The 72,089-nt window shown below is 37.8% G+C and overlaps 1 protein-coding gene across 2 annotated transcripts; it reads left to right on the forward strand.

The window, feature by feature from the left end:
* The first annotated feature begins 3,084 nt into the window (after nucleotides 1-3,084).
* Nucleotides 3,085-53,968, forward strand: MTHFSD (methenyltetrahydrofolate synthetase domain containing). Of its 2 annotated transcripts, none has more exons than XM_044660542.1 (7): nucleotides 3,085-3,180; nucleotides 10,423-10,536; nucleotides 13,075-13,188; nucleotides 30,806-30,896; nucleotides 34,995-35,107; nucleotides 35,824-35,949; nucleotides 53,007-53,968. In XM_044660542.1, exons 1-7 carry the CDS (start codon nucleotides 3,118-3,120, stop codon nucleotides 53,481-53,483), a joined length of 1,098 nt encoding a protein of 365 aa, XP_044516477.1. In that variant the 5' UTR covers nucleotides 3,085-3,117; the 3' UTR covers nucleotides 53,484-53,968. The 2 variants fall into 2 exon arrangements, with proteins under 2 accessions (XP_044516477.1, XP_044516476.1); XM_044660541.1 differs by lacking the exon at nucleotides 10,423-10,536 and adding an exon at nucleotides 10,575-10,688.
* The last annotated feature ends 18,121 nt before the right edge of the window (nucleotides 53,969-72,089 follow it).

A 72,089-nucleotide genomic window follows, 5' to 3' on the forward strand; every position in this document is an offset into this window, starting at 1 on the left:
TATTATTTTCCATCTCCCAAATACTGTAAAACTTCCTATATGAATTTCACAACCCTTCAAAAGAGTTGATCTTAATAATATATATAGGGGAAAAAAAGAATGGATGATGCCTTTTTTGTAGGCCAGATCATGATCCTCTTTGGTAGTCTTGTAAATCCTATAGACCCCTTCTCAGAATAATGGGATTTTGGGGATTTTTTAAAAAGTCATAATTGAATAAAATGCTGAATTTTAGTTAGAGATTAGTAAAAATAAAAATATGATATATTTTCCCATTCACTTTTATGGATCCCCTGCAATCTGTTTGGAGTATTTCAAATGTAGACTGATATGCAGTTGAATGTGGACAGCTCATTGATTTGGTCGGTGGTTGAGGTACTGCAAATAGATAAAGAGATGAGTCCAAAGTTGAGTAGTAGAGCATTTGAGAAAATGTACAGCCCTTAGGACATTCCCATGTTTTTCCCCCAAAAAAAGTCACATCTTTTTAACCCAAGTCTTCTGGTGATACAAAACCACTGAAAATCATAAGGCAGCACAATCTCTAGAAAATACATATTACAATTATCCCAAAGATCATTCAGCAATGTGTATTGTGGTTGTGAATAGGTCATAAATATTACCAACCTGATAAAGAATGTTATAAAAGATTATACATGTGATGTGTGATTGGAAAAGGAAGGGAACCAGTCAGGTATAATGAGAGATAACAGAAAGCCTTCGTCATGTTGGGTAGACCTCAGTGAATGAATTGTAGTCTGATCTGCACTATTGGAGATACTCCTCTGAAATCATGCATCCTACCTAGGCAGCTGGGTGGTACAAGGAATAAGGCAATGGGCATAGAGTTAAGAAACACAGAAATCAAATCCAGTCCTAGATATGTACAAGCTGTGTGACCCTGGACAAATCATTTGACTACCTAAGTTTCCTCATATGTAAAATGAGAATTTTAATAGCACCCACTTGACAGGGTAGTTTTAAAGAATAAACTTATAGTGCTTACACTTTTTACAAATACTTCATTTTATCCTCACAACAACCCTGAGAGATAGGTATTGTTATTATTCCCATTTGACAGCTGAAGAAACTGAGTCAGACAGAGGTTAATTGACTTGCCTGATGTCACATAGCTAGTATCTGGGGTTGGATTTTTAAAAAAAATCTTTACCTTCCATATTAGAATCAATACAGTTTATGGTTTCAAGGCAGAAAAGTGGTAAGGGCTAGGCAATGGGGCTTAAGTGACTTGTCCAGAGTCACACAGCTAAAAAGTATCTGAGATTGGATTTTAATTCAGACCTTCCTGACTCCAGACCCAGTGTTCTGTCCAGTGGATAGAATGAAATAATCTAGCAAACCTTATTATTGAAGTTTATAGTCTGATAAGATAATTAGGAAGATAAAATATCTTCAAAACTTTTCCAAAAGCAAGTATATTTTATTTGGGGTTTTTATCAATTCTTACTGATGGGAAAGGTTGTGGGAAATCATCCAAAACAACCATAAGTCATTTATATTAGAGATGGTGCTGGGATGAAGTTATGTAGATGAATACTTCCTCCTTTGGGGTAAGACACAACCTTTTTGTCTTTTCATCCTGGGTTATACTTGGCTTAAATTTATTAACTCCTTTACACAAATACTCTAGAGTGGATGCTTCCAACATGCAGAAAAATATTAGCAATATAAATTATAACTATATCAAGATGGAACTATAAAATAACTAGACTATTAAAAGACATATCAGAACTTGTATTTACAAAGTACTTTCTCAAAGAAGATGATGGCTTATTTATTCAGTGTTGTCATGCTTGAAACGGTTTCAAATGTCTTTCTAATCAGCCATTATGGAAATGGTATGAATTATAGATAAGATTTAGGGGCATTATTGCTTTAAAGTGAAACTTTTTTCTGACTTCCAAAGGGATTTACCTACCTTATGTACCCATCATATTCATGAACCTTTTCTCCAAAGGACTTCTCTGTTTTGACAACTCAGGTTCCTCATAGAGTGGGTATTTAACACCTCTGAGGACATTCAGAAAAAAATGGTATAGGCCATGAAAGTATTTTCATATGAGGAGTCCAGAAACTGATTTGAGTATTGACAACACTGGAATAAATATGTAGTCTCCCAGAAGTAACTTTTTAAAAGAGTACAACCATTGGTTGGATGTGTAAATTCTGCCACTAAGATAATCAACCTTGCCCCAAGAGTACTGAAGTGATAACTACAATTAATGTAGTGATCATTGTAAGGTAGAGTTCACTTGAAAAGACTTCCTAGAGAAAGTAAATTTCAAAATAATGCTCGAAAGGGAACAGAGAAGGCATATATTCTGTCAAAGAGAACAGGGAAAATCATTCTTATTGCCAGGATATATTTGGAGATATTGTGAGTAACTTCTGAGGTGAAGGGACATGTCTTTAACAATTTCAAATTGAAGCCACTTTAGGTAGGATGACCCATTAAGTTCTAAATTGTCATTTGTTCACCTTTGAACAATCTATTTCTCAGGGCGATAGGATATGGAGATGCACTGCCCATATCATTGTGAGATAAACTGGTATCTTAAGAAATGAAACTTTGTCTTGGCTTTGTATCAGATTTGGTAGGACAATATTTTATTTAGAGGAGCTTCAGAAGAGGAACTGACCAGCATACTAACATCACATTACACCATCTCTGAAATGCTCTCTACTCCAACCACTGACATCCTTGGCTTCCTTTAAGTCTCAGATAAAATCACACCTTCTTTAAAAACCATTCCCCAAATTCTCTTAGTTCCATTATCTTTTTTTCTGTTAATTATTTCCTATCTTAGCATTTTTATAGTATTTGTTTACATGTTGTCTTTCCATTAGATTGTAAACTCCTTGAAAGCAGGGTGTGTTTTTTGCCTTTTTTTTTTTTAAATCTCCAGCACTTAGAACAGTGCTGGACACATATTAGGCACCTAATACAAGTTTACTAATTGAATATAGTTTATATGGTAGTCTGACCACTAGATAACATGAACCTCCTAATTATTCATTTGACTGTTAATTCAAACCTCTTTCTTTAATATTTTAGGTATCTCCAAACAGGAAATTCGTGAAAAGATTTGGGATTATATGGAAGCCCAAAATATAGCTGATTTTCCAAGGCCTGTCCATCATAGGATTCCTAATTTCAAGGTAGTTAAGCCTTCCTAGAATATTGAAAACAAAAACAACTTGTTTTTAATGAATAACATTAGTAATACTGTTACTGTATCTCTTCATGGTGGATTAGAATTCAGTGAATAGTTGGTAGCAATGTAAAATTAAAACCATATGGCTTTAGAGCATTTATGTTTGCTGACATCTCTCATCATGTTTCTTAACATCCATTTGCAGTGACTAATCATTTTACATCTAGGAGCACAATTGGGTGGGTCCTGAATATAAGGTGCTACTAAAGCTACTGCTTACTGTTTGATACCAAATAAAATGTTTATCCTGGCTAGAAGCATGTTATTGTTAACAATGCCGTTTTCACAAAGTTGGCCTTACTCAGGAAATTCATGGGAAAATGTCCTGTTAGGATAAAACCCAGCCAGTAACTCCTTTGAAAAGCCAAGAGTGATTTGCCTGACCTTAATTACTAGATTGTAAGCCCCTCAATGACAGAGAAAATCACTTATTATTCTCCAGTGTTCCTGACCATAATGACATGAACATGGTATAAGCCTAATAAATATTTGTTGAATTGACATTATTGCTGAATTTACTATTCTGGGCCTCAGTTTCCAACTGCAAAATATTTTTTAAATAAAAGTATCAGAGAAAACCAAAGCAACAACAATAACACATTTTAATAGCATGTTGGGTCTTAACAAAGTACTATGGGGAAGGAACTGTGTAATCTTTCTGATTTTACAGACGAATTCACTAAAGCCCTCAGAGGCTAAATGATTAGCTCATAATTACACAGAGCTGGTGAATGGCTGGGGCAGGATTTGAATCCAGCTCTCCTGACTCTAAGCCCAGACCTCTTTTCACTTTGCCACACTGGCCTCATGGGGGAGAATATAGTATTTAGAACATAAATGTTTATTGTTTATTGTTGTAGTGCTGTGAGAAAATAAGGTTTTTAACCTGATCCAGTTTGGTAATTTATTAATGCTAAACAGAAGAGTAGGAAAAGTTTGCTTTAAGGAAAAAAGGAAGAGTCCTTACTCATACCCTTCAGTTTGCTTGTTTTCAGAGGAAGAGTAATCATTCTCTGTGACCAGGCTGAGGCTTTTTTGTATCATGAGCCAAGAGGAGGGAGAATGTGGTTTTTGCCTATTAGAGTGAGGTTTTTGTTTTGTTGTTTTTGCTAGACGCTCAGATCTAAAGAGTTTGTTTTGCACAACTTATGCTAAAACAAGCAGTCTTGGATAAAACCACCCACTCGATGGACTAAGTAACTTTCTGGGCCAATTGCAAAAGATTTCTGATTTGCTTTACTACTACTATAATCACCATGAAAAGAGAGTTGACTGCCCCAAATGGATAGTGCTCTAAAGACTGAACCCATTTTGAAAGCTGATTTAAGTCTTTAAAATAAATTAGAGAAAAAGATTGCCAAGTTATAAAGATCATTTTTTTTCTTCAAATTAAAGATTGGGTTTCCCTATCTCACCCACACTAGACGCACATGAGCTACTCATGAGCTCAATCCCACTGCTTTATTGCACATGATTTTTTACTTTCTCCATTTCTAGCCTGGGTTGGTTCACCCCTACACAGGCAGCCTGGTGCCCCCACTGCCAGAGGCTCATTCCATACATGCCAGACTTGGTACTGACATTTGATCAGCATAGCCTACTGCAGTTTAGAACTCCCAAGAGACCTGACAACTTCAGCCTCCCTTGTAGCTAAGATTACAGGCCTATGCCACTGTGTCTGACTATGCTATTTTCCTTTTTAAAAGCTCTTTTTTCTGCCTCTTCTCTATTAGATCTTCACCAGTCTACTAAGATCCTCTTTAAGAAACATCTAAAACACAAGGTGTCCCATTAAATTATCAAAAGGGTTTTATATTTTAGGGTTAGGATAATAAAATTGCCTTATAATAATGCCCTACTTATCTGAAACTAGATTTCTACTATAATCATCTGTAACACAGCTACAAACCCAGGAAAAAAAGAATCCTCTGAAAAGGAAATAGCTGTCATATGTACTATATATACACTCTGGGATGACAATAGAGTTATCCATATTTGCTCATGGCAGATCCATACTTAAATGATTCAAAGATCTGAGACTATTTGACTGACATGACTCCAACCCTTTGAGAGCAAAAATCTGCCAAGGGCCACACCTTGGGGAACTGTACTGCTAGTATTGAGCCAGAGAACTGAGAAATAGAGCGAGTGGGAAAGATCACCATGACAGGACCCTGTGTGAATGGGGAGGTGAGGTGGAGAGTGTGCCTCATGGAGCACTTGATTAAGCCTGAGAAAGAGTGCAGCATCAGCTGGACCATCTAAAAGTCACTTAGGGCAAAGATCTAGACTGGTGAACTGTGAATTGCCCAGCATGGGAAGAGGTTGAGACACTTTGAGATCTAGTCCCCCCAAAGAAACCATCATGAGAGAGGAGGGAATCAGAAAATTAATTAGGAGGGGAGTGACTGAAATCATCAAAGATCTCTAGAAGGCAAAAACTCAAAGACTTTGAACATAAGCATATAAATCAATAGGGAAAACATTAACAATAGAAGGCACCAGAGCTAGTAGACATCTGTGAGCAAAGTCTGCAAAGTAAAAGACAATGATCCAGCACCCCATGAGACAGAACCCTTTGGAATGTGAGGAGAACCTGGAACCACAGGATGCTGTCACTTAGTAGTTCAAAAGAGAAGTGGAATTAGGAGGGCAGAATGTTTGGTCTGCGTAGCAAAAATAATGAACAGAATAGAAAAACAAATCTGATCTCAAGTTTCACCAAATAGATAAAAGAGAGAAATACCTAGGAATGTTGAAGGGAAGGACAATTTAGAAGAAGAGAAGCAAAAATCAATAACATTAAAAGAAAATATGGTTACTCCATAAACAAAACATACTGATCTCAAAGGCAGGCTATATAGAGACAACTATGGGTCTCCCAGAAGAACATAGTGGAATAAAAAACCCTTAAACCGTAATGCAGAAAATGAAAGAAGACAACTGCCCAGAACTTCTCTACATAGAAAATGAAATAACCGAATGGAAGAGTGCAGGAAAAAAAGCCAAGGATACAAACTCCAAGACACATAATAGTTAAATTTAACAGTTCAATTCAGAAACAAGTTCTTCAAGCTATCAGGAGAAAAGCCTTAAAATACAAAGGAAAGAGAATTCAAATAACAAGACTATTCTTCACCCACCATAAAATGTAGGAGGGAATGGAATAATGTGTTTCAAAGAGCAGCAGAGCTCACGATGCAATTTGGGGTGACTTACCCTGCAAAGCTTACCCATGAGTGAAGAAAGAAGAATATTCAATAAGAAAGAGGTATTTGAAATATTTTTTAGAAAGAAACCAAAACTGAAGAGAGAATATGCTTTTGAAACACCCAACACAATGGAAATACAGGAAGATTGAATAAATGGAGCAGCCAAGAACAGAAACAGCAACAGGAGTGACAAGAGACCAAGAAGAAACATTTTTTAATTAGAACAGGAGGCAAGAGTGAAGGCAGAAGCCTGATGGAGGTAACAATGAAGAGATGAGCATGGAGCATTATGTATAAAACCTGGAACTCTCTGCCTACAAGTGAATCATTGGAGGGTTTTTTTGTTGTTTGTTTTTGTTTTGTGAGACTACATTATAGCAACATAATTTTTGTCATTTGTTTTTGTTTTGTGAGACTATATTATATATAGAAGGTATGGAAAGTGGTGGTGGAGGACAGTTATGTGGCTCAGTGAGAGAGTGAGAGCCAGACCTAGAGACAGGAGGTCGTAGGTTCAAATCTGGCCTCAGATACTTCCTAGTTGTATAACCCTGAGCATGTCACTTATCCCCTATTGCCTAGCCCTTACTGCTTCTCTGCCTTAGAACCAATACATAGTATTGATTCTAATACTGAAGGTAAGAGTTAAAAAAAATGGGGGAGAGAGAAAGGAATGTATGATGTGCTAGGATTAAATCAAGGGCTGTCAATGAGGAGAAAGCAACTCAAGTGGTCTCATAAAGAGAACAACATATAGAAAAATGAGTGAAGAGAAGAGGGGAAGGATTAAAAAGTAGGGAAAAGGTAAGAGATCTTGCTTTAGTGTTGAGAGTGATGAATTTACCTAGGGTCTGTCAAGGGAGATTCAGGACCTTGCTCTGTGTGTGACCTGGGAGATTTTGTTTTGAATCATCTGCTAATCTTTCTCTGAGAAGATGGAGGTTGGGACTCTTAAAGGAAACTGGTGCCTAAGAGAATGGGAATGTGTGGACCCATGAAGATTTTGAAGCAAATGGGGGAAAAAAGGTAACCAAGGGAAGACAGAGATACAGTGGTAAGCTGCAAAATCAGGGTTGTGATTGAGAAAGCAGCCCCCAAAGGGTTCAGTGACCTCTGACACCTTCAGTAACTGGCATTTCTCTGAGAGGGAAACACAGTGGAAAAGGGAAGACCACAGAGCAAAGTCTATGGGATTGTGGAAGGAACTTCCTAGATGGGAGAGGGTCTAGAATAGGTACCTCTGAAAGTTTGATTGCATGAAGAATACAGAGAAAAGAGAAAGACCAGGTAATTACAGAGGTCATGAATCAGTAGATGGGATAGATAATGAGGATAGGGAGAGAAAACCAGAGCATCCAAAATTACATAATCATGCCCAGATGAAGGAAAAAGCCTTTGAAAAATACTACACTCTTTATGCTAAAAACTCTATAAAGTTTTTATAGGCATGGAGAGACTTTCCATCAAAATATCATAAAAAGTATCTATCTAAAACCAAAAGCAAGCATCTTTTGCAATAGGGATATACAAGAACCTTTTCCATTAAATAGTGTGAAGCAAGAATGCCTCCTGTCCCTACTGTTATTTTATTTGGGTTTGGAAATTTTACCAATAGTGATAAGATAAGAGAAATTAAAGGCATAAAGATAGGCAAAAAGGAAATAAAACTGTCCCTATTTGCTGATGATAGGATGATTTACTTGGAAAATCCAAGGCAACTACAGAGATATTAAATGAGACAATAGCTTCACAAAGGTGCAGGATACAAACTAAATCCTTAAAAATCAACTGCATTTCTTGATAATGACAAAACACATAAAGTAATAATAGAAAGGAAAATTTCCTTCTAAATAACTGAGATATAAATGCATAAAATATTAGAAAAAAAGAACAATTTCAATTGCCAGAGGAGTAGTCACTGCTCATGGCTCTAGAGCAGGGGTTGGCAACCTTTTTGGCCGTGAGAGTCATAAACAGCACATTTTTTAAAATGTAATTTCATGAGAACCGTACAGTGCTCACAGTGCACGCTCCTGTAACAGCGCCTGAAAAAAAAATTGACTTTATAGCTCCTGCAGAAAGAGCCATATCTGGCCCTCAAAAGAGCCAGATATGGCTTGAGAGCCATACGTTGCCGACCCCTGCTCTAGACCATGCCAATTTAATAGTAACAATTTATAATCTAGAACCAATAAAATATGGTTTTATAATACAGATTGAGATCTGAAAGTACTATTTCCCTTTTATCCCTACTTCTTTTTATAATTTTCCTTGATATTTTGATCTTTTGTTCTTCCAAATAAATTGTTACTACATTTAGAAAGTTCTATAAAGAATCCCTTTGGTAATTTGATTAGTATAACTTTAAAAGAATAGATTAATTCTGGTAGTATTATCATTTTTATTATATTGACATGGCCTAGCTATGAACACTGAGTATTCCTCTAGCAATTTAAATTGTTCTTTTTTCTTTAAGGGGCACTTTGTAATTGAATCTAAAGAAGTCTTTTGTATGCTTTGGTATGTTGATCCCCAAATATTTTATGCATTTTGAGGTTATTTGGATGATCAGTTCTGTTGATTTTTTCCTCTCTAAAAAAGGTTGTTATAGGCTGTCTCTTTTAGAGAGAAAGAGGAGAAATCCTTGGGAAAACTGATGATATAAGAAGAAGAAAATATCAATGAAAACATTTAAAAGAAATAAAAACAATGAAGTTTGTTCTTGCTATTAGAAAGATTCTACCAAAAATAGATTTCAAAACCCTTGATACTTAAAGGAGTGAGCTTCTGTGACTACAGATTTACTTAAAGCCACATAGTTTAGAAACAGAAAGGATATTAACAATCATTTCATCCATCTGTCATTTTAGAGAGGTGAACACAGAGATGCAGAGAGGCTGAGGAACTTGCAAAGCCTGGGCTCACACAGGTGCTAAGTAAACTCTATATGAGATTTTGAACTAGGGTCCTTTGTCTCTAACACCTGTTCCTTCTCTACTGCTTCACTCTGAAGAACATCTCATTTTCGAATAGTTATATACAAATGAGTATTTATTGTTTTTATTGTTGGTTTTTGTGTGGATCTATGATTTCAGCATCTTGATGATCTCCCAACTATGAATATCCCTTCCGCTGATAAAGATTAGGAACTCAGTGGAGTAACTTAGAGTCTTAGAGGCAGTCCTCAGTGGCTAGAGTGCTTGACCTGAGGTCAGGTAGACCTCATCCAGCCTCAGACACTTCTTAGTTCTGTAATCTTGGGCAAGTCACTGCAGCTCCATCAGCCTCAGTGTTCTCAAGTGTTGAATGGGAGAAATAATAGCGCCTACCCCTTAGGGTTTTTGTGAGCATGAAATGAGTTAATATTTGTAAAGGGCACACAGTGCCTGGCACATTAGAGGCCCTTAATAAATCCTTCCAGCTTTTGAAACCAAATCCTCCTGACACCAAAACTTGCCTTCTAGCAACTGTACCAAAGTGTCTCCAGAAACCAAATCTTCTGAATCTAAATCCAATTTTAATAATAATAATAATAATAATAATTGGCATTTATACAGTGATTTACATATGTGCAAAATACTTTAGACCTATTATTTCGTTTGTGTCTCAGAAACCACCCTATGAGATAGTACCATGCTAAGTAACTATACTTAGTGAACATATTATTCTTCATACAGAAAGAATTTTTAGTTAAACAGTCCAAATTTTAAGCCCCAAATTTTTAAACCAATTTTAAGCCAATACTACACGAGAATGGTAGAAAAGGGGCTACTACAGACAAGGAGTCTACTAGCTACCTATGGAAAACTCAAGATTGAGCCCAGTATGGACCTACAATTTGTAGTTACAGGTTTGGGGAAATAGAACTTGTCCCAATTTCTACATGTCACAATAGAGGGTTGTTAGACATTTTTCCTTATTTAGCTTTGAGTCTCCAAGACCCTTGAATAATGTGCTGTTATCTTTAAAACCAGGGTTCTTCTCATGCTGCTGAAAGGCTTCTGCATTTACAGGAATTTAAATTGTCCGGGACCGTTAAAGTAAATCCTGATGCTCCCCAGAAAAATGCTCGCTTCCTTGCACTCGATGTAAGTAAGATTATAGTATGTTTCTTTTACCTGTGTAGGGGTCTTATGAGGCTTGCCAAAATATCAGAGAGCTAGAAGCCTACTCCAGAATGCAAGAAGTTAAAGTGGATCCTGATAAACCACTGGAAGGAGTTCGACTAATGGTCCTACAGGTAATTATGCTTTCCCTAAACTGAGGACTTTGCTAAGTTATTTTGGTCAGTATATTTTCTAAGCAGTTAGTAAACTTATGACTTCTTAAATATGAAGATGGTGCTCCTTCTCATGCAGCATACCTTATAAGTTTACAGACTACTGGAATTACAAGTTCTTGCAGCTGGAAGGATTCTGAAAAGTCATTTAATCTAAGGATTACTTTCTATGACAGCCCCAGCAGGTCAAGGTCCCTATTGATGGAGAATCAGACACTTTCTCAGTCAGCCTGACACGATGCTTTTGGGCAGTTCTTGTGGTTAGGAAGTTTTCCTTTAACTTAGGGGAAATGTTCCTCTTCAAATCTTCCACTCACTGCTTCTCTGGAAGCCAAACAGAGCAGGTCTGTTGAAAGACCTCTTCAGTCTCTCTTCAGGTACTTTAAGGCAGCTCTCATGTTCTGTGAAATTTTCTCCAAACTCTGCATGCCCAGCTTCATGGTCTGCTCTGTAAGTCCAAAAGACTCAAGTGTGAATCCTGTCCTAGGCATGTACTGGTCATGTAACCTGGGCAAGTCTCTTCACTTCTTTGTGTTTCAATTTCTTCTCCTATGAAATGGAGGAATTGGACTTGCAGCCTTCAAAGTTTTTTCATACTTGTGCTTCTGACTATAATAGAGAGAAAGGATTTAGGTAGAATTCATTTGACTCAGAATGCAGAAAGAGACATGTAATCTTTGAAAATGGTTAATGAGGGGATTTATTTTGCTTCACTATGTATACTTGTTATAAGGGTTTTCTTTTTCTTTTTCTTTTTTTCCAATTGGTGAATTGAAATTGGTGAGTTTCTTTGCATACTTCCACCTCTCTTTTCTTGGCCCTTTGCTCCCCTCATGAGTACCTTCCCTAGTCCTTATCCTGAGCAGTATTCCAGCTCTGAATTATCTTTCAGGTTAGAAAAGAACTGAAGAATTGATTTACACCAAGCTGTAAATAATTGATAATGGCTTAATTAATGGCGTAGGAGAAATTCTTTTTCCTGTGACAAAACATTTAGGGATGAATGCTGCAGCTTTGCAGAAGGCAGTCCAAAAAGTTACAACAAAATACAGGTTGGAAGAAGACTTTCTATGACAACACCCTAGAAAAATCACTCTACCCTAGTTATCAATGACAGCCATTTATTTTTATGACTCAACCTTTATTTCCTTTATTTTTTCAATTAATAAAAATATTATTTTCCTTCCCTTCCACTCCCTCCCACCCCCACTCCATTGAAAAAAAAAGAAAAGAAAAAGAAAACCCTTATAACAAGTATACATAGTGAAGCAAAATAAATCCCCTCATTAACCATTTTCAAAGATTACATGTCTCTTTCTGCATTCTGAGTCAAATGAATAGATTTTTCAAAGATATTTGCATTTAATAAGAAGTGAATTTTAATCCCAACAAATAAAATTTCTAATGGTACAATTTCAGATATCAGTGAGAGGCCAACAGAGAACTTTTGGACAGGGGACTCTTCCTGGGCATTCAGATAACCGAGGCAGAATGGTAAACTGGCCAGAGTGCTAGATTTGGAGATGGTGAGCTATTAATAAGTACAACAAGTAGTGACTCACAAATACTGATAAGTATTCATCATTAGCCCAGATATTAGCAGTTGGTTAGGATGGTCAGCCATTATTCTTATTGTACAAAGCTTTCTAATTAAAATAAAACCATAGCAACAGTACCAAAGACTAATCGTAAACATAAATGAGTGTAGGAAGCACAGAAATATTGTGACTATAATTAAGCTGATCAGGGTCTGGATTATTAAAACAATTTTAGACAAAATCTCTTATTGGTAATCTAAAATCTTTATGGGTAATTGCATATAATTGAACAGTTTAGTAAATACTATATTTTCTTTTTTCTTTCTTTCTTTTTTTTTTTTTTTTTTTTACCCTTGTACTTCTGTGTATTGTCTCATAGGTGGAAGATTGGTAAGGGTGGGCAATGGGGGTCAAGTGACTTGCCCAGGGTCACACAGCTAGGAAGTGGCTGAGGCCGGGTTTGAACCTAGGACCTCCTGTCTCTAGGCCTGACTCTCACTCCACTGAGCTACCCAGCTGCCCCCACTATATTTTCTTTTAAGAAATTAATACTTATCATATAAGACATTAAATCTATGCAAGTGATATGATATGGCATATTGTATGATGGATCATCCTGTAAACATTTCAACTAAATAAACCCAAAGAAATTACTGTAGTTTATTTTGTTTATTGGTTACTTAAAGGAGTGGGTATCCTGGTCATGTACAGAATAATGTATAGAAAATGGCTAGGTTCTCTATCTAATGTAGTTTGAAGAAATAAGGAGCTCATTTCCATTTGTAATCTCCTGCTTTTTCCTATAAAAGGGCAGAAAAACTTTGCTAGTTCCTACACCACGACTGAAAACAGGACTATTTAACAAAATTGTCCCACCACCAGGAGCAACGAAAGAAATCTTGAGAAAATGTGCCACTTCTCAGGTAAGTGTGAAAAATGACATCCCAGATAAAACAGACTCAGCTGTTTTGACCTGAGACTTTGAATATTGAGACTATATAAAAGGGATTTTCATGGATTAAAAGTTTGCATTTATAAGGGATTTTTTTAAAAGTATTTTGATGTATTTTAATAATGCAATCATTTATTAATGTATTCCTTCACAATAAACTCTCCACTGTAACAAAGCAGTGCTTAAAAAATTAAACAAAAACAATCATCATGGAAATACCACCTGAGAGCACATGCAACATTTCAAACCCATTGATATGCCTCATCTCTTTCCCCTGCACTGTTATGATTAAAAATGATAAAGACATATAGTATAAGAGAAATTAATATTTTAATAACCATGGCTATGTTGGTAATATATATATATATATGACCGCACTTGACTATCTTTTAAATTTACCGCTGGTGCCCATCCTCTTTCCCTTGTACCCCAGCCCGCCAGCCAGGAAAACCAAGAGACTTTTTCTAGGCCCTCCTCCGAATCTAAACTGCCCTATGCTTGGGGACCTGTGACGTCCCCACGCCCAAAGACCAGAAACCCATTGGAATCATGGAAAATGTAGTCTCAAAGCCCCAAGTGACCATAGGAGGTCTGCAAGACAATTCCAAATAGCACTTCCCTGAATTCAAAACAAACAGCACCTACCACCCCCTCTTCTCCCACTGAGAAAAAGCCAGTATATTTCCTCATCTCTTGTCCAGGACAAAGATGGGCCATTATATATTAGTATTTCTGCCTTCCTAAAACCATTCCAACATTGACTAAAAATTTCCATCTTTTATCTACTTTGCTTTTTTTGTTGCAAGGTAAAACCAGTTACTTTTGATTCACATTTCTCATTAATGATTTGGAGCATTTTTTTATACTTGTTGATAGTTTGAAGATTTCTTTGGGAAAATATCGAGCAGCCTTAATAAGTTATCTATCTTGGAGTATAGTAGATCTGTTTGAGAGTACGTATTTTTATCAGTTTCTTATGTTTTGGAATCAGGCTTTTTATATGAGATACTTGATAGATTTCTATACCCAATGGTTTCTCTTATTTTATGAGCATTGATTTTGTTAAGGCCAAATCTTTTTAGTCTGGTGGATTAGTTTAGTGAATTTTTTGAGATCAGAGACTCTCTCAGCTTTTCTCTTTGTGTCAATGCTTAGCACATAATTAGCAATAAGTGCATCCTGAGTGAGTCACTGACTTCTTCAGAGGTTTGCTATGAGGAAAGTGCTTCATATTAAAGTGCAATATAAAAGTGAACTGTTATTATTCTAGCACTTTTCTAATTTCTAATTATCTTTTATCATTCATCCTATAATTAAAATTATTTTATCTTTTGTGATTCCTTCATCCTTTTTTGGATTAAGTTTTCCTCTATAATTCAAGTTGTTAAAGGTACTTGTTCCATTTTCCTCTGATTATTTTATGATATACCTCTTAAATTTGGATCAAGTATTCATTTTAAGAAATTATTGTGGGGGCAGCCAGGGGGCTCAGTGGATTGAGAGCCAGGCCCAGAGACAAGGGATCCTGGGTTCAAATCCAGCCTCAGACACTTCCTAGCTGTGTGACTCTAAGCAAGTCACTTAACCTACATTGTCTAGCCCTTACCACTCTTCTGCCTTGGAACCAATATGCAGTATTGATTCTAAGATGGAAGATAAGGTTTAAACTTTTTTTTAAAGAACTTATTGTGGCATATGGCATCAGTCCAAACCTAATTTCTGATGAAGTGCTTCACAGTTTTACTTGCAGTTCTTATCATTAAGGGGTCCTTCCCCAGTAGATTGTTTTCAGAAATATCCAAAGCCACATGATTGTCTTAATAGATGCAGAAAAAAATCTTGAACAAAATACAATTGTGCTAAAAACCCTAAAAAAAATATTCACATGGAGGAACTGTTTTGATATTATGAAAGGCATATATCTAAAACCAAAAGTAAATATAGACTATTTTTTTTCCAGAAACTTTTCCAGTAAATATAAAAATAAAGCAAGGGTGCTTTATCTATCCAGTATTAGTTTGTTTTTATTTTAGAAATACTAGCAATAGCCATAAGACTAGAGGAAGAAAATAAAGGCATAAATTCAGGTCCTAGAAATCTTAGTGCAATTTAAAGCTGAATACTTTGTAGAGAAAGAAGATACAAACTCTCTGTTTGCTGATAATGCAGTGGTTACTTAGAAAATTCTAGGGAATCTGCAATACTAATTGAGACAGTAGCTTCAGCAAATTTTAGACTTTTAAGAAATCACACTAAAAAAAAATCATCATTTCTACTTAATAATATCAACCCAGGAGGCGGTAATATAAAGGGAAATAACATTCAATATAAAACATTTGCAGATTGCTGTATCAGAGCACACACAGAATACCTACATGCATTCAATTACAAAATACTACTTAAATAAATAAAGAGCAACTTAGTTAGCTAGAGGGACATTCATTGTTTATGGCTGGGCCCTGTAAATATAATAAAAATGAAAATGCTATCAAAGTTAATTTACAGTTTTAACATGCCAATCAAACTCTCAAAGGGCTACTTTACATAACCCAATAAAATAATAATAAAATTCTTTGGAGAAACATAAAATCTAGAATATCAAAAGAAATGATGACAAAAGGTAGGAAAAAAGAAGAAAAGGCATTTCCAGACATCCAAAAGTCATCAAAACCACTTTTTATCATTTTAAAAATAGAGATCAATAGAATACACATGGAAGGATCAAAAACAGTAAAACTCAATAACTCAATATTTGGCAAAGAAAACAATTTTTTTAGGAAAGAACTGACTATTTCATAAAAACTACTGGGAAAACTGGAAAGCAGTCTGGCAGAAATTATATCTATACCAACATCTTATGCCAGTAAATTCAAAATGGATACATGGCAGTAATATTAAAAATCATAACCATTTTTTAAAAAGAGCATTACCTACCTCTTTCACAGCTATGACAAGGAGATCTATTCTTAATCAAAACAGAGAAAGAGACAATTACAAAAAATAAAATAGACAACTTTGATTACATGAAACTGAAAGGCTTCTCTACAAACAAAATATATCTAGAATAAGATGGGAAACTGTAAAATGGATGGGAGTGGGGGTTGTATTGAATTAAAAGCTTTAGTATCCAAAATATAAAGTCAAAGGATATGAACAAGCAGTTTTGTTTTGAAGAATTGCAAACTTTTAACAACATGAAAGAATGCTCCAATGAATAAGATGACAAATTCTAATAAAAAAAACAACCCTGAGGTTTTACCTTGCTCCTAGAAAGTAGGCAAAGATGACAAAAAATAGTAATCACTGTTAGAAAGACTGTGGGAAGATACGTACACTAACACTTGTTGGTGGAACTATGAATCAATATAATAATTTTGGAAAGCAATATGCATGTAAAATGACCAAAATGTCCATATCCTTGATTCAAAGATTCCACTACAAGATTTACATCTTAAGTCAGTCATTGAGAAGAAGAAAGTTTCCATATTTGTGTTTTTATCAGCACTTTTTGTGGTAACAAAGAATTGGAAATAAAATGGATGCTCATTGGTGACTAAACAAATTATATATAAATATAATGGGATATTACTCTGTGGAGTGGATGGGGGGGAGGGGAAGGCTTATTTCCCCATGAATCACTCTAATGAGCAGACAGGAGACTTGATGCTGGTGGAGTGGCTTTATTCAGAGATGTGGGGGGTGGCATAGAGTGAGGGAACACTATGAACACTGCCTGGGGAGAGGCATTATCCTGGGTGGGGGGAGCAAGGGTGAGAAAGAGAGAGTGGCTCCACAGTCTGAGAGGCCTCAGAAGTAGCAGGCACAGATGCCCAGATTTACTCAGAGTTTATAGGGTTACAACACAATGCTATCTCCTCTTCCATCATCTGAGTGTTTGTATGTTATATTTCTTTATCTTGTCCTATCCTTCTTCCTCCTTAATCTTTCCCATCCTTTGTCCTCTCAGCGCGTTTGTAGATTTCTCTATCTTGTCCTATTTTTCTTCCTCTCTCCTCCTTAATCTTTCCCAACACTTCTGAGTGTAACATGAAATGTTATATTTCTTTATCTTGCCCTATCCTCTATCCTCCAATGTTTTCCAGCATTTGGGAATATTCCTTAGGTTTGCAATTTCTCAGTTGAGTCAAATTTTGTTATAATATTCCTTGAGTAGCAACATTCAAGCTGTAACATTTCTTAGAATATGTAGTCAAGGTTATAGCTTGTTAAGTTTTGATATTTCTCTTAGAGAAATTAGAACACTCAAACTTCTTCCTAAAAGAAAAGGGACGGTGTGTCTCTTAGCCACTTTTGAAAAAGTATATGAAAGGCCTATACTAATATATACGTAAAGCTGCTTAGGGAGGGGGATTCTTCTACTCTTTGAAAGGAAAGATTGATATCTCCTAGTGGAGGGCACCTAACTTCACTATTTTTCTATAGGAAATTGCCAATCTATGATTACTAATACTAAATCAATGTATATTGGGGAATAATACACAATTTCATCCCACATATTACTGTGCTATAAAAAGTAATAAATATAGAAAGCATGGGAAATTTTATATAATCTATTATGCAGTGAGGTAAGTAGAACCAAGAAAATAATATACACAGTGACTACAATAATGTAAAGGGAAAAAAAATTAAAGATAATGAGAATGAAATGTTGCAGAATTAAAACGAATACACATGGTCCTAATGAAAATAAATGAGAAAGTATTTCCACCCTCACTACTTTGCAGTGGTAGGAGATCCATGGATGTGCTATGTTGCATATATTTTCTGATTTCTTTTTACTGATCAATTTTGATAGTTTTTTAAACCTCTTTTCTTCTTAAAAAATTATTAAATGGAATAGTTCTGAGGGGGGGGGAGAATACTAAGACAGATCTGGTACAAAAACAATATGTATTAACAATTTTTTATTTAAAAAAAAACAAACCAAAAAATGAATGTGACATATATCTTGGGGACATAACTAACATAGAAATTTGTTTTGCTTAACTGCATATTTGTCACCAGTATTTTGTTTTTTCTTTTTTCACTGGAAGGTGGAAGTAGGAGGGAAATTGTAATTAGAAAAAAATTAATTTAACTTAAAGAAAAGAGTCCTTGAATCATTTTTAAGTACACAGAAATGAACAGAAGGAAGTCTAGAAGAAATGCATATGCAAGCAGGACAGTTTAGAAAAATTGTTAATATACTTAAAAAAGATTTGTGATTTCATGTTTAAAAGTATCCCAAAATAGAAATATCAAGTGCTTTCTGGTATTTAGTTATCCAAACAGAAAAATTATGAATAAATTACCTTATTTATTCAGTTCATGTGAAAAATTTTCAATTTTCCAGCAGCCTTGAGACGAGACTCAGATTCTGCTTATTAGTGGCTCAAAGTGGTTTTATGTCATTGAGGAAATCTAGGATTCAGTTTCTAATATTGGAAATTGCCCAGATTGAGCTAGATCATCTCTAAAGGCCCCTCTTTGGGGCCCCATAGGAATGGATATACCATAGAATTCTATGAATTTACCTTAAAAAAAAAATATATGTATATATAAAGATAGACAGGTCTCTGGTGTCCTCTAGTGGTAAAATGTAATATTACAAATGTAACAGAAATTTCTGTTATGGCATTTTGTTGGGATAGGTAGCCCCCTACTATATTAAGGATAAAATAGGAATTTTCTAAGATGTCTTCTAATTCAAATTGTTGTACTCTTCCTAATTTGAGTAACACAAGTAAAGATAATGGATAGATCAGATATCTTTACAGCAAATATTGCTACCTAGCTAAAATCTAGTAGTAGTATATCTATATGTAATATTCACATGGTTTCCTAATCTACTTACCTCATCAGAAAAGGAAATGACATTAGGATAGCATGACTTGTTCTTGATGAAGCATTTTGGGTTTTAGTGTTCACCACTTCCCTTTCCAGATGCTCAGGACCATCCCTTTAAGCTTGTGTTCTTTAATTTTATCATAAACCAAAGTCAAGCTCACCACCCTTCTACTTTTCTGAAAATAGGGATATTTGTCATTCTCCAGTCCTGTGGTACCTCTAATGTTCTCAAGATCTTTCTTATGGGAGGTAATGGGGGGGGGCATATGTGTTAACTTATCTTTGTATAGATCATTTCCCTTTTCCTCCACCTCCAACTTGGTATCTTTTTATTGTCCTTGTATCTCCAATGTTTGGTACCTAGTAGGTACTTAAAGACAAATTGAATGACTAAATGGAGTCTTATCCTGGGCATTGGGGTATGGCAAAGCCTTGGCCTGATGATTACGATTGTGATATAGAAATAGGGAGCCTAAATAATGCCTTCTGATTGGGTAGTTTGCCCCAATTTAGCAGGGATATAGCACAAAGGTTATTTAGGTGTGATGGAGACCCACATGGGTAAGTATGGTTGAGTGGAAGTAGCCTTAGGATAGGAGTTGGGTAAAAGTGGTCATAGACTATTGGTCTGGGCTATAACACTGTTGCCTGATGATGTAGGACTCATGGAAGATAATCTTAGAGATCTGGAACTAGTGGCTTTGTTTATCAGTTATGCAGGTATGATGAAGGTGTGGTTGAGAATGTGAGTAGTGGTCAGGGCTAAATGAAAGGATAGTCCACTTGGCGGAGTCAGTCAGAGATATGGTTCCCAGAAGTCTGGGGATAGTGATATCTACTACCTTAGTCCTATAAATGACATGTCCAAGATTTTTAGGCCCATTTGAGGTGCTGCCTTTGGTTGTGGGATCTAGTAAAACCCCAGTCCAGCAGTCAGAATTCCCTAAAGGTACATTCTGCTGGCCCATGCCTAATTGAAGTAGAAAGTTTGGCTGAGGAGACAGACAGCTTCCTAATGGTTAGATCTTTATGGAGAATTCTATCCTTCCTGGTAAGTCCAGGTAATCCAGGAAGAATCGTAGTGAGGCCTAAAATTCAGAGTGCTATGCCACTTAGCCTTGTTGGCTCAAGCCTAAAGCAGCTGTGGCCTAGTGTTTTGGAACCAAGCTGGGTGTTTAAGACCTCATGGATGTTAGGTCTAGAAAGAAGAACTTAGTTTTCTCATCAGCCTCACAGTCAGAAGTATCTGATCTTTGAAGCCCACTGTAATCTCTTCCAAGTCAAAGTGTATTGGCAGTGGTCCCTAGTACAACTTCTGGCTAGTGATAGGGAAGCATCTTAAGTATGGCTTTTTGTTCAGTTTTGTTTCTTGTTTGAGTTTGGGGTTTTTGGTTATTGTTTAGAGGATCTTTATCCCAGAAATTGAGACTGGGTACAGATTTGGTTTTCTGACAGTCTAGAAGTGTCCTTGGTCTTATCGACAGTTTCTTTAGGAGTATCTGCCATGTGGTCAGGACATGTGAAGGGTTCAGAAATGGTTTGGACTAGTGTCCCAAGATTAGTGAAGGATAAATGTATACTTCTGGCCAAGAGTTTGAAGTCTAGTGATGGTGGAGCTTTTGCCCCAGTCTGACATTTCAAACTCAGTAATAGAAAAGCTATGACAGTCAACCAGTGTTTTGTGATCAGGATGCAATGAAGGTACAGCCTGGGAATTGTGCTGGCAATCAGGGCACCCTAACAGGGAACCCATTGCCTTAGGATGGAGGTTAGAACTTGTTTCAGGTCTAAGGCCTGACTCTATGGTCCATGTCAGATATTTTCAGAGGTAGAGCTCTGAACCAGCATTCAGGGCCATATTGCAGCTATGGTCCTTTTTGGGGAAGGCATATACCTGGCCTTGTGCATGGGCCTTTGCCAGGGTTTAGTCAGGTGATTGAAGTGGAGGTGAGGGTGGGAGATGGGAGGGTGCTTACTGGCATAAGTGCATCCTTGGCCAGGGAGTCAGGACATATTGAGATTATATATACAATTGGAGCCTTGAGTTCTGTGAATGGTACACTCTTAGCGCAGTGCTTGCTATTGTTGGTGCACTCAACCAGAGTGACAGATCTGAGTACAACTTTTCTCAGGGCCTCTAAGAACCTCTGCCCAATGGAAGAGAAAACCGTGTTGGTATGATACATTGTTCAGGAGATGTTAACAGTACAGCAGTAAGGGAAGGACAATGGTTGTGGTATAGTTTTTCCAGAGTATTAATATCTTAGCTTTGCCCTGCCCCCATATTTTAGAATGGCTAATGACAATCATTGCTAAGCAGTCAGGATTAGGATAACTGTTTGAAGCATAATAGATAAAAAAGAGATAATGTTTTTGGCCTACTGGTTGAAGCCCAACATTTGCCTTAAAGTGGTTTTGTTATCACATTGATCCAATCTGGTCTATAGCACATGATTCAGCCGGGTTACTTGACTGGCTTTTTGACAAGAAATAGACCAACACTCCTAGAAATATCCTTTATCTTCTCATTCCTCTATTAAAAGGATTTCTCTTGCCTGTCACAGCAGAAAACAAGAACATAACAGTGTTTATACTTCCAAACGGGGTCACTGTAGCTTGTGGTCCACTTTCCAATTTGGTCACAACGGTAAGGCCATCTAAGGTGAAGAGTGGACAAAACTACTTAGAACAAAGAACAAGATTCAAAAGTCCACCTCCATCACGGTCCTGAAGCTTCCAGCCCCTCTCTAAGGCCCTTCAAAGATCACAGCTATATCTGCAATGAAAGCTTAAATCTGGTCCTAGATCCCCAATTATTACCATAGCCACATTAATTTTTCTAATTTGCTTAATAAGGCTATAACTCAAAATTGAAAATCTGTTCAACATCATGTGTCATACCCTATTCTTTGATGCTTTTTATTCTATATCTTTTAGCTTAGGTGCCAGAAAAATTATGTTACAGAATCTGAAATTCAAAGCTAATTCATAAAATTAATTCCTAATGTATAAATAATTTTATGATTGTCTTATCATTTTCAAAATAGATATTCTTTTGTTCTTTTTTAATTTATTTTTAATTCTTTTTAAATTGAGTTCCAGAGTATGTCCTTTGCTGCAGCCCCCTCCTCCACTCATTGAGAAAACAAGCAATAAACTCATTATACATATGAGGTCTTGGCAAACATATTTCTATATTAGCTAATTTGCAAAGAAAGAAGGAAAGAAACAAGGAAAGAAACAAAGAAAGAAGGAAGGAAGGAAGGCAAGAAAAATAAAGAAAAATTTTAAAATGCTTCAACCTGCACTCGGTTCATCAGCTCTCTCTCTGGAGCTTTGTCTTATATCTTTCATAGCTGATCATCTTTATAATATTGCTGTTATTCTGTGCAATTCACTGCTCAAGTCTTCTCAAGTTTTTCTGAAGTCATCCTCTTAATCATTTCTTATCACACAGTAGTATCTTTTCAATCATATGCCACAACCTGGTCTGTTCTTCCTCAGTTGATGAAGCCTTTTAGCTCACCCTGTGCTATGTAATCCAGTCTATTTTACATGACCATGTTACTCCTGTGTTCTTTCTTATTTACCATCATCTATACTTGTCTTTAAAATCTGAGTTGGTCAATTAGTTATTCTCTTGAGAAGGCATATTGTCTTCCTATATGTCTGCCTCTTTTCCTTCTCATTAGACTCTCTCCTTCTTGTGTCTTTAGAATTTCAATGACTTTCTATTATCTTGTAAAATCCAAAGTATTTCTACCCATCAATGCTGTAAAAATCAGAATCAGAATCTTCCAAAGCTCATTTATTAGCCATGGCTTGATAGTCTTGGCGAGGCAGTATGACACAGTAGAAAGAATAACAAATTCTAAGTCAGAGGACCTGGGTTTGAATCTCAACACAGCCATATTGGATTGTTGCCATGAAAAAGTGGAAATGACTATTTGAAATTATATATTATTGTTTTAAGTGCATTTCTCCTTTTGTCATAGTTAAGAGCCAAGAAATAGACCCATTTTTAGAATTTCAAAGCTATTTACTTCCTAATATAAATTCTTGTTTGATTGTTTTGCAGAATACATATCTAAATTTTTCCCTCAATATCCTGCATATTTACCAGACTTCCCCTCTCTTGCCCCATCTTTACCTCCATGGTTGGCCCACAGAGCCAGTTTATCTCTCTTGCCATCTGCATCCTGAATCACCCTCTGTATTCAGGGTCTGTAAGTAATATCCCCCAGATTACCAGCTGATCAGAATCCTTCCTGCTCCTCAAACTAACTAGACAGGAAAGTTGAGTCAATGACGGAATAATATCAAAAGGACATCTATATCTAAAGACAGGAAGTCAAAGAGGAAGGAGTTTGAGATTAAGAAAGAATATGGTTCAGTCCACCAGCTGAGTCAGTCACTGAACACAGCAGCTAACAACCAAGGAAATTCAGAAGATTTTTTTAACTTAAGTGTTTTTCACCTAAACTGAAACCTCTCAGAGAATCCTTCCAAACAAATCTTTAAAATGCCTCACAATAGGAGTCAAAAACCAACAGCAAGACAGAATGGCTCTCCTGCTGAACGCAACTTGAAAGTTATGCAGAGTGAGTCAGTTTTCACAGGCTAAGAGGGAGCCAGTAGAAAAACTGCACAAAGAAGAGTGCTGGCCAGCCACCCACCATCAGTGGTATTATACCAGGTTCTGAGCCTGGGCATAGGCCAACTTTGGGATCCCATGACCCTTCCTACACCAACAACAAAGTACCCCACACTCATCCTTTGAAATCCCAGGCCTAGCACCAGGCCACAGTGAGGCCTGGAAGTCTATAGCACTTTGCTCTTTCAAGCCTGTGCTATTAAGAAGTCCTTAGCTCCAGGATAAAATAGCTTAGAACAGTGATTCCCAAAGTGGGCGCCACCACCCCCTAGTGGGTGCTGCAATGATCCAGGGAGGTGGTGATGGCCACAGATGCATTTGGGGGTGGTGAATAAGTGTAAGGGGGCAGTGATAGTATGTGACAGGGGGCACTAAGTAATATTTTTTCTGGAAAGGGGGTGGTAGGCCAGAAAAGTTTGGGAACCACTGGCTTAGAATGCTGAGTCCTACAAGCCATCAACAGAGGAGACAGAAAAATCAGCTTTCAGACTTACTCCACAGGCAAAAAAAGACTAAGAAAATGAGCAGATAGCAAAAGAAACACCTAACTGTAGAAATTTTCTATGGAGTCAAATAGCAAGGCATAGAATGAGATCCAAACAATGACATGCAAAACTTCAAAGAAAAATGGGGATTGGTCTCAGGTGTTAGAAGAGTTCAAAAAGGAATTTGAAAATCAAATAAGAGAGATAGAAGAAAAATGGGAAAAATAAATGAAAGTAATACAAAAAGAAAATAACAGCTTAATAAGTGTAATTGATCAACTAGAAAAAGAGGCAAAAAAACTCAGTGAAGAAAAGAGTTCCATGAAAACTAGAATGGACCAAATGGAAAAGGAGGATCAAAAGGTCATGGAAGAAGTTCAGTCTTTAAAAATTAGAATTGAGCAAATAGAAGCTAACGATTTCATGAGACATCAAGAAACAATAAAACAAAATCAAAAGAATGAAAAATAGAAGAAAATATGAAATATCTCATTGAAAAAACAACTGACCTGGAAAATAAGTTGAGAAGAGACAATTTAAGAATTATTGGACTACTTGAAAGTCATGATCAAAAAAAACCCCAAAAAACCTAGACATCATATCACAAAATTATCAAAGAAAACTGCACTGGTGTTCTTGAACAAAAAGGCAAAATAGAAAATGAAAGAATCCACAGCTCACATCCTGCAATAAATCTCCAAAGGACAACTCCCAGGAATGTTATAGCCAAATTCAAGAGCTCCCAGATCAAGGAGAAAATACTTGAAGCAGCCTGAAAGAAACAATTCAGATATCATGGTGCCCCAGTCAGGATTACACAAGATCTGGCAGCTTCCAAATTAAAGGATCAGAATGCTAGGGATATGATATGCCAGAAATAAGGGAACTGGGTTTACAACTAATAATCACCTATCCATCAAAATTTGTTATATTATTTAAGGAAAAATATGATTATTTAATAAAATAGAAGATTTCCAAGCATTACTGAAGAAAAGACCAGACTTAAGCAGAAAATTTGATGTCTAAATAGAAAATTCAAGAGAAGAATAAAAAACATAAAGAAAGAAAAAAAGAAAAAATTAAGGGTCTCAATAAGGTCAAATTGTTTATATACCTATGTGGAAAGATGATATTTGTAACTCTGTAAAAAATTATCATTATTATAGTAGTTAGAAGAACTGTTTAGGATAATATGGGGGGGATCTAACAATGAAAAAGAAGATTGCGCTAAGAAAAATGGGAAGAGAGAAGTAAAATGAGGTAAATTATATTAATAAAGAGGTGTGAGGGCACTATTACAGTGGAGGGGAGGATGAGGATGTTGACCGGTAATACTTAAACCTTACTCTCATTAGAATTGGCTCAGAGGGGGAAGAATAGCCAGATTTATTGAGGTTTAGAATCCTGTCTTATCCTATAGAGAAGCAGAAGGGGAATAAGAAAGCAGGTGGTGGGAAGGGTAGTAATATAAGGAAGGGGAATAGGGGAAGTGATTAAAAGCAAAACACTGGTATGGAGGAACAGAATGAAAGGGAAAAGGGCAGGATTAAAAGGGGGAAAGCAAGTGGAGGGAAATACGCAGATGGTAATCATAACTGAGAATGTAAATTGGATGAACTCGCCCATAAAACGGAAGCAGATAGCAGAGTGGATTAAAAACTAGAATACCAGAATCCTACCATATGTTGTTTATAAGAAACACATTTGAGGCAGGTAGATACACATAGAGAAAAAGGTAAGGGGTGAGAGCAGAACCTATTGGGCTTTGTAATAATTACAATTTAAATTATGAGGTTGTTAGTAGCTTTTAAGTGGCTTTATTGCAGCAAAATAGAGATAGTAAAAAGAGGGAAAAGGATTCCTTCAGTTAAGTGAGCAGAGCACAGAGCCAGAGACCCACACCTGCCACACCTTAACCAAAGCAAAACTGAAGCTCCTAAAAAAGAGCCCTGCAGCATGGGTCTTAGCCAAATTTATCTCCCAAGCCCCTGTACATCAAATGAGGATGTACTTAAGAGGATGCTGGGAATTTAGCTCAGGTGGAGCAAATTTTCCACCTCCACAACTTCCAACTGTGATTTAAAAAAAAAAGCAAGAATAGCAATCATGATCTCAGACAAAGCTAAAGCAAAAATATATCTGATTAAAAGAGATGAGGAAGGTAATTAAATCTTTATAAAAGATAATATAGACAATGAGGTAATATCAGTACTTAACATATGTACCAAATGGTATAGCATCCAGATTTTTTAAAGGAGAAACTAAAGGAGCTTAAGGAGGAAATAGTAAAACTGTACTAGTCGGGGACCTCAACCTTCCCCTATCAGAACTAGATAAATTTAACAAAAAAAGAAAGGAAGGAAGGAAGGAAGGAAGAGAGAAAGAAGTAAAGTAGAGAATGACATTTTAGAAAAGTTAGATTTAATAGATATCTGGAGAAAATTGAATAGGGATAAAAGGTAATATACCTTCTTTTCAGCAGCACATGATACATATTAAAAAAAACTGACCATATTCTAAGGCATAAAAACTTTGCAGCCAAATGCAGGAAAAGCAGAAATAATAGATGCAGTTTTTTAGATCACAATGCAAGGAAAATGATAATAAGTTTCATGGAAAGGCAAATTAAAAATTAATGGAAACTAAATAATCTAATTCAAAATGGGTGGGTCAAAGAATAAATTATAGAAACAATCACTAATTGAATTGAGGAGAATGACAATCAGAAAACAACATATCAAAATTTATGGGATACAACCAAAGAAGTACTCAGGGGAAATTTTATATCCCTGAATGCTTATATCAATAAAATAGAGAAAAAGCAGATCAATGAATTGGGCATGTAACTAAAAAAACTAAAAAATCAGCAAATGTAAAATTCCCAATTAAATTTTAATTGGTATCCTCAAAATCAAAGGAAAATTAATAAAATCTAAAGTAGAAGAATTTCTGAACTAATAAAGACTTGGCTTTGGTCCTATGGGGGGAAAAACCCCAAATAAAATAGGCAGAGCTTTGGCTAATTTGATTAAAAAAGAAAAGAAGTGAATCAAATTACCAGTATCAAAAAAAGGATGATTTCACCTTCAATGAAGAGGAAATTAAAGCAATCATTAGGAACTATTTCACCCAATTATATGACAATAAATTTAACAATGTTGGTTAAATAGATGAATATTTACAAAAGTATAAATTGCCTAGATTAACAAAAATGGATATTGGATACTTAAATAATTCCATCTCAGAAAAATAAATTGAACAAACTATCAATGAATTCCATAAGAAAAAAATCCCCGGGGCCAGATGGATTCACAAATGATAGAATTATCAGGCATTTAAAGAGCAGTTAATCCCAATACTATACAAAGTATTTGGGAAAATGAGCAATGAAGAAGGTAGTCCTACCAAATTCTTTTTATGACACAAATATGGTGCTGATACCTAAGCCAGGAAGACCAAAAACAGCGAAAGAAAATTACAGACCAATTTCTTTAATGAACATAGAAGCAAAAATCTTAAATAAAATACTAGCAGAGAGACTACAGCAATATATCACAAGGATTATTCACTATGACTAGATGGAATTTATACTAGAAATGCAAGGCTGGTTTAGTTTTAGGGAAATTATCAGCATAATTGACTGTTTCAATAATCAAACTAACAGAAATCACATGATTATCTCAATAGATACAGAAAAGGCCTTTGACAAAATATAATGCCCATTCCTTTTGAAAACACTAGAAGGCATGAGAATAAAAGGGCCTTTCCTTAAAATAATTAGTAGTAGTTCTTTAAAACCATCAGTATGATGTGCAATGGGGATAGGTTAGAAGCCTTCCCAGTAAGATCAGGAGTAAAGCAAAGATAGCCATTATCACCACTATTATTTAATATTGTACTAGAAATATTAGCTTCAGCAATTAGAAAAGAAAAAGAAATTGAAGGAATTAAAGTAGGCAATAAGGAAACTAAACTATCACTCTTTGTGGACGATATGATAGTATACTTAGAGAATGCTAGAAAATCAACTTAAAGAACTAGTTGAAATAATTATCAACTTTAGCAAAGTTTCAAGATACAAAATAAACCCACATAAATCTTCAGCATTTCTGTATATTTCCATCAAAGCTCAGCAGCAAAAGTTAGAAAGAGAAACTCCATTTAAAATCACTCTAGTCAATATAACATACTTGGGAATCTATTTGCCAAGACAAATGCAAGAATTATATGAACACAATTACAAAACACTTTTCACACAAAGTTAGATCTGAACAATTGAAAAAACATTAATTGCTCATGGATAGGCCAAGTTAATATAATAAAAATGACAATCCTTAGTTTTCTTATTCAGTGCTATACCAATCAAACTACCAGATAATTATTTTATACAACTAGAAAAAAAAATAAAATTCATCTGGAAAAAAAAGGTCAAGAATATCAAGGAAACTAATGAAAAAAATGTGAAGGATGGTAACCTAGCAATACCAGAATTTAACCTGTACTATAAAGCAGTAATCATCAAAGCAATCTGGTACTGGCTAAGAAATAGAAGAGTGGAACAATTGAATAATTATGGGGTAAATTACCTCAGCAATCTAGTGTTTGATAAACCCAAAGAGCCCAGCTTTTGGAATAAGAATTCACTATTTGATAGCACATTCTGGGAAAATTGGAAAACAGTATGTGAAAAATTAGGTTTAGATCAATATCTTACACCCTATACCAGTGATGGTGAACCTATGGCACACATGCCAAAGATGTGCTCTCTGTGGGTACACTGTTGCCCCCCACTAATGCCCCCCAAGATCGTAATTAGAAAGGCAGAGGGATATAGAGCTCAGTAGAGCCACTCCCCTCCCCCTCTCCACCATGCCTGATGACATTTTTTCACATCACCTGCCCTTCTGTCCAGCAGCCCAATGGGAGTGCTTCCTCCTTCCCTGTCAGAGGTAAGGTGGGCAGATCACAGGCTGCAGAGCTGGAGGGGAGTAGAGCACTCAGGCCACTCTCTTCCCCCTTTCTATACTTGCTGAGGACATTCCTCACTTCACCTACCCCTCCTCCCAGCAGCCCAATGGGAGTGCTTCCTCCCTCCCCTGTGTGTGTGGGGGGGGTACACCTGGCATTTGGTGGGAGAGTCAGGACATAGCATGGGGTCTCTAAAATGTTCGCCAGCACTGTCCCATTCCAATATGTGGTCAAAATGGATATATAATTTAAACATAAAGAGGGATATTATAAGTAAATTAGGGGAACATAGAATAGTTTACCTGTCAAATCTATGGAGAAGGGAAGAATTTATGACCAAACAAAGAGATAGAGAACTTTATAAGTTATAAAAAGGATAATTTTTGACTATATTAAACTCAATAGTTTTTGTACAAACAAAACCAACGGAACTAAGATTAGAAGGGAAACAACAAACTGGGAAAACATTTTTGCAACAGATTTCTCTGATAAAGGTCTCATTTCTCAAATATATAGAGAACTAAGTCAAATTTATAAGAATACAAGTCATTTCCCAATCAATAAATGGTCAAAGGATATGAATAGGCAGTTTTCAGATAAAGAAATCAAAGCTATCAATAATCATATGAAAAAATGTTCTGTCACTTTTGATTAAAGAAATACAAATTAGAACAACTCTTAGATTCCACCTCACACCTATCAGACTCACAAGTAAGATAATAAAGGGAAATGATAAATGTAGGAGGAAGGGGGCAAAATTGAGACACTAATGCATTTCTGGTGGAGTTGTGAATTGATCCAACTCTTCTGGAAGGCAATTTGGAATTATGCCCAAAGGGCTATAAAAGAATGCATACCCTTTGATCCACTAATGGCACTACTAGGTCTGTATCCCAAAGAGATAGAAAAATGGGAAAGGACCAGTTTGTACAAAAATATTTATAGTTGCTCTTTTTGTGGTGACATTTTGTGGAAAATAAAGGGATGTCCTTTGATTGTTGAATGGCTGAGGAAATTGTGATATATAATGGTGATGGAATAATATTTTATTATGAGGAATGATGAACAGCACGATTTCAGAAAGAACTAGAAAGACCTACGTGAAATGATGCAGAGTGAGATAGGCAGAACCAGGAAAACATTGTACAATAACAACAATATTGTGGAACAACTAGCCATGAAAGACTTGGCTATTATCAAAAGTACAATGATTCAGGACAATTCTGAGGGACTTATGAAAAAAGAATGTGATCCACCTCTAGAGAAAGAACTGTTGGAATAGGAATACAGATGAAAAGATATGGTTTATCACTTGTTTATTTGTGTATATGTTTTGAGATTTTGCTTTTTTAAGATTATTCACTTACAAAAATGAATAACATGGAAATATGTTTTGTGTGATAATAATATGTAACCCAGATTGAATTGCTTGTCAGCTCTGAAAGAGGAAAGACAATTCAGATCATATAACTTCAGAAAATTTAAATGGAAATTTGTTTTAAAATTTGTTTTATAAATAAAAATAATATGTGGTGAATTTCCTCTATTTTAGAATGATAAGCAGCAATATTTCATTAGTCCACTCTGTTTTGGCTATTGCATTTGAAGTTATTAAAACGTGTTTTTGCTTTTAGGGTGTAAAAAACTACAGTGTACCCATCGGTTTGGATTCCAGAGTCATAGTGGATTTGATTGTGGTGGGATCAGTGGCTGTTTCTGAAAAAGGTGGGAATAAACAACATTAGTTATTATCATCAAAAACTTCTCTTAGCACTCTACTAAGATGTTTTTGCATTCACAATTTTTCAATATAACTATAATTTCAGTTGTTATTCTTAAGGTAATTGTTGATTTTTCTCATAATCAGTGACATCAGTGACCCTGGGACATCAGTCCTTTGCTAGATATATACCTGAATCACCATTGATCGTTACCATGGACACAGAAACTCTTGAGTCCAACCACCTCGTTTTATAGATGAGGAAATGCTGGTGCGGAATTGGGAAATGACTTTTCCCCCCAGACCTGACTATTTAATGAGAGAACCAAAGTTGGAATCCAAGTTTCCTGCCTGCTGGCATAATGTTCTTCTGCTCCATTATGTGGTTTTCCTAATTTAAAGTTATTTATGGGGTTACTCAGGATTAAATTGACCCCCCCCAAATAATTCACCACTTTTAAATTTACCTAACTTACAGAAAATATTTTAAAATGAGCCTCCTCTCTCAAATAGGCAAAACTTTCCTTTTTTTTTCAAGTTACCTGGGCCTGAAGCTGAATGTATTTGCAGCAAATCATTGGTTCCTAAGGAACTTAAGCAGTGGAAAAACCTTGACTTCTGGACTTTGTTTTTGTGATCTGCCATGTCCTTAATAGTACAATGCATCTCTTATACTCCTTGGCAAATTTTCAAGAGTCTCTGGTCCTTTGCCAAGTGGGCAGGTGAACTAAACCATGTCATCCTCAGAACGACCTCTGGTAAGACTGTGCTCATTGTGCCAGGCAGTTCACTCACTAATTGTTCTGAGCAGTTAAGCCCCTGTGGTTAATGATGGACTTTTTCCACCATGCTGATATTTCTACTCCACAAGGCCATCTTGTATGCTTCAAAACCAGGAACTTTGAAAGTAATCTGTTTAAGTTGGTGAATCAGTAGGTTCCACCTAGGGTCAGTATATTAGCAGAGATATACTTGTAATTTTTTTTGTCTGTGGCAGGCCAGGCTTTTTCTTTTATTTTTTTTTTCAGGAAAAAAGGAAAGTAATAGAGAGAGACAGAGACAGAGACAGAGAAAGACTTGGGGGAAGAGAGTGGGGAGAGGTTGAGAGTGGGGAAGAGAGAGAGAGGGAGAGAGAGAGAGAGCACACAAGAACATTGTAAATTAAAGCCTTATGTTAAAATCTCCCAGAATTAGAATTGTTTAAGGCCCTCCTGAACTATGCCAGGCTATATCCAATATTTCCAAAACAGCTTCCTAGAATGGTAGTGATATAAGTGATCTCCTAGAATGGTAGTGATATAAAGGAATGGATCTTTTGAGATTGAATAAAGCCTATCTCTTCATATTTGCTCTCTTTGTAGAAGTTTGGGGTGGTAGATTCCTGGAGAAACTAGGAATTCTGGATTTGAGTCCAAGTTCCATTACTAAGCTATAGATAAATCCTTTTACTCTACTTCTACTTACCTCTTTGTAAAAGAGTACAGTACTACTTAGACAGCTAGAGCATGCAGTGGAGAGAGCACTGGGCCTGGAGTGAGGAAGACATCTTCCTGAGTTCATATCTCCACTCAGATACTTACTAGCTATGTGACCCTAAGCAAGTCACTTCACCCTTTTTGCCTCAGTTTTCTCTTCTGTAAAATTAACTGGAGATAGAAGTGGCAAACCCTTCCACTATCTTTGCCAAGAAAACCCCAAATGGGGTCACACAGACTCAGATATGACTAAAACAACTGAATAACAAAAACTACTTCTCCCCTATCTCATAGGAGAATTACTTGCTTAAGGTATGATTAAGTGATTTTTAGAAAACATGTATCTGAGAGGCAACATAATTGCAAGACCTCTAGATTTAGAAGATATGGGTTTAAGCATATGCTCTGCTTTGTGTGACATCAAAAAGGCTGCCTCTCCTGCCAGAGTTTCATTTCTTCATCTGTAAAACAAAGATAATAATACTAATTTGGTCTTCCTTGCAGGGTTGTTATAAAGGATCACATAAGATAATGTACAGAATGTTCTAAAACATTCTAGAAATATAACTACTTTCAGTTACCATCTTTATAAGCCACAAATGCCCAATTTTAAAAGGTTTGACCTTTTCTCCCCAAGTGATTGTTTAAAAATAGAATTTAATAAAGTTAGATCTAAACAAGTGGGAAAACGTTAATTGTTCATGGATAGGCTGAGTTAATATAATAAAAATGACAATTATACCAAAATTAATTTACTTATTTACTGCCACACTACCAAAATACTAGTAGTTCCAGATCTCAAACTATACTATAAAGCAGTAATCATCAAAACAGTCTAGTATTGGCTAAGAAATGGAAGGATGGATCAGTGGAATAGATTAGGAGTAAATGACCTCAGCAAGCTAGTGTTTGATAAACCCAAAGATCCCAGCTTTGGGGATAAGACTCAATATTTGACAAAAACTGCTGGGAAAACTGGAAAACAGTATGACGAAAATTAGGTACAGACCAAAATTTCACACCTTATACAAGGTAAGGTCAAAATGGGTATATGTTTTACACATAAAGGGTGATATTATAAGTAAATTAGGGGAACCTAGAATAATTTACCTGTCAAATCTATGGAGAAGGGAAGAATTTATGACCAAATGAGATAGAGAGCATTACAAGATGTAAAATGAGTAATTTTGACTATATTAAATTAAAAAGGTTTTGTACAAACAAAACCAATGTAACTTAGATTAGAAGGGAAACAACAAACTGAGAAAACATTTCTGCAACAGATTTCTATTATAAAGATCTCATTTCTCAAATATGTAGAGAAATAAGTCAAATTTATAAGACTACAAGTCATTCCCCAATTGACAAATGGTCAAAGGATATGAATATGCAGTTTCCAGATAAAGAAATCAAAGCTACTGATCGATAATCATATGAAAAAATGTTCTCAATTTCTCGATTAGAAAAATGAAAATTAAAACAGGGCAATTTAGAATTATGCCCAAATGGCTATAAAAGAATGCCTGCCTTTTGATCTAGTAATACCACTACTAGGTCTATATCCCAGAGAGATCAAAAAAAGGGGAAAGGACCTACTTGTACAAAAACATTTCTAGCTGTTCTTTTTGTGGTGGCAAAGAGTTGGAAATTGAAGGGGTGTCCCTCAATTGGGGAATGGCTGAGGAAATTGTGGTTTTTAGTGGTGATGGAATACTATTGTACTTTAAGAAATTATGAACAAGATGATTTCAGAAAGAGCTAGAAAGACTTACATGAACTGGTACAGAATGAAATAAGTAGAACCAGGAGAGCATTGTACACAGTAACAGCAATATCGTATAATGATCAACTGTGAAAGACTTAGCTACTCTCAGCAATACGATGATCCAAGACAATTCTGAGGGATTATGACAAAAAATGCTTTCCATCTCCAGAGAAAGAATTGTTGGAGTCAGAATCCAGATGAAATGAAAGCATACAATTTTCACTTTAATTTATTTTGGCTTTGGGTTTTATATAATTCTCTTACAAAAAATAATAATATGGAAATATGTTTTGCATGATAATACATATATAATAACCCAGATCAAATTGCATACCATCTCTGAGAATGAGGAAGTAAGGAGGAAGGGAGACAATTTGGATCATATAACTTTGGAAAATGTATGTGGAAATTTGTTATTACATGTAATTGGTAAAATAAAATATCTTTAGAATAAAAATTAAATAAAAATAGCATTTAACAATTTGTTAGAACTCTGTCCAAGTATATTTCTTAATTGCCATTCAGTTATCTCAAAAGAGGATCCTTATTGATACAGATTAGTGGTGAGATATTTCTGTGAGATTGATTTTCCTTTCTAATATAAGTTTAGAATATGCCTTCTTAGGAACCATGTATCTGATATTATGAAGCAGAATCATCGTGAGCTATATGAAGGTAGAAATACAGAACACGGAATTTTTGCCACTGGAAGGCCATCTTGGATTAGCTTTTTGTGAGAATGGACTCATTTGGATGTAGCAAGTTTCATTTTGAGTTTTAACCCAGATACATTAAAACCATTTCTTCATTATTTCCAACACGCTATAAGCTATCATTTGTATTATGTCTTTGTTTACTGGCAGGATGGAGAATTGGGAAGGGGGAAGGATATGCTGACATGGAATATGCAATGATGGTATCCATGGGAGCAGTCAGAGAGGAGACACCAGTAGTAACCATTGTGCATGACTGCCAGGTAATTTCTGTTGAGTAAACTAAGTAATGTCATCACCCTCTTTTTCTAACCTGTCCGTATGTGTGTATGTGTATGTGTGTGTGTGTGTGTTTTCTCTACATTTTTCTGCCTTCACATTGTGATTGTGCCATGTCATTTTTAATCTGCCAGGATAGATTCATTTAGTGATACAACAGCCAGGCCCCCATCTAAAATGTGAATTTGGGTATGCTTTCCTGTAATGTGTATTATGTTCCTACCATTGACTCCTTCAATGAATTTGACTTGGGTTCTAGGCCTTTTCAGTTCTTTTACACCAGAGGTTTCCAATTCACTGACTATCAACAAAACATCCCAGGATGACTAGAACCAGATTAAATTGTAATTGGAGGGTACAGGGAGTGGTGACTTAGTGGATAAAGAGCCCGGCCTAAAGACAGGAGGTCCTGGGTTCAGATTCGATCTCAGACATGTCTTAGCTGTGTGACACTGGGCAAGTTACTTAACTGTCATTGCCTATCCCTTACTACTCTTCTACCTTGAAACCAATACACTGTATTGATTCTAAGACAAAGAGTAGAGGTTTAAATTTTTTTAAGTAATTGGAAAATGTTTACAAAATAAATAAAAATATAATACCACTTAGTTTGAGGCTTTTTAAAGTCAATTGTTGGCTCACAGGGATCCATATTTATTGAACTTTGACGCCACTGATGTACACATTTCTTTTCCATCAGGTGGTTGATGTCTCTGAAGAGTTGCTTGGTGATCATGATCTAACTGTGGATTACATCCTCACTCCCACTAGAGTAATTGTGACTGGCTGCACACGGCCAAAGCCACAGGGTATCATATGGTCCATGGTAAGTAATCATCATGAAAGCCAAAGGGGCTAAGAAGGCTTTCAGTATTCTGATTCTTGCTTTTGGAGCTGATCAGGGACCTTTTATTTTGTGTTGTTCTTTGTTCCATATAGTTCCAGCACACTTATTCATCATCTACTCTAAATGGTTTTCACCTTTATAAATCCTGGTGTTGCTTCTGAATTCTTTGATCTCTCAAAAAAAAATAAATAAACTCACCAAGAGACAGGGGATAAAGCAACTGCTTATACATGTGTTTAGTCCTGTTGTGGAAATATTCTCATTTTCCTTTCCAGAATGTAATAGTGAGATTATTTGTTAATTAATTTGCAATATGTGTTTACCCTTCAGAAACTAGTCTGATGCGATCACACTTGATGGCTTGCTTGATTGAAATTAGGGATCCCATATTTGCAAACATGCAAATGACTGAGAAAACATTTAAAAGTTTTGCTTAATTTGGAATGAAACTATTAGGAAAATAAGCATTTTTTGTCCATATTTTCCATCCTTAAACTTGAGTCTTCCAGAGCTTTTTAGAAGCCTTAGGACATGGAAAAATAAACAGTATCCACCCCAAAATATGAACTTTGAAATGGGGCACGCCAGCATTTTTACATTTACTTATTTCTTTTTATTGTCAACACACATTTAATCCATGTTTGGGCCACAAATACCTTTTTACCACATATACCCTAGAAGGAGAACTCTGTGGAACCAAAATGTCAATTTCCTCTGTCTTAGTCTTTAATAATTTTTAAAAGACACTAGAAATAAACATCAATAATTCACTGAGGCCCCTCCAGCTATACCATTTAAAAGCTCAGTTTTTTGAGTATGGGCATGGACAGGGTTACAAAGAAAATCAGGAATGTCTCCATCCTTAGTGGACATGAATAATCTTCTTTCTTCTTTCTTAACAAGATAGGTTTACCTCAGAATCCTGGGCCACAAACTCACTTTTAAGTGGAGACAGATGAACTGATCCAGATTACAAAAGTCTCTATATAGGCTAGAGACCAATCTTTAGTCAATTCGCGAAAGCAGATCTACCACACTGAAGCTAGGATTAGTGTTCTATTCCAAGATTACCATTTTATAAAGGAATATTTATAATATTCCATATTTGAAAGATTTTATAGTCAGAGTAGTTGTCTCCAGAGGGGCAGAGACATGCATTGCCTTAGGGAAGAACTATAGTTGATGCTGTGGATTTTGGGGGAAAAACAACAGTCCAAATTGTGGTCACTCAGACATGGTAGAAAAATGTGAAATCCTTGTTACGTAAAAGAAAATCAACCTCAGGCCTGGACTTCAGAGGCTGCCTGTTCTGCTTGTTTGCTGAAACCCAAGCTTTCTCATTCCCTTTCCAGGGAGATTGCAATTTCTAGTATTTTTTAAAAAGGTAATTCTATTACATAGATATCTTCCATTCTTCTAATCAATAATGATTACCTTATACTGATCATTATGACTAGACCTATAGTTCATCAATCACTTTATTCAGGGTCCCTGAACTTACTTACTTGGCTTGGTTAACTACGTAGTCTAATTGAGTTTGCTTTATTATCCTCAAGGAAAATCCTTGCAACCCAACCCCATCAAGAATTGTGTGAATTTGATTTACTCAACTTCCTTTCAAACTACTCTGATCATAAATCCTGATTTATTTATCCCTGACATATATCTGTTCTTTCTCCCCTTTAATTAAAGCCCTTTTTCTCTGTCTTATATATAGGAAACTCTGGATTTCAAAAGATTAGAGCAGTGATTCCCAAAGTGGGTGCTACCGCCCCCTGGTGGGTGTTGCAGTGATCCAGGGCGGCGGTGATGGCCTCAGGTGCATTTATCTTTCCTATTAATTGCTATTAAAATTTAAAAAAATTAGTTTCCAGGGGCAATAAGTAATATTTTTTTTCTGGAAAGGGGGCGGTAGGCCAAAAAACTTTAGGAACCACTGGATTAGAGCAGTAGAACACATACTCTGGTAGGGGCTATGAGACTCAAGGAGCTTTCTAGGATAGATCTCAGTGATGACCTTTGGGGAGAAGCTCATCACTAAACTGATCACAGGGTACTACTGGATATTCTAGAGTTCTCATAATTTGTGTCAGTGTAAGAAGTTTATGCTGTTAGAATCACACATTCTTGATGTGCTCAAATGTGTCTCACCATAATTTTTAGTCATTTATGGTGAAGATCAAATAAATCAGCCCCATCTGTGGTACTTGGAAAGTCTGCAGGGTCTCTTGGCTTTCATATCCAGTATATGAAAAAGAAAGATGCTAGAAAAGTATAAAGAACTAGTGTGATTTTCTTATTTTGTCTCAATTAGAAAGTTTTTTTGTTGTTCATTTTGTTTACATCATTTCTGACTCTTTAAAAAAAAATTTTTTTTATTTCTGACTGTGATCACATTTGAGGTTTGCTTAGCAAAGAAAGTGGAGTGATTTGACATTTCTATCTCCAGATAATTTTATATAAAAGGAAATTGAGGCAAGCAGGGTTTTGTGACTTGCCCAGGATTAGATACCTAGTAAGTATCTGAGGCTTGATTTGACCTGAGGTCTTCCTGACTTCAGGCCCTATGCTCTATCTATTCCAGTTTTGGAAGAAATCAATGCAATTGTCAGAGCCTCTAAGAACACTGATGTAAATCTGATGGCTTAGATGCAGAGTTGTATAAGCATGAAGCTACTGCTTAAAAGACAGACCTGCCCTGCTGTCCTTCACATATAGATCATGAGAAATAAGAAGTCATTTGTGTTGTTATATTCAAAAAGAAAAGTAAACAAGCTGATTTTGGCCATTCAGCTGCAGTGGGAAGATACTGGAACCAAAAGGCTAGACTCTAATCTTGAGTTGGCCTTAAATGACCTTCTTTATCTGTCCCTTATTCATTTTTCAGGCTATTTGTATAAGACAGCCCTAGAGAATGGTGACAAACAACTGATTTTTTAGCAGCTTGAATGTACCATTGAACTCTGCTCCTGAGACAGTAGACAGGGTGTAGTGCCTGGAGTTCAAAGTCACCTGAAAGACTCTCTTCCAGGGATATGTGTCAAGATACCAAGATCTTTCAGGACTTCCTTAAAAGGTAAAAATGAAGAGAGAACCTTATTTGACAACCTTCTGATCAGTAACATCAAGTTAGATCTAACAGGGAAATTTATACACAGGAGGCGTTGAACACTATGAGAGAGGGAATCTAGCACAGTTCAAGTTGAAGAGTCAAATCAAGTAAACTGGCATTTATTAATCATTCCTTTGTGCCATGAGCTCTGCTAAGTGTTGGGGATACATTAAGGCCAAAAAAAAACATAGTCCGTGCCCTCTAAGAACTCATAATCCACTGAAAGTGAAAACATGCAAACCACCATGTACAGATAAGATAGACAGGTTAATTAGAGGCAATCTTAGAGAGAAGGCACTAGTATTAAAGAGAACTGGGAAAGACTTGTGTGAGATAGGATTTTAGCTCAAACTTGAAGGAAGGGAGGAAGGGAGAAGGAGAGAGAGCATCCCAGACATAGGGGATAGGCAGCCAGGGGAAAATGTGTAGACTTGGGAGATGAGGGAAAGAACTGGAGGCCAGAGTCACTGGATCACAGACTATGGAAGGAGATAGGATGTAAAAAGGTAGAAAGGTAGGAGAGGGCCAGTTTATGAAGGACTTTAAAAGCCCAACAGAACTTTCTTGATATTTGATTTTGGAGATAACAGGGTGCCATGGTAACAAAGTCAAACTTCTGGTAAGATTACTTTGACATCTGAGTAGAGGATAGATTGAAGTAGGAAGGGACTTAAGGCAGGCAGACCCACCACCAAGCTATTGTAACCATCCAGACATGCCATGATAAGGACTTGTACTAGGTCTCCCAGTGTCAGAAGAGAGAAAGGGGTATATAGAAGAGGTGTTATGAAAATAGAATTGACAGGACTTGGCAGCAGTTCGTTGATACTAGACCATCTAGTCCCAGATGTTCAGTAGACATTTGGATATGCTAGATTGGAAGGTGAGTGAAAGGCTAGAGTTGGACAAATAAATCTGAGAATCATCATCCTAGAGATAAGTGAATCCATGGGAACTGATGAGATTGGAAAGAGGACCAGGACAGAGCTTTGGGAGACCCAAGTTTTTCATGGGAACAATATAGAGAAGATTTAGCAAAGGAGACTGAGAAGGAGCAATCAAACAGGCAGGAGAAGAACCAGGAGAGGGCAGTGTCCCAAGAACTTGGGGAGAAAAGAGTATCAAGAAGAAGAAGGTAATTGGCAGTGTCAGAGGCTTCAGATCAAGAATCAAGATTGAGAAAGGGCCACTAGGTTTGGTAATCTAATTTTCCTCAAGTTCCCTATCCATGTTGAGCTTCTATAGTTGTTCCTTTTTATGGGTGACATAGTTAACAAACCTTAGACCTCTGCAATGCCTCTTAGAAGAAATTAAGAATGCCTTTTATGATAGACCACTAGCTATACAACTTCAAACTCACCAATCAGAATCTATATCTTGTAAAGACATTAACAGTAGAGAATTAGTTGGGCCCAGAATTAAACAAAAGGAAGAGAGAACAACCTGGATTGCCTCCAAGAAATTGAAAGGCTGCTTTAATTGCTAACAAATCTCACAGAAACAAAGATCCAGCTTTTTAAATTTCAGTAGCCTATCAGTGCTATATAACTACAAGTTGTGGAACATGATAGTCTCGAAGAATTAACATTAGTATTACTCAGAAGGCAATAAATAAAGAGATCTTTGCGTTAGAACAGACTGCAACATATAATGACTTAAGAACCTTAAAGAGTAAAAGATTTCTTTAGGGAAAAGGGAATGGAGTTTTCCATGTGCTACCAGTAGAGTACACATCAGTGTGTACTCACTTGGAATTCTTGACATGTCAGTAAAAAGCAAGGAATGCCCCTGGTGCATGAGGTGGACTCTGTGTCCGACTTAGAGCAGGACATTGATAATAGTCACACAGGATGGACAAGTATGAATGGGCCACAATCAGATCACCGGTAGCAGACATACCTACATTGCCTAGAACACAGAGCCACCTGAAAGTATCTCAGACCTTGCAGAATGCTTGACAGTGAGACGGCACCCTGACACAAAGTTCTAGCCAAAGGAAATATTATAAACCAGGAGTCACATCTAAATAACTGTGAGTTTATAGTTTACTAGGGAAGCTGATTCACTCTTTAAGCAGCCAGGTGTTATAGTGGATGGAGTACTAGGCCCAAAGTCCGGAAGACTGGAATTAAAATCTGACTTCAGCCACTTCCTAGATTTGTGACCCTGGGCAAGTCACTTAGCCGGTTTAATGCTTTAGTTTCTTCATCTCTCTAAACACTGAATCTCTGGGCAGCATTCCTAGCAGCATTTTCTTATGTTCTAATTGACCTGTCACTGACACTAACCCTGGCACAATGTGTCTAGACACATGAAAAGAATAGACAATAACAGAAATAATGATAGATCTCATATATGCAAGACATTAAGGTCTGCAAAGCATTTTTCTTCATGCTGGCACTGTGAATTGGATAGTAGCATGATTCCCATCTTGCAAATGGAGGTACTCAGATCCCAAGAGCATAGATGAGAGCACAAACAAGGCCATCGGTTCTGTCTTCACAGAATCTCAGTGCTGGAGGAATCACAGAAGTCATCTCACCCAACCTGTCCCTAAAACCCAAGTTTTCCCCAACGTTATGGCTTTCACCTTGTAACGATTAAAAATGATAAAGGCTGATATGAGGAAAAGTAATATTTTAATTACCATGGCCATGTTGGTAAAATATATAAGACCACGTCTGACTATTTCAAAAAATGCCACCAGTCCATACCTTCCCCGTCATCTCTACGTAGCCAAAGAGACCCCTCAAGCCCGGCTTCACAATATTTAAAGCCGGGCTTTACATTGAAGACGTCATCACGTCCAAAACAGGAAACCTGTTGCATCAATGGAAAATGTAGTTTCAAAGTGTCCACAGGAAGTTTGTCATCAAAGCTCAAATGAGTCCCAAATAGCCAATAGAGCACCAGAAATTCTAAATAATACATTACCCCCCTGAGATCCGGCAAAAAAGACTGGTCTTTTTCAGTGGATCTGTAAACATAGTCAACTTCTAAATTACAGGAATTTGGGGATAAAAGAAAAGAGGATAAAAACTAGCCACATTGACAAAAAGCCAATTTGGGGCAGTCCCCTATTGGCATAAAATGTCCATTTTAAAAACAAATGCATTCAATTCAATTTCAACTCCCCATAGTTCAAATCAACTGCACCCCAAAGTTAAATTGGATCTTCATGACTCAGTGAAGGCTCTTCAGGCATCTTCATGGTGTCTTCACCAAACATGTTCGTTGTCTGGATTCTGGGGAGATGGCAAAATCCTTATCCTGAAATTACTCTCAAAAGAATTAACTTTACATTATAGATTATTAAACATACACTTCCTTCTGAGAATTATACATTACCTCCCTGAGATTACTCCTGAAGGAGTTAAATATTTTTTTACATTATCGATTATAATGCCAACATCACGATTTTTAAAACTTAACACACACACCCCTGAAGAAATTCTAAATAACGCAACCTTCCAAGTCCATCTCTGTTCCTGCTCTGTTATGTTATCTCTGAACACAATGAACGCAGGCTGCTCTAACATCTTTTGAATGATAAGCTGAAATGAGGAGAGGAAGGAGGGCACTTTGGAATGTTGTCTTGCGTACATTGGCATCTATTTCAGCCCCACGATACCACTTTCTGCTGGACTAGGGTGCAGCATTCCAGAAGAATTGTCTGGTTTTGAAAAACATTCTTCAGGGTGAGCATAAGATAGTAGGTAAAGCTGCAAACCTCCATGAGCACTGCTAACAGCCACCAAAATTGCATTATCAAAAACCAGTCATCACATGTGTCTTCAGTGGAAAGAACTGTTACTGTTAGTCCCAGATGGATCTTTTCAGCCACTCCCACGCACACACCCTCAGTAGCTCCCCACTTCATTATGGCGGCCAACAGCACATTGCCCATTGAAGAACAAAATCTGGAAGTTTTTACTTTTCCAAGTTGATTCATTTGTCTCTCTAATTATGGAAATTATAGCTCCCCTCCTCCAGGGTCATCTTCATATTCTAAGCTTAAGGAAATAAGTCATCTCATATATTTTAAAAACTTAGCATGTTTAACACCATATGACCCTCTTTGGGACTGGCGTTTCTCACCCATATGTTCCCAATATGGTAAGCTTATTGACTTCATCCAACGACTGACTCATCAAGGGGAAAAGGGATCCTTAATGTCCTAGAAGTACTTGCTTTTAAGATGAGGTTCATTTAAAGTGTAATTTTGGGTTTCTTACAGGCACATTCTATGGAAGCCTCCATGAACCCCAGCCAGAAACAACATTGAGCTGAGGGTAACCTGTTCCCTGTATTCTGCACCATGAAACTGGAAATGGATGATGTAGATAACACACGTTAGTAAAATCTATCAAATTCAATTAGTGCTTTGGGATGGCTGCATTAATCACTCTAAAACATTTGGGAGTCTCTAGAGTTTACATGACATTAAGAGTGATAGCTAGGTTTCCTGCTTTCAGAGGCTCTGCCACACAGTACAAAGGGGGCTCAAGTACTGATTTGGAGTTAGGAGAACCAGAACGAGAGAGATCCGGATTCAAATTGCACTTCTGGTGCTTACTAGTTGTGTAGCCATGGGCAAATCACAGAACCTTTCTGAACCTCATTTTCCTCATCTATAAATGGAAATGATTATTTTAATTCCCATTTTACAGGATTATTGTGGGGATCAAATAAGTTTATCTGTGTCAAGTAATTTATAAACTTTATGTTATGTAAGGATAAACTTTTGCTCTTCTGTTAGGTAAATATATACAGGGAAAGGAGATGCGGGAAACTGAGGCATAACAAGGTTTCTAAGTAAAATAAGCATATCTCAGTATCTCCAGATTTCTGGCTATATTGTGTATGACAGGAAAAGATGAGAGACACTCAGGAGTTGTTGTTTATTTGCAATAATGGTTCTATGCTGTGTGTGTAAGTCAGAAAGCAGACCCCTGGCAACCTCCCTTCACATAGGCCCACCAGCAACTGCTTCCTATCCTGTAATTCAGTGGTTCCCAAACTTTTTTGGCCTACTGACCCCTTTCCAGAAAAAATATTACTTAGCCCCTGGAAATTATTTTTTAAAAAATTTTAATAGCAATTAATAGGAAATATAAATGCACCTGTGGCCATCACCGCTGTCCTGGATCGCTGCAGCACCCACCAGGGGGAGGTAGCGCCCACTTTTGGAATCACTGTGTAATGACTACAGATGTTAAGACAGATCAGGACAAGGAAGTGACTGTTTGCCATTTTTCCTAGGAACAAGTTATTTGCTGAATAATAGCTCACTTTATATATAGCACTTGACATTTTACAAAATACTTTCTCCTAATCGTTCTGTAGAGTAGATAATATATTATAATCCCCATTTTATGGTTGAAGAAAGATATCATGAAAATTGCCCAGTTATAGAGAGGATTTAGAGTTGGAAAAGACTTGAGAAATCATGTAACCCTACCCCCTCCTTTTATAGGTGAGAAAATTCAGTCCTTTATGTGACTCTCCCAAGGTCACACAGTGTTAATAACAGAGGCCAGATTCAAATTCAAATCCTTTGACTTTTGGCGCAGTATCTTTGCCCTTATACCAGGGCTGCTGGTATAAGTCTAGCTGAGACTTGGACTCAGTCTTCTGGTCTAAGTCTTGGGTTCCCTAGTAGATTAATACTGCTCTTAAAAATGGTCAGTGTACTCCTGCCTCAGGATATCTGGCCTAGTGAGAATGCTGTACATCCTCTTTATGATTTTCATGTTTTGAGACAGAATAAACCACTACCACCACTAAAATCTTGATATTCACCCACATTAAATTGTTTTTTCAACTCTTACCATCTATCTTGGAATCAACACTAAACATTGATTCCAGGGTAGAAGAGAGGTAAGGGATAGGACATTGGGGTTAAGTGACTTGGCTGGGGGTCACATAACTAGGAAGTGGCTGAGATCACATTTGAACCCAGGACCTCCTGTCTCCAGGCCTGGAGCTCTATCCACTGAGCCACCTCGCTGCACTACCCCTACATTATATTTTTATTGATACTTTATTGTGTGTAATTAGATCTTTTTGGTACCACATTAAAACTTTAAAAGTTTAAAATATATGCTAGAGTGGTAGTATACAATTGTAAATTTTTTAAAGGCAAGAACTGTTCCTGTTTTGTGGTTATATTCCCAGTGCCTGCTCTAGTACACAGCAGATACCTAATAAATGCTTGCAGACTTGTTACGTGTGCTAATGAGCCATGTTCTAACAAATATCTGCTGTTTTGTGAAGTTATAGATGTTTCAAGTTATAGACTAAGTGATTTTATCTTTTCTTTTCTATTGCCCACTGATGGCATAAATGTTTATCTGCCCCTGAGTGTGCTTATGAGAAGACTACAAACATCTTTTTCACCTTTGGAGCAAAATTTTCCTATGCTCAACTCACACAGAATAGCTTCCTGCTGTTAGGAATTCCAGCCCCATACTAGGGGCCTGCCACACTATACCCAAAGGCAATGACCCCAAAGATGGCAGACTGTACTGGAAGGCCAAGGATGGAGGTGAGCCATCGCATGTCTAATTCCCTCCATCCTAAAGGGACGATAGATCTCTGATTCTCCTAGCTCAGGGACTGACAGAGCTCTTATACTCTTTAAGTTTTTTCATTTCTCCAGTCACTGTAGCTCCTATTTGGCTTTTTTCTAATTGAACACAAGCACTCTCAAGAAATCTGAGCCCCACTAGAAGGACTGGTCGTCAGCTTTTGCCACAGAAATGCATTTTCAGAGCATGTCGTGAAAAACCAAAATACAGCTTTCTTGCTCACATCACACGAATCTATTTTTATCCTCTGCTGGCACATGCACAAAATATAATCAACTGGAAGAATATTAGAAATTTTTTTAAACCTCACATAATTATGTATGAAAAACTAAAAAAATAAAAACTATACTCCCACATCCTCATACATGCAATAGTATCCTCAGAGATAGAAAGATATTGCCTTTTATCTTGGACTTTTATCTTCAGGTACATCTGGTCACTTGCAGGTACAAAAATCCCAGCTTTTCTCCTCTATAATTTTAAAAGGCCATCAAATGTTTGCTGCTTTTCCCACTCTTACCAACAAAATCAAGGTGGAAAATCTACCTGACCAACAACATATGGCGTTTTACAGTTATACAGCTGATTGCCATTTTTATATTTGAAAAGTGACGACTCTCTGTTAGAATTCTTAGAGTTAGTCACTCTGGATCAGCTGACAGCAACTCCCTTTGTAAAACAAATGGACCTCAAGACTACTGACTAGTCTTTAGCCATCTTACTCTCTTTTTCCTGGCCAGCAATTAGGAACATTTGTTGGGCTGTGTCAATTTTCCATGTTAAATGAAAGCTTGTTCGTTTATTAAACTAAATATGAAAAACTTTTTTGCTTATTTCTAGCTAAACACTGTCCTAAAAAAGCTGTATAGTAAATGTAATTTTCTTACATGCTCTGTTCCCAACTTTTTGGCAAATTAGCAAGGCATTCTTGATCATGTTCTCTTCTCTAGGTCTCTTTTCTCATCTAAAAATGAGGAGATTGGATTAAATTCTCTCTAAAATCAGGAAGACTTGAATTCAAATTCTGCCTCAGACATCTACTAGCTGGGTAGTCCTTGGCAAGTCACTTCATCTCACTGTGGCTCAGTTTCCTCATTTGTAAAGTGTTTTAATGTTAGCCCTCAAATCTCTAATTCTATGATTAGTTTAGCAAAGATGACAAAAGGTGGTAACAGTCCCACAAAATAAATCTAATGTCAGTTTTAAGGAACAACAACAAAATAAAAATAAGCAATTCTGTATAAGTTGAACTTAGGAAAATTTTGCTCCAGAGCCAAGAAAGATGTTTATAGTCCTCTCATAAAAGCACGCTCAGAGGCAGATATGCATTTGTACCCTGTTAGTGAGCAACAGAAAAAAAAATCTACCACTTTTTGTTGATCCTCCCTCTGTATAGCTTTGCAGAGTGTCAGGTCTTGAATGATTCATGAGGAGGAACTAACAACAGAGGATAACCATAGGCTTGCTCCACCTGAATTAGTCCTGGATCCCTGACTCCTTTGGTGCTTTTTGGCTTAGAGAGTGATCAGGTAGTACAGCCCTTTCTGGGCATGGCTTTTTGTAAAGCCCTGCCAAGCATAATGCCTTGAAGGTAAGTAGGCATTCAGGAAAGTTTTGTCAGTGATCACTGTTTATGTGGGTAACTTTCCTCCGGAGCTAGAGTTGTTTGTGAATGAATACAATGTTTGCTTAGGGAGAAATGTATGGAACTGAAGGTCATCAACCTCATTCACAATTTAAGGAAAGGTGGGCAGGATTATTTACATTTAAGGGAGGCTTTTCCTCTTAACATCCCTTGATTCTTTCCTTTGGCTTTGCATTTTGGGTGCTTTCTCCTCTGTCTACAGGAGTTATCATAGACCCATAAGATTAAGAGCTAGGAGGTACATTAGGAACAAAAAGAACTAATTAGAATTCTATTTAAGTCCCACCTTTTCAGTGGTAGAGAATGTTGGAGTGCCCTAAGATGTTCCCAGTGGCTTGTACTGCTAGGCCCATGTACCCAGGATAAATAGCCTATGATTCTCACATGAGGTTGCTGGCTAGCCAATACATAGTGTTCCAAATGAGCTTTGACTGGAAACTTGGCATTACTTCCTAAGCTTTTCCAAGAACTTCTAGGATAACCCAAGATCCCAATTGTGGTTCATACCTTGTCTTCTTCTTTGTCATGTAGAGGCTTGTAGGGAATTCATGATGTCAGCTGACATATATGTGATGTGGCTTTGAGGAATATAGGAATTCTTTGCGTTTTTTCTCCTTCTAGATTCTAATTTTTCAGCTAGCACTTATAAGGTCAAAAATCCAATATCCATAAACTGCAAAATGAACTTATTTTTGCCAATAAGATTCTCATTCCAAAGGGCTAAGTCAGGCAGATATAGAGTTAGAATCAAATCTGTTAATATATAAGGGACTTGAGGACTTAATAATACTCTCAAGGGTTCATTACTCTCTCACTCTCTCTCACTCTCCTTATCCAAACCGTTGCCAAGTCCTATCAGTTCTACCTTTGCATGTTTTGTATAATATAAGAGTAAACAGAACCAGTAACCAATAAATGTTAGAAGGGAGAGAGAGAGTCTATGAAGGTGAGACTCTTCTAGCTCTCCCCTCCCACCGATTATACACTGAGAGACTTTGAGGGGGTGTCACCCCAAAACTAGGTGACCTGGTGGTCGTGCCACCCCACAGGAGTTGGGGGCAAAGCTTCCCTATAAGATGAGGTATGGGTACCCCAATCCAATTCTGAATGAGGATGGGGTTCACGCAAGCCTCCCTTGAGGTCAGTCAACTTCACAGTGGGTGGTCTGGCTCCAAGATGTAGGCAGCCAGACCAAGCTGTGATTCCCTCCAATCTTGTTGTCTCTCAGGCACTCTGGAATGCTATCTGACTAATGAATGGCTTTTATTATTCACAATTTAGGGGTTGGGGGAAGGGGTGAAGAGCAGAGGGATTTTGGGGTGCCCTCTTCTCTATTCCTATGGAGTCCGTTGCTTAGGTGAGAACCTTAATGGCTCCCACTCCTAAGCTTCTCCTGCCCCTTCTCCTTCTGTTTCTGTTTCTATCCTTTTCTATAATTGCAAGTTAGACCGGAACGGGTCTCTCAGCAAGGTTGGGTAATGGGAGAAGGAGCCTAAGAGATCACTCCCAAAACGGAATCCCAAAACTTAGTTGAGTCGTTGTTGAAGTCTTGCTGGTTGAGAAGAGATGGGATGCCTTTGACAAGGGAATCAGAGTTTCAATGTCCAAAGAAAGATCCTGTGATACTGCTACCACTGGTTCAGTCCATCATCACCTCACATTTGGACTATTACAGTAACATTCTGGTCAACCTTCCTGCCTCAGATCTCTCCCCCTACTGTTCATTCTCCCTTAGCTTCAAACTGATTTTCCTAAAGTTCAAGATTTATCACCCTCATTCAATGAAATCTGGTGACTCCCTATCACCCCTAGCATCAAGTATAAAGTGCTCCGGCTTATAAAACTCTTTATAACCTAGTTCCTTCCTGCCTTTACAGTCTTCAAATACCTTCTCCCCTACACACACTATAGGGTCCAGGAATAATGGCCCCCTGGCTATCTGCTCTCCCAGTTCCAAACATTTTCACTGGCTGCTCCCCATGTATAGAATGATCTTCCTCTTCATCTCTTTTTCTGTCTTCTTCCAAGTCTCAGCTGAATTTCCACCTTGCACAAGAAACTTTTCCTGGTCCTCCTTAAAGCTAATGCCTTCCTTCTTGAGTTGTTTCCAGATTATCCTGTAAATTTCTTTTTTGAATATAGTTGTTCATCTGTAGTCTCATTAGATTGTGAGTCCCTGGAGTCATAGAATTGGTTTTCCCTTTCATTGTATCTCTGGGGCATAGCACAGTGCCTGGAACATAGTAGGTGCTTAATAAATGCCTCTCAATTTGCTATAGAATGTTCAGGTCTGAAGAACCTTTCAGCAGCATCCACTTTTCAAATACCTTTGTAGAGTCAAACTCAAGCCAAGAGAGGGACTCTTACTTGCCTAGAATCACACAGCTCTCAGTAATTGGTTCTACAGAGCTGACTTACCTAAACCAAAAGGTTATCACCTTTTCTCTTTAGAGTGGAGACTAAAGATTTTGCAGAACAATGTTGAGTTCTTTTTTTTAGAAAAGCATTTTATTTATATGTCTCCTTTCTATTGTTTAGAATCCACTTTTAGAAGTTCTGCTTTCCTGTTTATGCTTTTTTCTATTTCCATTTGGCAATTAGCTATTCCCAACCTCCTCTTTCTAAAAGACTGAAAATTTACTTGGCTTTCATTCCACACTTTATTGGCATTCTAGTTCCAACAAGAAAGGAAGAATAATTTTAAGAAAACAGGTCTAGATCTTGACTTCCATAGACTGAGTTGCTACTTCCTAGGTCTGTGTCCTTCAGAAGTCACTTTACATCTCAGGGCCTCAGCTTTCCCTTTTGCAAAATGATGAGGTAAAGAAGTAACCTGGGATCCATGAACTCAGGATTTAAAAATATTTTAATAAGTATATTCAAATATAATTGGTTTCTTTTGTAATTGTATGTATCTTATTTTATGCATTAAAAGCATTCTAAGAAGGGGCCCATAGGCTTTGATAGATTTCCCAAGGAGCCCATGACACAAAAAAGGTCAAAGACTCCTGGACTAGATGATATTCTGAGGCCCTTTCTTAACTTTCAATCTTATAATTCTCTGAAGGTGGTTATGTGACTTTCTTGGTTTTTGAATTGCATATCCTTTGTTAGCTGTATTTTTAAATCATTTCTGTTTATTGATACTTTATATCAGCAGACTTAGGCTGAGAACAAATTAGACCTTAAGGCCCAAATTCAGTACCCCTGCAGGCCAGGTCTTCAGGAAGTCACTCCGATTCTCAGAAAGCAACAGTGCTTCCCTTTGCTTTCAGAATAAAGTAGCAACCCCTCTGACCTTTAAAGTCCTTCACACTCTGGCTCCAACCACATTTCCAGCCTTAGTACACTTCATAGACACTCTCCATTCAAAGCAAACTGGCCAACTTGTGCCCCTCATCCTCAACATTCCACCTCCCTGGCTTCCAAAGTTCAAGCCAAGTACTGGCTGCTCCGTAATCGATCCTTTTCTAATAGATCCCCCAGATTCTTGAGACCTCTTCTCCCCTCTTCTTGGGACCTCTTCTCCCCTCTGCAAGTTATCTTGCCTCTCCTTTGTATATACCCTGTTTGCCTCAGTTTTCTCATCTGCACAATGAACTGGAAAAGGAAATGGTAAACCACTTCATTATCTTTGTGAAGAAAACCCTCAGTGGGGTCCCAAAGAGTCAGATGTGACTGAAATCATTGAACAACATATATTTCTCATATGCATACATGTTTCCCTGAATAGAATGTAAGCTACTTGAGAGCAAAGACGATTTCATTTGGTCTTTGGTACCCACCACATAGTAGACTCTTAATTGTTCATCTGTCTCTTGGTTCTTGCTGCTTTCTTAATTGCTTTTCTACTTAATAAATAAAAGCCCTTAAGTCCATAGATGTTCACTCCATTGCCTTCTCAGACCTCTTTTAGTATCAGTCTGAATTCTTTGGTCTGGTATACCATGAAAACCACGAACGTCATGAGATACAGTGTGATTAGTGCTGGACTTGGAATCTGAAGATCTGGGTTTCGGATTCAACTCAGCTACATAATGGGACATTGAGAAATTAAATCTCTTAATCTCTTAGATCCTCTGTTTCTTCATCTATAAAATGGACACAATGCTACCCAATCTGTCTAACTCACAAGATTATCACAAGAACTAAACGAAACACTATACAGAAATCCCTTTTTAGCCAACAAGTACCATGGAAATGTTCTCATTGTTTAATAAACACATGTTAAGCCAAAACAAACTAGTAACTTGAGTGGAATTAGTACTTAGCACATGTGTCATGATGAGTTATTAGATTTCCCTCTGCCAAAGGTGATTATGCCACACTTATAGATGAAGGGATTTTGCTAGTTGCAAGGAATAATCTCCTCCAAATAACTGCAAGTGATTTTTGGACATTCTGAAAATCACACATATTTTCACTAAAGATTATGTTTTTGAAATTCACATTTGAATGGATCAGCTTTACTAGAAATCCATAGTCCTACATCCTAAGTATAAGAATCTACACTGGGAGGGACTAACTCCAGAAAGTTCTCACCAACATTCACAACTTTTGCAAAATTCCATTATCACTTTATTTTCTTTTCAAGAAATTTATATATATATATATATATGAATTACCCCTGTATGTCTTTGTCCTTCTATTGAACATCAGATGACTCCCAGATGATCTGTTGACTGACTGATTGTTATCTCCTGATGAACTCAGAACTAGCTGAATTGTAAGCCCAAAGGATCTCTGATCTAACTGCAGTTTCCCTAAGATAGAGCTAAAGTCACCCTCTGATCACAGTAAACCTTAAAGCTCTCAGAATTTGTGCTTTCATGTCAAGCTTTCATTAATCCAGCACCTTCCATTGTCTAATAAAATAACTTGACATCTGGACCTCTGAACAGTGGCTAATAAAAGCCTTCCCCACCTGGAGTCACAGCAATGGAGGAGTCATTCATCTTACCTTAGAACCTCTTCTGGGGGACTCAAAAGGGGAATTCCTTCTCTAACCCTTACAGGCATTATCAGGTATGGATAAAGCAGCACTCTTCCCTCCCTGTGCTTCCTGGGCCTTCTAGGCTCAGGGGAATCTCCATTCTACTTCTGTACATCAGATGACTCCCATGGAGGACAAACCACGGAACTCCAATGTCATTAAATCCAGCTAGTTAATGTAGAGATTCTTAAAGACATACTTAAACCATTGACAGTGCCACATAATAGGAGGCTGAATTAGGCTTTGATTTAATAAATCCATTTATGAATATGCTCAGATCCATAGAAGGATTTTAGAATAGTAAGAGCTCCAAGTCTGGTGGTTTATAATTTGCAAAACACTTTTTACACAAGCCTTTCAAGTCAATTGTGCAAACATCCTCCCTTTCTGTAACACAAAGAAAGCATACCTTTGTGAGGTGAAACTTGCTTGTAGTTACATAGCCAGTGGGGCCAGGGCTCAAACCCAGATCTTGGACTCAAAATCCAATGTTTCTCTTTCTACCTTCTATCTTTTGAGTTGCCACAGATTTTGCTGTAGTTCCTTTTCCTTAGTGACTGACTTAAGAACTCAATTTCCTTTCCTGTAATGTTTGAAGGGATTGGGCTAGGTGAACTTTAAGCGTCATTTCTAAATCTCTTAAACCTTTTGGCATTAACTGCACAAAAAAAGCTAAAACTATTTTAACTTTTTCAGATTAGTGAAGAGATGATGGGAAGAATTCCAATCTTAAAGAATCTTCATTTCCGAGAGAAGCAAGCAGGGAAAGACGTCACTTTACAAAAGGAGTACTTGGAACATTTGAAAGCCAGTAACACACAAGCAGGCCTCTGGAAAAGTGACCAGATAGCCTCTACCACAGTGTCAGACTTGGCTGGTTCTGTCCATCTGGACCATGAACCTGTGGCTTCGAAAAACGAATCCTCCTCTAGTGTCACCACTGTTTATGTGGGTAATATTCCTCAAGATGCTCGGGTGAGTGATATGAAGAGAACTCTCAGGGAATACAATGCGGTACCTTTGAGGCTAAATTGGCAAGGACCACAGGGCAGGGCTTTTCTTGATTACAAGGACCAGGCCACTGCAGAATGTGTCATCTCCTCCTTGAAAGGCTTAAGCTTTGGTGGTAATAATTTGTGGGTTAAATTAGCCAAGAAGCAAAAGAACAAATGATCAGATAGTCAGTGGTGACGGAGGCTGTTTAGAATAGGGGAAAGCATGTCCCATCTCATTGCTTCATAAAAGTTTTACTCACATTTAAATAGTTTTCATCATCTGATGATCAGTGGCATTAGACAACTGGGGGTCAGAATCTGTGACTCACTTCTTGGAGAGATCACATTACTACTAGGGACCTCAAACTTCAGTTTCTGGCCCTAAAAATCACAAGCTTTGGATGTCCCAGGAGGTTATAGGACTTTAATTAATGCTTATCTTTTTTCTAATGACTGGAGAATAAAGTATTAAAAAAGCACTATCTAATTGGAGTTTGTTTATTCAAGGAGACTGAAAATTACTTAATTCAAGAGAAGAAAATTCACCTTAAATCTGAAATCAAAAGCATGTTAAAGAGGTTAAGGAGAGCAAGAGGCAGAGAAATGGGGAAACAAATGGTGCTAAATAGCAGATTTTGCAAACTCGCCTTATAAGGGGAACAGAGAGAAGCAACAACATTAGAGCAATCCTGGAAAGACCATAAGTGAATTGGGTTGATGAATAGACTCAGCATGAGCAAATTAATTTGGGTCTTTCCTCTGGCATTGCTAGTATTGCATTGAAACTGGCCAATTTTTTTACCTGTTTTTTTTTTTTTAACCTTTACCTTCCCTCTTAGAATCAATACTAAGGTTTGGTTCCAAGACAGAAGGGCAGTAAAGGTTAGGCAACAGGGGTTAAGTGACTTCCCAGGGTCACATAGCTAGGAAGAGTCTGAGGCCAGATTTGAACCTCCCGTCTCTAGGCTTGATTCTTAATTCACTGAGCCACCTAGCTGCCCCCTCAGTTTATCCATTCTTTATCTTTATCATTTATATAGCCCCACAGTCTTCTTCTGCAGGCATGATACCAGTCAGAGAGCTAAGGGTATATATGCAATTAAATAGGAAAGTCTTTATGGGAATTAGCTGGCTTTGAGTAATTTTGAAAAAATAATAATAACAACAAAACCCCCTCACATACTCTTCTCCAAGAGCAATGAATCACTCTTAGGTCTTCTCCAAGAGCAATGGATCACTTATATCTTCTCTAAGGGCTATGGATCACTCATAGGTGGTTAATACCTCCTGATATTTTCTCTTCAGTTCCGTGTTCCTGAAAAACAAGCTGGATTTTGGCTGAACTGTACTTTCTAAACAGAAGCACTTTTGCAATTGATCCTGGGCAGAAAGTCAAAATAAGCATCTAAAGGGACATTTTATTATTATTTTTTAAATGTATGTGAGTTGGAAATGTTTTTTCAGCCAGAGGGTATTGCTAAGTGTATTTTAAGTAGATTATTATGCCTCAAGAGGGTCAAGCCTTTCATATAGCTTTGAGAAAACATTCTCAAGCCTACCAAGTTTTCCCTAAGGTGGGGGGAGGAATTTCTTAAGAAGTATTTTGTCTCCATTTTTATAATAAAAATAAAGAAGATTTGGAAAGAAAATTTGTCCTCAAATTATTTTCCTCATCAAATATTGAGTTCTTTTCCAGGTTTTCTAGGAGAAAATGAAGGGGGGGGGTGATATCTTTATTGAAGGACCAAATTGTGGAGTTCTTTTAAAGAAGAGTTCTATACAAGGTAGATATAGCAAGGTAGATATACAAGGTAGATATAGCATTGCCTCATGATCACAATATGTATTCACATTCCATTTTAATCCTTACAACAAGCATCCCCTTGAAAGCAGTCACAGAAGCTGTTATTCCCCTTTGAGACCAAGAAAGTTTATGTGATTTGTCTACATAGACAAGCCAGGTGATGACCAAGCTATGGATCACTCTTAGGTCTTCTCCAAGAGCAGTGGATCACTTGTGTCTTCTCTAAGAGCTATGGATCACTCATAAGTCTTCTTTAAGACTCCAAACCTATACTCTTTCCATTACACAAACTCTATCCAAAGTTTAGTGTTAGAAATAAGATATTCTAGGCCTTCTCCTTCCAAGAAGATCATGCTAGATTCCCAGGGACCCTTCTCACTGGGCATCCTTGGGCAACTGGAAATGCTAGCGCTCTGGTCTTGACAGTACACTCTGCTTGCTCTCTAAGGGTCAGCCTACTAAAATACAGACAGACTAGTAGCCAACAGGATGACCATTAAGAAAGGAAGTGTTTACCCATAGCAACCCCTTTCCCACTTAATAAATGTCTCCATGCCAGGAACTTCGTGGTGCAATGGAGAAAGCATGGGACCTAGATTCAGACAGATGGGTTCAAATCTAACTTCAGACACTCACTAGCTATGTGACCCTGGGCAATTCAATTAATTGCCTTAGTTTCCCAGTCTGTAAAGTGAAGTAAGAAAAGCACCTACCTCCCAGGGTTGTTGTGAGGCCCAAAAGAGATAATGTATACACAAATAAAGGGCTAGTTATCTTTAGAAATAGCATCCACCCTATGGGTGCTGGTTCAGTGCGATACCCCAATTTAATTTAATCATCTTTAACATTATGCTTTAGACTTCAGTAAAAATCACATTTTCTCCCCTAAGTTGATGGCTGTCAATAAGACAATAAGGTAGGAAATCACAACTTTGTCTTTCCTGAAAATAAATGCACTGGAGAGTCTTCCCTGATAGGAGGGACCGATCGCATCCTTTGCCCAGCCCTCCTGTGTGCCTTCCTATCAGGCCGCCTATCTGCCTCTAAGCAGAGGACTAGCCATGTAGACTTCATGTAAACAAACTAGAAACTTTTCAGGGGAGCAAAGTTACTCTCTAGCATAAGTCTCGGTAATTTGAGCAGATCTTGTTTTAGGAAAATAGTGGTAACCACAGTTTTTGCATTACAACCAGCTGGCATTCACATAACAGTGACTCAGAAACTGATGTGGATTTTTTTTTCCCTCTTCGTATGTTGCCTTGCATGAGACAAGAGGCTTTAGTAAAGTTGGGCTTTTATGCTCAGCACATGGGACCCTGTGAGAAAAAAAATTTTTTTAAGTAACAAAAGGGTTTTATAGAATACAAAGTGTTTTTATTTATGTTTTCTCATCTAATGTTCACATCAACCCTGTGCATAGGCAAGGCAGTAAAAGCCTTATTTTCCACATGAGGAACTTTGGACCCAAAAGGATAGAAGTGACTTGCTCAAGGTCACACAGCTTCTTGGTGGCAGAGCTGAGACCCAATCACAGACCTTTCTTCTTGGTCCTCTGCCACATCCCCTCAGAATGGACCCCACCAGAATGGTGCCATGTTAAAAAAGAAAAGGGACCCAGAAGGACTTGTTTTAAAAGCTTTTCTCAAGGGCAGCTCTATGGCTCAATGGACTGAGAGCCAGGCCTAGAGATGGGAGGTCCTGGGTTCAAATCTGGCCTCGGACACTTCCTAGCTCTGTGTCCCTGGGCAAGTCACTTGACCCCCATTGCCTAGTCCTTACTGCTCTTCTGCTTTGGAGCAGATACTTAGTACTGATTCTAAGAAGGAAGGTAAGGGTTTAAAAAAAAGCTCTCCTCTCCCTCATTACCTTTGGGGATCATCAATCATCCATTGGGAAGCATATCTGTATCGCTTGCCTCTACCTATACCTTTTGTCATCATCCCGTGACTTAGTCTATGGATTTCTACCAAAGAGAATCAGTGAGACGGTATGGTGGACTGGTACGGAGGAAGTGCTTAATAAAGATAGATTGGCTGGGCCTGGCTTGGACAGTGTTGTGACAAGCATTCTGGACCAGGAATCAGGAGACTTGGGTTGGAATTCTGACATTTTTGAAGCAGTCACTTCCTTCTTTGAGCCTGCAAAACAGACATAATAGTTCACATCATTTCTCTAAGAAACTTAAACCTCAAATATGTAGTGCTCTGAGATAATATTTTCAAATATCTCATTTTATCCTGACAACACTGGGAGGTGCTATTATCATCATCCCCATTTTACAACTGAAGACACTGAGATAAATAGAGATTTTAAAAAAAAAAAAGGAGGACTTGTCCAGAGTTATACAGCTAGTATAAGTGTTTGAGGTAGGATTTGAACTCAAGTCTTGCCTAACCCCAGGCCCAACTCCCTATCTACTGTACCACTTAGCTGCCTCTAAACCTTAAGGTGACTTGTAAATGTGGGCTATTATTTAGCCCACCCTTCCAACTTAAATTGATTTCTGCGTATAAGCATTTATTACCCTAATCGATGAATGCAGTGTAAAATACAGAATGAATGAAAAGACATTGTTGTGTACTTTTTACCTTTCTAATACCGTGCTAAGCACTGAGAATAAAAATAGAAAAGTTGGCGGTCTCTGCTTCCAAATGAAAATAATAATATCTACATAGCACTTTAGGTTTGCAAAGTACATCATAAATAGTATTTCATGTTATCTTCAAAACAGCTATGGGAGGTAAGCATTATTATTATTATTATTATTATTATTATTATTATTATCCCATTTTGCAGTTGGGAAAACCAAAGCAAACAAGTTGAATGACATGTTCAGGATTACACAGCTGGCAAGTGTCCAAGGCTGGATCTGAACTCGGGCCTTCCTGACTCCAGGTTCGGAGCTTCATGGACTTCTAACACCGTGTACCTAATCAAAGGGACAGCACATAAAGGAAGGCCAACAGCAGTGTAGATGGAAAGGTCTAGTGATCCCCCAAGACCTTCGCAGGTCAGCTGGCAATGCCCAGAAGCCTGGAGGGTGCAGGCGCAGGGCATCCGCTAAGAGCCCCAGTGGTCCTTGGAACACAATGAACAGTGACGTCTGCTGGCCCTCCATCTCTCAGCAGAATTGCATTTATTTATATAATATATATATATATATATATATATATATATATATACACACATACACCAAATATATACCCATGTACATGCATTGCATGTAGTCATCACATATATTATTCATCATTTGACAACAAATATGGCTTCATTATTTCTCCATCAAATACAAAACAGACTTTACATACAGAAGAACATTAACATTTTACCAGCCCGAGACCTTTTCCTGGCCTGCCCTTCCCCAGGGAGAGGATTCGTCCATGAAGAGATTGCTGTGAACTCCAGAGTTCATCTTTCTTCTTAAGAAACTTGATTAGTTATTGAATATAATTCTGTGATAGGATACTATGAATGTTTGACATTAATCTTTAATGGGAGGGGCAGCCTGTCCTCCTGTTTCCTCTTTTCTTTTCAGGATGCCCTCATTTCTATACTGTTCTAACATCTTCCTCACAGTAGTTCTGCCAGGAAGGCACTTCAAGGGTACAAAGAATCCCCAAAAGTCTTCATGCCCAAGCTTTTTTTAATAGCTTTTAAAGGCGCTGTAACTTTTTGTTAATACCCTGAATTTTCCCCATTTTACAGATGAGGAAACTAAGGCTGAGGGTAAGTGACTTGCCCATAATCACCTAGTACTCTTTTCACTGTATCAAGATTTATTTCCAGATGGCTTCTGTGCCCTCACATTTCAGCTGTCAAGGTAAGGATGCTCTCCTGAGGAGTGTGCCAACCTCCTGGTTGTACGACTTATTTAAGTTACACACACTTGGGAACTGTTCTACTATGTAACAGAAAACAGGCATGTGATTACTTTGAGGTCCAAACAAGCCTTTTAATTTCGTGTAGAACTTTCCATTTTAGTTTTAGAACTGCTGGTCAGATTTCTCCAGGGATCCTGGACAGGAATGAGGCACCTCCAGCAGCTGTATTAATGCATTTGGGCCATCAGGGGATGCTAGAAAACAAGCCCTTCTCTCTGAAAAGAATATTCACACATTAAGGGTTCCTGAAAGTGAAGAGTGGTAGAGAATATTTATACTTTAAATGTCTCATTATGATTTTAAAGAGTGCTACACTGGGGGCCAGTAGAGTCTTGGGTTGAAATCCTGATGTCCATTAGTTTGATCTCCACTATAATTAAAAAATTCATTTTTTAGATAGAAGAGATATTATGAAGACATGGGAAATGTTCCAATTATTGTTCTGTCATTTCAGTTGTGTCTGACTCTTCGCCACCCCATTTGGGGTTTTCTTGGCAAAGATCATGGAGTGGTTTGTCATTTCCTTCTCCAGCTTATTTGACAAGTGAGGAAACTGAGGCTAATGGGGTGAAGTAACTTGGCCAGGGTCATACCGCTAGTAAATATCCGAGGGCGGATTTGAGTCAGGTTTTCCTGACTCCAGACCAGGCACTCCGTCTGCTGCATCACCAGACTTGGAGTCAAAGGTTCACAGTGGAGGTTAGTTGGCTGCTCCACCCTCAGTGACTTCTTCTAGGAAACAAAGTCCCTGGACTAACTCATCTCTATGGCCCCTTCCAGTGATTTTTGCAGCAGAAACTTCCTGTGTCTTTCATTTCCCCCACGAGAAATGGGAGCCCTTGAGAGCGGGGACTGGTTACCTTCTCTATAGGGATTCCCAGAGCTCAGCCCAGTGATTTTCACATAGCCAGCCCTTAACGAATGCTTCTCTCATTCACATGCATCCGCCCTTACTCTGCTGGGCACACAACATCCCTTGTCTGAGCGGGCCTTTCCTCAAGAGGAACAATAACGATGGCGTTATCTGTCTTACAGTGGTGTTTGATTTTGTTTTTTAATAGTTAAGTAAAGCTACTTGTCAAGCACTTCTGCCATTCCACGGCACAGGCTTCTTAGAGTCCCTGAAACCCTTAAACACTCACACTCACACACACTCACTGACACACTCTCACACTCGGGCATGGCACTGAAGGCTGGTTCTCTGGTTAAGCATGTCAGAGATGGCCAAACTAAGTCACAGGATCTGTCCTCATAGCCTTCCTTTCTTTCCTGAGAGTATTTTCTGTGAGAGAGGAAAGAACACTGAGGGCAGAGGAGGGTGCAGAGGGACAAAGAAAGAGGCTAGGGGGACGACATGGGCATGGCTATTGGCAGAAGCTGTGGAACAGTGAGTGAGCAGGCTTCTATCTGTGCTCCCTGCTCTGCACACTGTGTCTGCTCTACCCAGAAAGCTGACACTGGATGAAAAGAGCCAGAGAGGAAGAGGGAAGGAATTAAGGGAAGACATGATGAGTGCTACAGACCAGTGAGACTTTAGAGGAATTTCCAGAGAGGGGAGAATGGCAGCAGAGCAGTCTTTGTTTACACCCAACTTTCTCCACTAGTTTGAGAGCAAGGACTGCCTTTTGACTCTTTTTACATCCCCAGTGCGTAGTAGGTGCTTAATAAGTGTCAGTGAATGAAATTAGCCCAATCACTTCATTAAGGATGAAGGAACCTTGAGGAGTAATCATAAATCCCTACATCCCACCCAACGAGCAGCCAGACAAGGAACTAGAGTAGCAGACTGAACATTTCTGCCAGCGACAAAATAATCAGAAAAGCAATGGCATTGGGAGCTCGTTGCAGTTGCTGAGTCCCCTCGCTGATTTGACTATAACCTTCTGAGATGTTAAGAGTAAGAAAGTCAGTAGAGGATATAGAATAGAAATCAAAAAGCATCGTGTTGTTGTTCAGTCTTTTCAGTCTTGTCCAACTCTTTGTGACCCCATTTGGGGTTTTCTTGGCAAAGAAACTGGAGTAGTTCACCATTTCCTTCTCCAGCTCACTTGACAGATGAGGATACTGAGGCAAACAGAGTTAAGTGACTTGGCCAGAGTCACACAGCTAGTAAGTGTCTGAGAACAGATTTGAACTCAGAAAGATGAGTCTTCCTGAGTTCAGGTCCAATACTCTAGCCAGTTCTGAAATTATTTGTTAAATCCAACATTTGAGATGGCTGCAGCTCCCAATGGGAGCAACTGTGTCTAGGTATCTAAACTGTTTCCTAAAGCTCCTGGCTTTGGGGTGTGCTCACAGACAGAAATGTAAGCCACCCGCATTTGGGAGAGGCTACAGAGGTTAATGCCTTAGTTGTTTACTAGATTTTTATTGTATTCCTTATGCTTCTTTAGTCATGAACAAAGACCATTAGTAAACCATGTTTGTGGTCAGTTCCAATATGTTATGCTAACATGATTAAGCTTCACTAAGAATAGTAAACCAGAGAAAAAGATGGAGTTTTCCCAGGGGATGTGAGCTCAATTCAAGATTTTAATCTGATAAATCCACACTGACCTCACACGCCTAAGTGTATCGTGGAGTAGTTGCCACCCACAGAAGGAGAGAAACGAAAGCCGGGTAGCAGCTCTCTGAGAATCACAGAGAAACTGGCATTTTCTCTGGTGCCAAGTGGACTATACAGTCTCCAAGACAAGCGGGAGATTCCTGAAGAGGGTCATTAAGGCAGAATATTAGTAGGTAAATAATTTATCTTCTCACAGACCCAGAGCTACTGAATCTACACCCTTCCCTATTAATAGTCCTCTCTGATCTAGACCATTCGTGGAGTTCAATTAAGTTGAATCCTAGAGAACCTGGCTTCCCAGGAATGGGGGAATAGATACCTTTTTCTCAAATTATTTGGCTTGTTAAACCCCTATTTTGCTTCCCTTGGAACAAATTGTCGAAATCTTCAGTTTGGTGTTATAAATATAGTGGAGAGAAGAGGGTAGGTGGCTCAGTGAAAAGAAAGCCAGACCTAGAGATGGGGAGGTCCTGGGATTCAAATCTGATACTTCCTAGCTGTGTGACCCTGGGCAAGTCATTTAACCCCAATGGCCTAATCATTATCATTCTTCTGCCTTGGAACTAACTCTGAGTATCAATTTGAAGACAGAAGGTAAAGGCTTTAAAATAAATAAATATAGTGGTGGTTGAATCAGGTATAGGAGCCATCCTGGGAGCAAATTTGGGGGGTCTCTGGGAATGTGGTGACTTCAGCCCTTGGAAACATTGGAAATTGCTTACAGGTTTCTTCCCACCACATAGAGGCAGAGCACCAAAAAGACTTGTACTCTTGGTATGATGCAAAAAACCCAAGTGGTTCCTTGGTCTTCCCTCTCTTTCCTCCATAGCAGTGCTGGAGGGGCAGAGAAGTGAGAATCTGATATGTTGGTTATAGGGAAGACGTTTGGCTGGTTCCTTCTTCCTCCAAGTGGTATCTTGTACCTCTTAGACTTCTAGTGAAAGGGGAGGGATTGGCTGACCCTTCTCCACCTGGGGATTCGGGCTTTCATATGGCATCTCCCATAAGGGTACTACATTAGCTCAATCTCCACCATATTTAAAATTTCATTAGAAGAGATAGTACAACTACAGCTGGGTAGCTCAGTGGATTGAGAGTCAGGCCTAGAGACGGGAGGTCTTAGGTTCAAATCCGGCCTCAGACACTTCCCAGCTGTGTGACCCTGGGCAAGTCACTTGACCCCCATTGCCCACCCTTACCACTGTTCCACCAAGGAGCCAATACACAGAAGTTAAGGGTTTAAAAAAAAACTTAAAAAAAAGAAAGAAAGAAGAAGAGATAGTACCAAGGTGTGGGAAATGCACGAGGCTAGGAGTCAAAGGTTAATAGCTGAGGTTAGTAGACTGGCTGTTCCTTAGTGCCCTCTGTGAAATAAAACCATTGGATTAAATTGTGCCTCAGATCCCCTCCAATGGTTCTGTGAACCCAGATCAGAGTTCCACCTTTGCTAGCCGTGTGACTTAAAGCAACTCACTTCTCGTGGCCTTCATTTTCTAATTTCATAGAAGCAGATTGCATGAAATCATTCCATAGAATTCCGAATCTTGTTTTTATTATTCATTTATTAAACGATCCCCCTGGAAGCCTGAGTCACTAACTGCAGCTACCAAAGGTCATTGCATTGCAAGAAGTGATGTCCAGCGAGGAATGTGGTTTATTATTCATGGAACCCCAACACAATAATAAAAGCCCATGTTTATGTGAGGGGTCGTGGTTACAAAGCAAGTTGCCATCATAATCTGACTGTACCCTGACAATGACTCCTCGAGTTAGGTGGACCAAGTTTTATTTTCTGCATTTGACAGATAGAAAAACTGAGATGATTCAGAGTGATGTAACAGCCGTCCGAAAGCCCTGGAACTAAGGAAGTGGCTAAGCCAGAATTTATAAAGGTCAAAGTTGAAAGATTATCAGGCTTCTCTCTCTCAATGTCCATCTAAGACCTGGAAAAGACCTTAATTTCCTCATCTATAATATGAAAGGGAGGAGGTAGAGAAGGGAGCATTTAGGTGGTGCCATAGTGCACAGAGCTGTGGACTTGGAGGTAGGAAGACCCGTCTGACCTCAGACACTTACTAGCTGGATGACCTTGGGCAAGTCATTTAACCCTCTTTGCTTCAGTTCCCTCATCTGTAAAATGGGTTGGAGAAGAAAATGACAAGCCACTCCGGTATCTAGAAGACCCTAGTTAGGGTAATGAAGAATGAGATCAAACTGAAACAACTGAACAACAAAAATATGCAGGAGTTAGATTGCATGATATCTGTGTTGCAGAAAAGCTTCAAATGTTGTCTTTGTGGTATTACCAGTCAGAGAATATCTATGGCAGGAAGCCCTTATAGAAGGGCTTAGCTGTGTAATGCTCCCTGTAGGTATAATTTTATCATTAAAGAAGGTGCTTTGCTAATTCTTCCTGCTAAGGACCATGGGACCTTTCTATTTGATTTTCAGCTAAAACTTTCCTTATGTATTATCTTGCTCATTAGAATGTGAATTCCTTGAGAATAGAGACTGGCGCACTTTACTATTTGTAATCCTGGTGTTTTGAACCTAATCTCTTGACAGCTGTTTTTTTTTAATTATTCATTTATTTACCTAAGACCTAGATCAGTAAAGATGATCTGATTTGTTCCACATGAATTACTAGTAGAACCAGTACTAAAAACCACATCTCCATGGTTCTCCCCCTTGCACCATTCTGGTTCTTTTCACATTCCTAAAGTAACAAATGCTTATCACAACAATGATTTTCCCCCCTCTTTCTCCCAGAGGTGCAGTCTGGCTGAGATCAATGAAGGAGATCCAACCTTGAAATGGACTTGCCCAAGTGGATCTCTAGGGTCCTTATGGGAGGAAAATACAGATAGTAGATAGGGACAGGCTCAGTGGATAAAGAGTCAAAAGGCAAGAAGTCCTGGATTCAAATTTGACCTCAGACACTGTAGCAAGGCACTGAACCCCAATTGCTTAGCCCTTGATGCTCTTCTGCCTGGAACAAATATGATTCTAAGACAGAAGGTAGAGGTTTTGAGAGAGAGAGAGAGAGAGAGAGAGAGAGAGAGAGAGAGAAGCAAGAAGTTTTAGGGAAGTTTTCAAGAGCTATTATCACAGGTATATTCCATTCACCTATGGATCCATTTACTAAAGGAAGAAACACTATGTGAAAGAGAATTTTTAGTGAGTTATAGAGATATCCCGTGTCAGAGTCATAAAGAGAACCCTTGGTCCCTCTGTCCCAGATTTTCTAACCGTAGAAGTTGCTATCTTCCACTGCCTAGAAATTCTAGGAATGTAGTCCTGAACCTTGGACTTGACTTCCTACATGGGTGTGCCTCTGCTACGTGGGGCAGAATCCCCTTGGTCTTTATTGAAGAACCTGGATTTTCTACTCTTGCCCTATTACCTAATNAAAGAAAGAAAGAAAGAAAGAAAGAAAGAAAGAAAGAAAGAAAGAAAGAAAGAAAGAAAGAAAGAAAGAAAGAAAGAAAGAAAGAAAGAGAGAAAGAAAGGTAATTTCTAGGGGAACCTTAATTAACCTCCAGAGAATAGCTGAATAGCTGAATAGCTGAAGCTCTGGGACAGCCTTTCCCAGGGACTTACAAAAGGGAAGAAGGCTTCCTGAAATAGTTCTTAATATTACATAGACAAATTCTGGAGCTTTTCTGCAAAGATTGTGGTATTGAGGGTCAACCCAAAGTGTTCAACAGAGGCAGAAACTTGTTGATATAAAGTGACAAGGAAATCATTTCTTCTCTGAAGAACAGGCCCTTCCCTTCCTTCTCCCCCACAAACAACTGTTCTGACCTGACCCAGTAAGCTGCTAAAAATGGGAACAACATTCAATTTGGTAATAACTACCAGACTTATTCCCTGGCCTCTGCTGTACAAGTTGAGATGCCCAGAGCTTTGGAGTGTTGTGAGATCTCACTTCCAAGCCTTCAGAAGTACAAACTGCCTAAATTAAATTGTCATATTTAAACACCCATTTTAACCTTTATGATTTATGGGCATCAGATATAAAGGGTTCCATTCACAAGAAGAAACTTCTTCTGTCAAAAGGAGGGGGGAAAGAGAAGGAAAACTCCAATTTAAAATTCTGTTTGGAGGACTTACCAAGTCTTTGCCAGACGAAAGCCTAAGACTCAGTGAAAAATTGGCAAAAGGATGAAGACAGTACCTTCGCCTGGCCAGATTTAAAGGTGCAGTACTGGCCAGATTGGCTTCATCGTGAAGTCTAGGCCCAGAGAGTTACCAAAAGGGGATTATTGATGTAATGATGATCATGTCTATCCTACTCAGGTATAAGGATGCTTCTTGTTCCATTTAGGTTTGCTACATAATCTCCTGTTGTTTTATTTGGTACAATGACACCAGCTTTGGCAGCAAAGGGAAGTAAACAAAATATGCTTCCTCTTAGGAGAAAAATGTTCCCCTACTTGAATCAAATGACTTTTTGACAGTTATTTGGCTCAATTATCCCTTCAATGTAAATTACCCCATATCCTATTTTATCTAATTTGGTAAGAGAGACAAATTCTGGCATCTCCACCTTGCAATTACACTGTCTATGAAAATGGCTTCAGAATCTCCAAACTGCCTAGTATAGACCTCCACGTTCCACCACACATAGAGGTCTGAAACCTCTAGGTACATACCTCTAAGTGTAAGCTCTGTCCTTAATATTATGTGCAAACTTTATTTTTTTTTCTTTGATGACACTTAGTGATACTCTACTTTTTTTTTTTTAACCCTTAACTTCTGTGTATTGGCTCCAAGGCAGAAGATTGGTAAGGGTGGGCAATGGGGGTCAAGTGACTTGCCCAGGGTCACACAGCTGGGAAGTGTCTGAGGCCGGATTTGAACCTAGGACCTCCTGTCTCTAGGCCTGACTCTCAATCCACTAAGCTACCCAGCTGCCCCCGTGATGCTCTACTTTTAATTTTTTTAATTTTTTTTTTTACCAATGACATATAATAACAAATTTCCACATAAGTTTTCCAAAGTTATTTAATCCAGATTGTCTCCCTCCCTTCTTCCTTACACTCTCCCAGAGCTGGCAAGCAATTCAGTATGGGTTATACATGTATTATCACACAAAACACATTTCCATATTGTTTATTTTTATAAGTGAAAAGTCTCATAAAGCCAATAATCCCAGACATAAACCCAAATTAAAAACTGAAAAATCATATGCTTTCATCTGCATTCTGACCCCGACAGTTCTTTCTCTGGAGGGGCGAGCTTTCTTTGTCCCAAGTCCCTCACTATTGTCTATGGAATTGCTGATAGTCACTAAGACATTCACAGCTGATCATTCCACAATATTGCTGTTACTGTGTATATTGTTCTCCTGGTTCTGCTTATTTCACTTTTCATGAGTCCATGAAGGTCTTTCCAGCTCTTTCTGAAATCATTCTGTTCATCATTTCTTATTGCACAGTAATATTCCATCACTGTCATATACCACAATTTGTTCAGCCATTCCCCAATGGATGGACATGCCTTTAGTTTCCAATTCTTTGCCACTACAAAAAGAGCAGCTATAAATATTTTGGACAAGTAGATCCTTTCCCATTTTTTTAAATCTCTTTAAGATACAGACTTGGTAGCAATACTACTGGATCAAAGGGTATGCATTGTTTTATAGCTCTTTGGGCATAATTCCAAATTATGTGCAAACTTTAAAGTACTATATTAATGTCAATGATGATGGTGATGTGACTTTAGAAGAATCATGTCACATATCAGTGGTTGACTTTTTTTCTGAAAGGTGGAGCTCATTGCCTATTTCTTCCTATTCCATGGAGATGATATTCAATACTCATTAGACATTCAACAAGCTTATTCTGCTTCTATATTAAGGAGTAAAAGGAGAAAAGAGTTCAGATCTTGACATCTGGGACCACGGCAGCATCAGAATCCCAAAGACAAAGGAGAGACAGACTAGGAAACAATTTCCACTGGAAACTAGCATTAAGAAATTAAGACACTCTGTCCTTGTTTCTTACCCTTCAAAGAATCCTTTTAAAATTCCAATGACAAATGCTACTTTTAAAGCCTGACAAGACTTCAGAGATCATCTAACTGCCATTCAGTTTGTTTTTTCTTTGGGAAAAAAAATCCATTTGAAAAGTCAATTCTTATAAAACCTAAAAAGTTTTCCAGTGGTCAAATTTTACAAGTTTCTTGTGTGTGGCCTGGACTCTATTAACACTTAATTTAATTTTTCTCTTTTTTTCTGACAGTACTTTTGTTTTGGTTTTATCAGGAATTAGTTTTATTTGAAGTATCCAATTTACAGAATTGGGAAATGTGTTTCTCAATAAAGAAGTAAAACCTTTTTTAAAAATTCCAATTGAGTCCAATCTTCTCATTTTTAAAGGTGAGGAAACCCAAGGAAATTAAAGACTTTAAAAGGTCATTCAGGTAGTACCAACAGTGGGCAAGAAAGCCCCCTTATCTTTGAATGTAGTGGGCAGGCAAGAGTCCCATAAGCCCATCCAAGAAGAATGAGAGAATATACCCAGTGTACAATAAAAATTAATAATATGGACATTTGTATCTGGGCAATAAAAATGTGTTGCCCTTTGATGGCAGATCGGGAATGTCCTAGACCCTAGAAATCACCTGGCCCAAGCCCTTGCTCTTGCAGAAGAGGAAGTTGAATGCCATACAGGGAAATGATAACCAAGCACTGACTTGGTAAGTAGCAAAGCTTGGATTCAAAAGCAGATTCTTTGATTCTAGAGTAAGTACTCTTTAGAGTACATCAGAATGTCTATGATTTTTTTTTGTTCTCGATAAGAAGTACCATGTTTTTTTAAAGTGATTTTCTATAAATAGAGGTGAATTCACACTCGCCCATCTACATCCTTGCATCTAGATCTTCTTGAGTCCAAGGACTCCCATTCATAAAATAGAACTATCTTAATAATGGCCCTTGAATGGAGAAGAGCTGAATATCTGGTATTTCAAAACTCCATTGGTGTGGGTACCCAGTGCAAGTTAAAGCCCATCTCTCATGCCCACCAATCTATTCTATTTGATTTTTGTCCATGAGCTCCTGCAAATTCACCACAAGAGGGCCGCCTAATATCCTGTGGAATTTCATTTTCTTCCCTCTTTGAGGATTCTGGTTATGTACACTCTTACATAATTCCCCATTTATATCGTGCTTCAGCCTACTTATACCCACCATGAACTCTCTATTGCCTTTTTTGTGAACTTTGACTTTATTACCTGGGAAACTGTACCAAGTATTCAGTAGCCCCAAACCCCATGTGACCGAAATACTGTCATAACTAAATAAGATGGAGAGATATTCCAGGAAGAAGCTTGAGGGCAGTTTCCCAGGGGCGATCCAATTCCTTGTTCTTCCGCTTCTTCACTGGTCACCCTAGCGTATCGCCCACTTGCACTCTCTTCCCAGGATATATGATGTACTCATGAAGGAGTTGGATGCGCTGTTCATCCGTAGACTAGACAACTGGTCCTTTTCCATCCGCTTAGTTTTTTGTTTTTCCTCTGTAGAAAGTTATGCCAAAATCTTTTGAGTCATGTGGAATCCATTTAAGAACTCTGTCATGATCTGGGATCTGCTGCAATCAATGGGGATTTTTATGAGAACACCTAACTTGCATTAACAGCATCCTTGAGAAAGTCTGGGTTCTATTTTCTATCGGATAAGTATTTTCTATCATGGCATGAAGAATGTGGAAATATATATTACATGAAAGTACAGGCATCACCTATCTATTCACCACCTTAGCAAGGGGGAGAGAAAACCAGAATTTTAAAATGTCAAAAAACGATTGTCAAAAATTGTTTCTACGTGTAACCAGAAAAATATAAAAATGAAATGAAATATGCATGTTATCAAAAAAGAAAAAGTATGGGAAGGGATCAAGCAAGCTTTTGAGAATTCTATTCCCCTGTAGGCCACATCCTTAGAGTCATAGAATTGACTGAAAGATGTAAAGCATGAATGATACAGCATGCTTTTTGTTGACTATTTAAAAAATATTTGATTTAATATAGTGGGATAGCACCTTAAAAGAGTCTCTTCCAATAAGGTGTTCCCCTTTATTAGTACATCTCTTCCAAAATTCCTTGAAAGGTATAAAAGCAGAAATAACTTGATTCTGTGACTTTCTGGTTATTCCTATTAAATATTGTATAAAGCATCTTTGCTAGTGATGCTGATCGGTGTCACAGAGGATGTCCAACACAAACATAATAAAGAGTTCATTTTGATTGGTAATATTGTGTGGTTTGCATCAAACCTCAGGTCATGACAAAGAATCCTCATTAGGAAAATGAAATCCATGGCCTTGGCCTCATGGGAAACAGTTCTGACCCCCCCTGAATTCAACTTCATTCCATTGAATTCAACAAATATTTATTAGAGGAATGCAATGAGCAAGATCCTGCACTAGATGCTAGAGAAGTGATGATAAATATGGCGCCATTTCTGCCCTCCATGAACTTCTAAAGACAGAGAGCTGTGTGTGGTGGAAAATTGGCTTAATTGTGTGTTACTCTACCACTTGCTAGCTCTGCCATAATGGCTGAATCACTTCAATTCTGAGCCTCATCTGTTGGGTTTCCTCAAGTGTCAGGCAGAGATAATTATACCAACGTCACCGTCTTCATGAAGATTTTGTGAGGAAAATGTTTGGAAACCATATATAGGCTATTGAAATGTCATTATTGCCATTATGTAGGAATTTATCTACTGAACTGGTGGATTATCATTTTTTTAACCCTTAATTACTTACAATACTATGTACTGGTTCTAAGGCAGAAGATGGATAAGGGCTAGACAATGGGGATTAAGTGACTTGCTCAAGGTCACACAGCTAGGAAGTGTCTGAGACCAGAGTTGAACCCATAATCTCCCATCTTCAAGCCTGACTCTCTTTCCACTGAGCCACTTGGCTGCCCCCAATTATCATTTTTAAAAGGAAGGAAAAAGCAACTAAATAATTGTACTTTTCCTATTCATCAATGATATTCATCTGGATAGATAGATAATTTAGCTATTTAAATATAATACCTATCCTAGAGAAATGTAGCTATGCCAGACATTATGCTGAGTAATGGGGATATATACTAAAAGAGGCAAAAGACAGTCCCTGCCCTCAAGAAGCTCATAATCTATATTTATATCTATCTATATGTACTTAAACTTTAAAATGCATATTTTCATAACTGCATTTCTACATGATTGGTTTTCTATCTAGATAGACAGGTAGATAGATTTAGCTTTATATGTTTATCTAAATAGATATGCATCCTCAAAAAATTTGAAGTACTGAATAATTATTCAGTAGCTGCTTTTCTTTTCTAAAACAGTGATAACCCACAAGTTCAGGAGACAAATCCATGAATAATGAACGACAGTAACTCTACAAACAATCATTTGAAACCAGAAACATGACTTCCCACCCCCTCACCATTCCCACTTTAAATATCTTCTCTAGTCAATCCTCTGCATTCTCTTAATTAAGGGATGGGCAGTTTTAACAGAATCATTGATGGCAGGACTGGAGAATTCCTTAGAAACAGACAGAATATTAGAGCTGGACCTTAGAAATCATTTCATTTAACTGAATCAGTTTCCAGAGGAAGGCTGTGAAACTCAGAGAGAGGAAATTCTTTCCCTAACACCATACAACTAATTAGGGATAAAGCCTGTCATGAAACCATGTATTCTTTTTTCTTTAACCCTCAATTTCTGTCTTAGTAACAACTCTAAGATGGAAAAGCAAGGGCTAGGGAAAAGGAGCTAAGTGATTTTGCCCAGGGTCACACAGCTAGGAAGTATCTGAGGTCAGATTTGAACCCAGGACCTCCTGCCTCCAGGACCAGGGCTAGGAAGAGGGTGAGGACAGCTTTAAACATGAAACCCTGTATTCTTGCTGCCCAGTTTAAATAAAGGTCACTACCTACATCCATTGATTATCAGTACCTCTCTGCCCTTTTTAAGAGGCCATTGGCCCCTTAAATTTGGATTTAAGTATCTAAAATACCATAGTGGGAGTGATCTCTTTGCTACTTCCTTGACATATACAAGTTTATTTTCTAAATTTTATTTTCTGCAATTGTCAGCTCCTCTATGCTGGACCTTGTAAAATCTTAATTGGACAGCAGGTGGCGCTGTCCCCATTAAAGAAGAATTTAGCCTTATGGACTGACCCTTGCCCAGCAAAATGCCTCCTACTGGAGTGGGTTCCGCTTCCTTTCTCTATTCCAGGAGCTCTTAAACTCTTTTGTCTTATGGACTCATTTGGCAGCCTGGTGAAGTCTTCTTCTCAGAATAATGTTTTAAAATTTAAATTTAAAAATTAAAAAGAAATACATTGGAAAAGATTCTGACATGGGGAAACGCTGAAGGCAAAAGGAAAAGGATAAGATGGATGGATAGTGCCATGGAAACCATGAACATGAACTTGGACAGACTTCAAGAAAATAATGGGGGACCAGGATGGTCTAATTGCTATGGTCCATGGGGTCAGGAAGAGTCAGCCATGA

Source organism: Gracilinanus agilis, chromosome 2, assembly GCF_016433145.1.
Source record: "Gracilinanus agilis isolate LMUSP501 chromosome 2, AgileGrace, whole genome shotgun sequence".
Classification (NCBI taxonomy): Eukaryota; Metazoa; Chordata; class Mammalia; order Didelphimorphia; family Didelphidae; genus Gracilinanus; species Gracilinanus agilis.

What these genes read in the sequence shown, in the direction of transcription:
- MTHFSD (XM_044660542.1), top strand. Translation starts at nt 3,118, where the DNA reads ATGGAAGCCCAAAATATAGCTGATTTTCCAAGGCCTGTCCATCATAGG. An exon ending in AGTGGCTGTTTCTGAAAAAG is followed by an intron (nt 30,897 to 34,994) that starts GTGGGAATAAAC and finishes GTTTACTGGCAG; the next exon opens with GATGGAGAATTGGGAAGGGG. An exon ending in CCATTGTGCATGACTGCCAG is followed by an intron (nt 35,108 to 35,823) that starts GTAATTTCTGTT and finishes CTTTTCCATCAG; the next exon opens with GTGGTTGATGTCTCTGAAGA.